The sequence below is a fragment of the Sinocyclocheilus rhinocerous genome, unplaced genomic scaffold, assembly GCF_001515625.1.
Source record: "Sinocyclocheilus rhinocerous isolate Xijiao unplaced genomic scaffold, SAMN03320098_v1.1 scaffold3136, whole genome shotgun sequence".
NCBI classification, from domain to species: domain Eukaryota; kingdom Metazoa; phylum Chordata; class Actinopteri; order Cypriniformes; family Cyprinidae; genus Sinocyclocheilus; species Sinocyclocheilus rhinocerous.
In genome coordinates, this window is record NW_015655418.1 from 320,832 (window position 1) to 388,684 (window position 67,853).

Consider the following 67,853-nt stretch of genomic DNA (forward strand, 5'->3'; position numbering starts at 1 on the left):
AGGCCTCACTTTTTGCAATGTGATCAGAATACAGTAAAAGTTATTTCCATAGTTAAATAAGGTAAAAAAGTATTGGAAATCTTTTGGATGTTTGAAGTGGTGCTAAAAAAACTCATTGTCTACTCCTTAGACATTTACATTTACAGAACATTTTGATGTGTATGTTCCCTTTTATTTATTACTTAATTTTTATGTAGTTTTAAAAAGGCCTTAAAAGTCTTAAATTTGCTTTCGAAAACCTGCAGAAACCCTGTAGCCTATAATGAATTGACAATAATCCTTATGAAGAAATTATATCAAATTTGAAAACAAATGACATATCACTATTTCATTGATTATTACATACCTGCCCCTTATTCCCAATATATATTCAGGCAGGCAGCCCCTATATTACATCATTGGCCTTAATGGAAATCATTTAGACACCCAGCTAAATCTGATCTGCACTATTAGCCTGAATGGCTGGCTCTTCCTTTTCATGTGAGTTAGCGTGAGTGCTGTAATGCTGCATGGGGAATGCTCAGGAAAGCATGTCTTAATTCCTCATTGACTCTTTGACCTTTTCCTCATCACTGATACTGTAGCAGACCTGGAGGAGGAGTAGAGTATCACAGCGCTGTGACAGGCTGACGTGAGCTCTGAGAAACACAAGCCCATGACGGGGTGTTCCTGTTTTTGGTCAGGCCCACAAGTGTGGTGCCAAGCCACAGGAGAAGACATTAGTCTGGGCGGGTGCTTATCACTTACACCTCACCTCGGTCAACGGTGTAGGATAACAGAGCAGCAAATTGGCTACTGTAAAGTAACGGAAAATTTAACGGTGCCATGTTAAGAGATCAGTGCCTTGTTTTAAAGACCGTGCAATCAAGACTCGTGTTTGTAATTGGAGGTCTAATTTACCCTCTCTTGAATATAAGGTACTAATCAACAAAGGATTAAGCACTTGTATTAACAAGTTCAATTACATGCAAATAAAGGAGACCAAGTTGAAATCTTTAAATACAAACACCATTTACATCTTGGGCAACTAATGAAAATGTGAAAGCTGGATTTGATTGTGATATGAGAGGGGGAAAATTCAGAGCTACATGGTGCGTAATCTATTATTTAGCAAGAAAAATCACATACATGTTTGGTTGACATGGAGATGTATGGGTTTGGCAGAAACAATAATTGTATGAATAACCCCTGCAGCTAATTCTGTGAAGGTTATCATTGAGCTCCCAGACCAACTGCAGGCTCCGGGTGCTCTATCAGCAGGGGGATGTCAGCTGCATTACAGTTTGTGTCATCTGTTACAGGTACGCCATGATCTTCATGTCAACAGAGGTGCTGAGACAAACAGGTTTGGAATTGAGCTTCTTTTGTCAGAAGTCATTAAATGATGGTGACAAACCAAGGTAAGCAATTATAGCTCACTGAATCACATTCACGAGGACATCTTCAAGAATGTCACAAATCTGCCAGTGTATTAATTGCATTCATGTCTCGTGATATTACAGTATTGGCTGCAGTACTAAATTCGTGTGGAAAGAGATTTTCTTTTATAGAATACGATCACTAAGAGTGTAATTTCATTTCTGATGAAACTATCATGTGACTGTCTTGTAGGTAAATCTATAAAATATATTTATAATTTATTTACTTACATTTTTGTCAGTTGCTTGGTTTGGAATGTTTGAACCCACAACTTCAGTTTCACAAAAAAAAAAAAAACATTGTCTTGTTGGATCCAGTCTACAATATATAGTAGAAGTTGGGAATGGTTATGTAACTTTTTTTTTCATCTGCAACTCAGTAGGCCTTTGTTTGCAACATTTATATCAAACTTCAAGAGTTTATCTGCCATAAATTAAAGTTTTGAAATCTTAAACTTATACCCAAACCATAATTAATGTCAAGTGCCAAAATGTTTTTGTCACAACCTGAGTTGTAACAGTGCCAGAAAACATGGACAGTTGAAATTTTTACATGTGAAGTCTTCCCTCTCCCCCACCCTATTCCATTTTAAGCATTCCATTTAAAAAAGTATTAAGAAAAAATATAATTTTAAAAGAACTGCACAACTATTTAACTGCACAAACTATAACGAATAAAAAATACATAAACATGGGCTAACAAAAACAAAAAAAAACATCGCAGCCAGTGTGCATGCAAAATGTACACTGCAAAGGCACAGAAGCGCTTTCGAAGTGGCATTAGGTGTCTTTACACAGACTGTTTAATGCTGCTCAGAGGTGATTTATAAATGCATTTACACAGCAATTGCAACTACTTTGATACAACGGGCTGAGGTGGGTCTGGTAAGGCAGAATTTAGTCTTTGAGCAGGCACAGAGCAGCCTTAACTCGGCTGTGTAAAGACAGCTTTAGTCACTTTCACACTTGTTTTCAATTTAAGTTTTTGTGAGATAATTTAAAGTAAATTGCCGGTAGTGTTAAAACCTCTCTGTTTGCTCAGCCATACTATTATTAGATATGTGTGTATGCTTTTTAAAAGAACTGCACAACTATTGAACTGCACAAACTATAACTAATAAAAAATACATAAACATGGGCTAACAAAAACAAAAAAAAAACATCGCAGCCAGTGTGCATGCAAAATGTACACTGCAAAGGCACAGAAGCGCTTTCGAAGTGGCATTAGGTGTCTTTACACAGACTGTTTAATGCTGCTCAGAGGTGATTTATAAATGCATTTACACAGCAATTGCAACTACTTTGATACAACGGGCTGAGGTGGGTCTGGTAAGGCAGAATTTAGTCTTTGAGCAGGCACAGAGCAGCCTTAACTTGGCTGTGTAAAGACAGCTTTAGTCACTTTCACACTTGTTTTCAATTTAAGTTTTTGTGAGATAATTTAAAGTAAATTGCCGGTAGTGTTAAAACCTCTCTGTTTGCTCAGCCATACTATTATTAGATATGTGTGTATGCTTGTTTTTAACATTTAGGGGATAGTTTTGAGTAATTGTTACATATTTAAACAACAGAATCTGATTCAGATGATGCCATTATGTCATTTTACGTGCATTAACCTGATCAAACTAGAAATTATACCTCAAAATTTTTATTTTTTTTTGTCATGTAAATCCTGTAGATCAGGAGCACGGTAGTCATGTATGATGGTGATTTCATCGCTGCACTTTCCAAGTGTTGTTGTTGTTACAACTGACCCCGTGCTACAACCATTCCTGGTCTTCCTTGCAATAGTAAGTATATTTTAATAGAGATTTCCCTTATTGCATCATGTTAGCATAGCATTATCAGACAGAAAAATGAAAATGGATTTAGTCCAATTGTTAAAGCCTTTGTGATTTCTGTGTATTATAATTGCTGACCTCACACCACTGAGGCTGGAATTACTTGATGTTTTTTTCACATGCTGAGAGTGGTTCTTATAGAGAGGGGAAAAGCCATTAAAAATCTATTAAAGCAGATCTTTTTACCCAGAGGGGAAAGCCTTCTCATTACTAAGCAGATTGGAAGGGATGACAAGTGGCGCTATATTTCTATTTTATTTTTCTTTCTCCATTTGTTTTTTTACTCTCTGCATTTTTTATTTTGAAAAGGCCAGCTGAAAGGCAGCATGCCCACTGTGCCAATCAGTATTTCTACAGCTACAGGCTGCAGGTGGTTCCAGTGGCTGTCATTCATGCGAGGCACTGGCCCTTGCAAGTCTGGATTCAGGCAAGCGATTTACGATTCACACAGAACAATTCCTCAAGGCCGTCTCTGAAGCGCTCTTTAGTTCGTGTTTAAATAAATGCAACATTAATTAATGCAGAAGTTCATTAAAAAAGTTGTTCATTTGGAGTGCACAGTGCAGATGATGTTATGAATGCGTGTTAATACGTGCTTTATGTTAATGGCTCATCATCTGACTGACACATCCCTGCAAATGTATCTCTAACGCGTTGTCTGAATTCATGTTTCTGTTTTGATATTTTCGAACATTTTGCTTAATGCATTGTTTTTGGTTCTCCTTCGAGCTGATTACAACTTCGCTTTTGCTTCTCCCTTGGAGCTTGGAAGATGCCTCGCTCATATTTACTGTTTACAGTGTTGACATTAAGAATAATAGATACTAATGGTGTCTCCATGAATTATTGTGAGAGTTAAATGAACTCTCTATTTTATTATATATTATGCAGTATTTAAAGTTTTGGGTCATTAAAAACCAGACGGCCCCATCCCCCCGCCCCAAGTTTGTCTTTTACCCCCTGCTAGTGTGCAGCGATGCCCTTGTTGCCACAGGCTACATTAGATCTGTTCTTCAGAAAAGCATTATTACAGTATTCTGAACTAATGCTTTGTTTTTGCTTCTGCATTCAGATTCTGTTGTAGATTTTATTGAAGGAGTTTACGCTAGTCTAAGGAACTTGAGGTGGTACGACTTGTTTAAAATAAGTATGACTGTTATAAAACTTGTGTCTGTGGTTTAATCCAGCTTCCACTTTCTTTTCTCAGTTTTTGATGTAGGTTAAACTCATTTAACCCTTGTGTTGTGCTGAAATTCCTTCACCTAATTTGGTGTTCCCTGTCAAAAAAGACCAGCCTTTTAAAATCTTGGGGTCAGTCTTTTTGTCAGCTTGTTTTCTTTTAATTGGAACAGGTTTTGGAACTGATTGGTCGTAGGGCTCATTGATTTGAGCTTATGTACTTCAGTTTTTGAGTGAAAATAAACATTATTTGGGGATAATTTTGGCACAGATCAGTGAAGTCTACAATCAAATACAAAGCCTTTGCTAACTGAAAGAAAGCAAAGTGATAAAAATATTGACTCAAATATTTGGTACTAATATAGCATAAAGAGAAATTTTTATGCAGTTTTTTGTAGGCTGCTCATTTTTGAACCAGAACACCACAAGTGTAACAAGGTGAGGAAAAAAAATCCCCCAAAATTAGCAAAACATTTTTGGGAAGATATTATACCCTGTGCAAGAAAAGTAATTAAGATTTGGTCCAACTAGCATTTTTGGAAAAAAATAAATCTTCTCCAGGCCAAAACGTCTGGAACACAACATGAGGGTCAACACTGATTCACCTCTTGAATGTGTATCGACAGTCTGTTCACACGTCTGCTGTTCCAAGGGCATGTTCTCTCCGTTTGGAGGTCAATGGAATCTACCAAAGGTCAAGACTGAGGTTGTGACTTTTATTCCTCTGAAGAAATGTGTATGTGTGTGAGTTTCTGTGTTTTATGCATCCACATGCATACATTCTTATAGTTATACTGCAGATATCGTGTCTAGCCATCACAGATCTTATAGTTGCATTCAATGAAACAGCCATCCACTTTAAATACACTTTTTCAAAGAGCAAGCAGCAAAGAGCAATCCTTTACAAAGGAAAAAAAACGTGTGGAGGAAAGAAAGTGAAATAAATCATTCCTGTTATCCACTTTGATACTCATTCTCTCTTTTTTTTCTCAAATGTGATGTTAGATCTCCAATCTTTCTGCAAATGAGCCCTGGCTCTCTGTAATGGCTTTCTGCTTCTCATGGGAAGTGCGAGTCGTACGCTCGACCCAAAAGCTGCTGATTGAAGAGGAAAATGTAATACAGGTGTAAAGCAGACTTGATGGGGGTCTTATGCAAGGGTTATGAATTTTAACCATTTTCATCTACACACTTGTATGTACATACATATCGAATTGGATATGAATGTGCTGGCTGGACTGTTTGCTGCTCCACAGAGACCAAAGGGTTTCTGCTGGGCTGTCGCTAATTCCAGATGAGAGGATTGCTATTATGCTAAATTAATAGGAATTAAGGAGGATTGAGTTGGTTAAGCAAGCACTTGATTAAGCTTTACACAGTCCAGCAGCTTTATGAATGAAGGCGATGCAGACTGTGACTATACAGGACAATAGAACTTGGGCAGAGACCTTAAGATGCTTACTTTTTTTTTTTTCATTTTATGCATTGTGCAATAATGTTTAGATTTTTATTCTTTAATTGATTTTATTCATTAAACTATTTATCCTGAAAAAATTAGTGTTACAGTTTTCAGTTAGGATGCAGATGCCCTTATGTTGCATGTTTTTTTTTTTTAATGTATAAAAATCAAACGTAGCATGTGCACCCACAGTTTCCAGGAATATGATGCCTCTGGTTTCACATTCCTCTAAAAAAAATTTGAAAGTTGCAACCACCCTGTAATTTTAAATCAATGGTGTGGCTCACTAGTGTCTGGGGACTTAAACCAGGTTAAAAGCTTGACCTGGAAAGCCAAGTGTGTGTCTATCATGGTCCCTCTTCATGGATAAAGTAATTGATGGGTGGAGTCTTGCGGCTGCTAATTTATTACCTATATGTAAATTTAATGATTTGATTGGAAGCATGCAGACCTGAACCCTCAGGCAACAAGGTTTATACAACAGCCCTGTTTAGTTATTGTCCAACAAAGGAGGAATTCACTTAACACAACCTGCAGAGATTTGTGGGTAATTGTTGCCATAATCGATAAGTCACCGGAGTGTAAAATAAAAAGTGCTGTTGTGTGAGGGAGGGGATCTGAAATGGGTTTGCAGGGTCTTTTTGGTGTGTTACAGCAGCTATAAATTGCATATGTTCATTTCATATCAACGCACTAGCCATGTGAAGCCTGCATTTTGAGTTGAAGCCTGATTTTGGCATGAGAATGTGTAGGAAGAAGAGTCTATGTATATGTTTGTGTGTGTGGGTGAGTGGGTGCAAACAGTGGGGCTGGGGCTGCTTGGATGAGCCTCATTGTTCCTGTGCGGCCTAGTGACGATGCTGGAGGGCAGATATGGATGAAACCTGAGCAGGGTGACAGTGATAAATAGCCCTTTTAATAACAGCTGCCCCACTTGGCCAGCCACTCACAGCTTGTGTCCTCTGTGTATTTATTTCTATGTTTATTTATGCATCTATAGCAAGACGGAAATCACAACCGTAGGGCTCCAATATGTCTTTTTTGGGGGGTTGGAGAGGAAGGGATCTGGTGATTTCACAGATTTGGATTTTTAGAGGGTGTTGTTTCTCAACCCAACCAAACCATTCATCTCTTCTCAGGTCTTCAGCGACTTTGTGTTTCTGCATCAAGGCCCTTTGCAGATCCATGTTCTCACATATATAGCATGAGTATTGCCTGTGCTCTTCCTTGTCTTTAGAATAGTGATGACCTTTAGAATAGTGATGTTTTCTTTTTCTATCTCTATTTATCTATCTATCTGTCTATCTGTCTGTCTGTCTATATATCATCTATCTGTGCTTTGGTCGGTCTGTCTCTCTGTCTGTCTATCTGTCTGTCCGTCTTTCTGTCATTTGTCTGTTTGTCTTTCTGTCATCTATCTGACTGTCTGTCTGTCTGTCTATGTATATGTTCATAGGTCTGTCTGTCTATCTATGTCCGTCCATCCTTCTTTCCATCTATCCGTCTATCTAGCTATCGATCGATCTGTCTGTCTGTCTGTCTGTCTGGCTGGCTGGCTGGCTGGCCATCCATCCATTGTTCTATCCATCACATACATTTCACAATATACCCCATTAGTGCTGTTCACTAAACTTTTCAGTCTTTTCCCTTAGAGCATGTGTGTGGCCTGAAGAAGTTCTCTGTTGTATTTAAAGACATGCTGCTTGCTTTTATGTTGATTTTAACCAAGCCATTAGACTGAGGGCAATTTCTTTTGTCTGCCGAAATATGACCTGGGGCTTGAATGACTGAATAGTTAAAGTCACAGCAGTATATCAGAGGTGTCAGAGTGGGTTCCTTCAGGGCACTGTCTCCCCTGCTCTCATTCAAACCAACTCTTCCACCTTAATTGGCTCAATTAGTTAAGTATCCATGTACATTATCATCTATGCATTTTTCATGATCCGTTTTAACACCATGGCAGCATAGAACAGGGCAACTTTCGGCTATGATTTAGCATTTGGTGAAATGTTAATGTCAGAGCTAGTAAGTGATTGGGATAATTAAGTAATTATAAGCAGATGTTGGAACAAATGCCAAAACAGGCTTTGCCCTGCAGAAACTTTTCTCTGCGCTGATTTTGACACCCCTGTTGTGTGGGGATATCCCAGAGGTACCTGTAAAATAGTTACAGTTTCACCCTTGTGATTATTCGGTTGGAGTCTTTGATATTGAACAAAAATTGTCTTTTATGTTATTGTGTGGAGAGGAAATGGGCTGTAAAGAGAGTGCGATCGGAATAGCAAATCACAGAACCTAATAGCCACGGCCAGCGAACCACAGTTCTGGCCTGGAGTTAAGGCAGAAACACATACAAACCTACACATATTTTTTCTTCACAAATTTTACTCTAGGTGGAATTCTGGTAAAACCAATGTGTACTAATTTAGTAGTATCACATCAAAATAAACAGATCAAGACTATTGGTGGTAAGTCAACAGTGTGCCGTGACTTCACATCAGGTGTATGGAGAGCCCTTGAATGCTTTTGACAGCTGTCATAATTGGAGTTTGGCTGGCAGGCATTGCAAAGTGTAGATCGATAAGCAGCAAATTTTCCATTAAAGAAAGATTACGTGAACATTGCTGTAAATAGCCAGGAGCGGCTCCATCACTGATAGACTTAAATTGGTCAACATTTTGAACGCTGGAGTGACACGTTATGTACCAGTGTTGGGGAGTAAGCAATAAAAGTAGCAATGAATTTCAGAGTAGTACATCGCTGTTTTTAATGTTGGAGCTGAACGAATAATCAAACACCCCTAAATGGTCCTTTTTCTCTTTCTGTGTAATGATGGATAATCTAATTCATTCTACTAATTCGGTTCATTTAGATGCTTCATGTAAATGAACTAATTAAAAAAATATTCAGTGTTTCAAGTCCATGTACTTATACTGTTTTCAACTTGGTTATGTTAACTGGGATTTTTTGTTGTGTTTTGCATAAATGTACCTGTTCAAGATTAATACTGTCATGCTAATTGAGAAAATGTGTCTCCTAAATGTTAAAATTTGGCTCTAAATTTTGAATTTTGTCATTGGATAGTTGAATAGGCTTATATATAAATCAGTTTGTCGATAGTCCTCTCTCATATGTAGCATTGGAAATTCTGGTTTGTTTAGACCAGTGGTTCTCAACCTTTTTTGACTCGAAGGTCCCCCATTGTCCAACAAAATATTCAAAAGCCCCCCATATTGGCTAAAAATTTTCTAGAAATTATGCTGTAATTATGACAATGTTGCATGTTTCCCAATTTTTTTATTAAAAGAATCTGGTAGTGATGATGTATTGAATTAAACGTTTTTGTTTTTTTTGTTTTTTGTGATCCTATAAGACTCAAGATTCAATAAAAATAATAGTTGTTGAGGGGGGAAAAGAAATATGATTTAAATCTTGATTTAAGTATGTGTGTTTGTGTGTGTTAAGTATTTCAAGTGAATCAAGTTTTAATTAATTTTTAATATAATTTATTGATGCCCCTTTGTGGAGAACCCCTGCTTTAGACTGTTCATGTAAATGAACTGCTGGAAAAATGATTCACTGATTTGAGTCCCTGTTCTACTATGTCTGTGATTCTGTTTTGCAAATTGGAATGTTTTGTTATAGTAAACATTTACCTGTTTAATGGAGGAAAATACATCTCTAATTTATAAAATCTGTCTCTAAATTGTAAATTTTATCCTGGTATAGTATGTATACAAAGCCCCTTAAACAACTCCAATGTAGTTAGCTTGATATTTGTAGCTTGTAGCACAGCTAACTACTTTTTTTTTTTTTTTTTTTTTAAACAGAAGCTTAGTTGTAGTTAAACTAAGTAGACCCGGACCCGTCTATTATTTTGATAGTTGGACCCGGGCCCGTGCAGAACCGAGAAATGTCAAAAATGTACTACCTGGAACCGACGCGGACCGACAATTATTTGAAAGATGGACCCGAACCCGGCCGGGAAGACACAGACCCGACTGGACCCGATCGGCACATATTCCACCGCAAATTGCTATTAACAAGTCGATAAACAAGTTGCGAAAATTAAACTTTTTGTCTTACCTAATGTAAGAAGCCTTCTCCCTTGTACCTGACTGTGATGCACACAATCCTCCTTGCCAAAAAAGTTCCATCCGTGTTATTCCTCTCTTGCCAATTGAAACGCGTAATCCACTCATTATTCCAGTTTCAAAAGTCCACTTGCTGTCACGGTGACGGATGACAAATGCGACTTTGCAGTTTTGCATTTTTTGTATCTCGAGTCAACTTGCATAATAATTTAGACTGTTTGCCCATTTGGATTATAATAACGATTGCTCGTCCAGTGCCATGGCTGCTGACGTTAGCTTTACTTATTTGATATCATCTCTGTGCTCTCTGAGCTTTTCTCATCCTAATTTTACAAGTTGAAAGTAATAAAACAACACACGCACAGCGCTGACTGACTCTGATAACGGCCGGGTGTTCTCCGAGTCCGATCGACTCGGGTATTACACACAATGTTAAACAGACCCGGGACCCGAAGTAATAGATTGGAACCCGACCCGGACCAGGCTGACCATTTAAAATATAGCCCCGAACCCGTTCTTTTGACTGAAGAAAGAAAGACATGTAAATCTTGTAGACATGGGGGTGAGTAAATTATCAGGACATTTTTATTCTGGAAGTTAACTAATCCTTTAATCTCGCTCCCGCTGAATTTCTGACCATTACCGCCCGCTCCCACACTCCTGCATGAACCCGCGATTTTTGTGTCCACTTTCACCAACAAACATTCTAATACTGTATACAATTTTCACGCATCATAATATGCGGGTATTGAAATCACTTTTGACTGAGCGCTCGCTGCTCACTTTTAGCCTACTTTCGATTTCACGATCGCGTAAAGAGAGCACATTTTACAAGATAAGATATTTGTCGGTGAGCTCAGGATCTGTGAGCAGCAAATCCTCCACCATAGTCTTGTCAGTTTGTCCTTACTCTCGACCCGTGATCAGAAAGTCTGAGTCCTGCCGCTCGTGTTGGACGCAAAATTGTCAAGTCTGCATTTTTCTATGTAGTTGGGCTACTTTTAAACTGTTGCCAAGGGTTCATTTTTCCCAGTGGGTTAAAGGTTTGAAATACTGCATAAATTACATTTCACTGAAATGCTTGTAACTGAAATGTGAAATATTTTGCATTCTATGATAAAACTGCTGTAGATTTTAAGTTTTGTGAAGGAGGGCCACTGGTAGGAAGCCTTAGAGCTGTGTTTATGATCAATGTGCATAACAGTGACTGTAAAATATTTTAGGCATGGAAATTACATCAGAGATTTGATAGTTGGGATAATGTCATGGCGCTACTTTGGGCTGTTTTTGACTGACCATTGGGCTAGTTTTGTCACGCAGACCTGGCAACCTTGGCTGTATGGTGCAGAGCAGACACTTTCAGTTTACGTCGGGGTCAAGTGATCTCTTCTTAGGGCAGTCTTGGCCTAATGGTTAGAGAGTCAGACTTGTAACCCGAAGGTTGCGGGTTGGACTCTCAGGTCTGGCAGGAATTGTCGGTGGGGGGAGTGAATAACCAGCGCTCTCTTCCACCCTCAATACCACGACTGAGGTGAGACCCTTGAGCAAGGCACCGAACCCCCAACTGCTTCCCGGGCGTCGCAGCATGGCTGCCCACTGCTCCGGGTGTGTGTTCATGATGTGTGTGTGTTCACTAATGTGTGTGTGCACTTGGATGGGTTAAATGCACAAATTCCGAGTATGGGTCACTTCACTTTCACTTTATAATTGTAGCATATGTTTTCCAACTGAACTAAATCATTTTTATTTCCATAAAAAAGCAAAACGACAGTGGGGGCAAGTAATGTAATCATGTACGAGCAAACACCGTGTAACATCAAATACCGCAGCAAGCCTTAATGTAACTTCCCCCACACATACCCCCGGCCCACCTGGAATATCCCTTAGCCCACCCATTATCTCATATCTGGAGCTGGACCTGCTCAACACTGCTAGATAGAGCAACACTGTCTCTTTCAGATCAATCCCTGCTCTATGTTTATGTATTAGATATGTATAGCTATGTAAAACTATGTATGTGTGTATCTAGACGTGTATTAATGTGCATTTATGTTTACTGTGAACCACCTAGGGATAACCATAATGAGACAGTGTAGATTCATCTGGCTAGCAGTCCGAAATGCCAGAGTGCTCATCATAAACACATCATTACACATAGATCTACAGGCCACCAAGGAGCACAAATCTACAGTTAATTGGCAGAGAACTGTGAGGGATGATTAAGAAATAAAGAACGCTGGGAGCCGGAAAAAAAAAGACAAGAAGCAAAAATCAACAGTGGCTGCAGGACAATCAATCAAATCTGTCAGCGCCTTTACCACACTGTAATTTATTGGAATTGTTCTTAGGAAATGGGTACACTCTGTAATGTGTAGCTAAAATCACTTTGTAACACCTAGCAGCAGTTGACATTGAAACCTATCTTGGGCTGTGTCCTTTGATCTGTGACTCTGCCCTTTGTTGTCATTGCCGGTTTTAAGCTTTTTTAAAATGAGTAGGTGAAATATCTTGACCGGTGGTAAAACGTTTTTGGGTAGCAGTCTCTCCCTAGCCAGTGGAAATTAAGCACAAATTAAGTATTAGCAAGAAGTGACAAGGTGTCATGTGATTGGCAGTTATGTTAGAGGTCAAATGCATTATTGTTTTAGGCAGGAAAATTCAGTATTGTGAAACGGGGGTCAAATGCAACATTAACAGCAGTTGATTATGCTTTTGTAATACATTTCTGAATGCATCAGTCATGTGTAAGCTGACAGTGCGCTCACTAGATGATTATCATGATGGTGTATTGCTTAAGCACAGGTCAGGTGTGTGTGTGTGTGTGAGAGAGAGAGAGTGCTGCTGCTGCAGTGTTTAAATACGAGTCAGACCCGTGTGGTGTGTAAAACGGCCCTCTCTCTGTGTCTCTCTCTCTTTCTCTCTCTCTCACACACACTCACACTCTCTCTCTCACACACTCACACTCTCTCTCTCTCACACTCACTCTCACACTCACACTCATACTCAAACACACACACACATACACACACACACACACACACAGGCTCTAGCAGACCTCTAAATCATGTTTCCTAATTCCCTGAGCCACATCTCAATCATTTTCCCTGCTAATTTGAGAGTCACCCTCATTTCTTTTTAAACGATTCATTTTCAGCACATTTGTACAGTAAATGGCCCCGATGTGTTCTACAATTTAGTCAATTACTGTTTCAGCCACTGGGGCTCCAGGGAGGCCGAGCACACATGGCCTGAAGGTACCATCTCAATAATTGTTTCAGGAAAGTTGGGAATGGATCGGTAACGCTGTGTTCTACTTATTGAAATGTCAGTTGGAGCCAGGACTTCACACTTACCATTCTCTATTTATACATTTCTATGTTCCATTAAAAATGTATAGATCTCTTTCCTCTTTATGTGTCTGACCTGAAGCAAGGAGAGTGCAACAGATGCTTGGCTTGTGTTGTTCACACTTGCTTTTCAGTTGGTGATTTAAACCTGCTTTTTTCATTCTGTACTCATATTGAAGGGAAAGGAATGTTCTTTTGTATGGTTAAGTGATCATAATTAACATTGTATGATGTTGTCTTTTTCTGTTTCTGTCGTTGGATTTGTCATCTGCAGGAATTGCTGTGTTGTGCTTCATTGGAAGTGAAGTGCTTCAGTGAAGTGTTCAAACAGTTCTAGACTCTTTGATGACTCTCACGAGGTAATTCTTAATTAATGAGGTTCAGTTTGTTCAGGTTTAGTTAAAGGGGTCCTACTATGCTTTTTCACTTTTTCAACTTTAGTTAGTCTGTAATGTTGCTGTTTGAGCATAAAAAAGATCTGCAAAGTTACAAAGCTCAAAGTTCAATTAAAAATGAGATATTTTATTTAACAGAAATCACTTTTCAAAAACTACAACGAACGACTCGTTTGGACTACAACGCGTGCTCGAATTGATTTGATTTTGACGCAATATTTACACTGAAGCTTGTAGTGGTAAGGGGTATGTCATTTTCCGACCAGGCAAGATGGTCCTCACTGCAGAACAGAAGATCCAGGGGGCGAGGTTGGATCCAGATCCAACTCCTCCCACCTTACATATACCTAAACCTACCCGTCTCCACCCCCTGATCCCTAAACCCACCCATCTCCACCCCTAAACCTACCATCTCCACCCCCTAGATGCGGATCCAACCCCGCCCCCTGGATCTTTGTTCTGCAGTGAGGGGCTACTGGACACACACTGGCCCAGCTAACCAATCACAGCACATTTCGTATTTCAGAAGGCGGGCCTTCATTTGATACAGGAACTATTCGAGCCGTTCATGCCAGACTGGGGAGAGAGGTGTTGTAATAATGTAAAATATGTGAAAAATAATGTGTTTTTTGAACAACCTAGTATGAGAGCCTGTTCTAGTACACCCCCAAAACAAAATCAAGACTTCGTAAAAGAGCATAATAGGACCCCTTTAATGCAACTGGTATCATTAACTATTAATGAACAGCAATCTTTCTCAGCATTTATTAATCTAGATTAAAGGAATAGGTCTCCCAAAAATGATAATATGCTAAATATTTACTCACCATCTGGCCATCCAAGATGTAGATCAGTTTGTTTCTTCATCGGAACAATTTTGGAGAAATTTGGCATTATGTCACTTGCTCACCAATGGATCCTCTGCAATGAATGGGTCCAAACAGCTGATAAAAACATCACAATAATCCACAAGTAAATCACACAACTCCAGTCCATCAATTAATGCCTTGAGAAGCGAAAAGCTGCGTGTTTGTAAAAAACAAATCCATCATTAAGGCATTTAACTGTAAACTGTCACATCTGACCAAAATACGAGTCCATAATTACACTTCCTCCAGTGGAAAAAGTTCATCCCCTGTTGTCCTCACACATCAAAATCCAATGACATATTTGTTTAGAGCTGTTTTAGACTGTTTTCGTATGTAAACAGTGCTTGATTTGTGCATATTTTATTTTAGCAAGAAGCAATGGTTTGAAGTTAAAATGTCTTAATGATTTTTTTTTTTATTTTTATTTTTTACAAATTGCATATAGCCTTTTGTTTTACAAGGTTATTGTGATGTTTTTATCAGTTGTTTGGACTCTTTTGTGTGTGTTTATGGCGGCATCCATTCACTTTAGAGGATCCATTGCATTACTAAATTTCTCCAAATCTGTTTCAACTCATCTGCATCTTGGATGGCCTGAGGATAAGTAAACTTTTAGCAAAAAAAAATGTTTGGGTCAACTATCCCTTTAATGTTAATTTATAAATAAGTTATTGTTCATTTATGTTTATAATAACATCATGTTAATTTATATAACTTAAAAATGATAAAATCCATATATATGAAGTAACATTAACCAAGATGAATAAATGCTGTAACAGTATTGTTCAATGTTTGATGCGTGTTACATGTTACCCATGTGTTTTAGGTTTAGAATAATTTTTAAATAACAATCCTTATAGATCCATTATGTTATTTCTGCTCCACTCTATTCCTATTTTGTATTTTCCATCAGTGCATAATTATGCATTCATAATATAACTCAGGAACTTTCACTCTCCCTACATGTAATTTTTCAAAGGGCCATAAAATTTGCAGAACTTCTCCTGAGGTCCTCTTTAATTACAAATTAATTAAAGCAGAATCAATTAAAAAATTAGATCCCCTTAAATGAGGTCTTAATGGGTGTTAATGAGGGGGAGAATGTGTAACTGGACCAAACAATGTGACCTGCAGACCCCAATTAACAAGTTAATTTTTTTCCATTTGTCTTCTGTTTGGATAAACGTCATTAAATTTAGATGTCATAATAGCAGCTCAGAGATCTACTTCCTCAGTGTTGCTTTGGAGGTCAACCTACTCTTGACTGTGAGATCTTATTGAAATTGATCAAGCTAGCCTGCAATAAGCATGTTCTGATCAGATCAGAATTTTGTTCCCATATATGTGCGAAGTGCAGAAGCCCCAATATCAAATTACCCTTTTGTTTACACCTTTTGCACTTTCAAGAGGTTGCCCTTAATCTAAAATGCAATGTCTTTTGTTCATTCTCTCTTAATGCTGGCCTATTAAACAAGCCTGTTTATTAGATGCTAAGGCTGGTGTGGCATTAAGCAGTCAGTCTATCAGTATGTATTAAGTTGTCACTATGAGGTGATGGAGGGGGGACGCAGTGAGCCTGAGCCGGTCCAGTCTGCTGAGATGGGCCCAGGCCTATTAACTCCTATTGACAGTGACACACATGTGGCCTCCTCAATGAGTGGTTCCATATTGATTTTTCTCTCTAGCGCTTTTCACTTCCCCTTTCATGCTGCTGAGAGGGAGATCTTTATCTTGACTGATTGGTGATGTGAATTGTCTCACACATACACACGAGCAGGGCCAGTGTAAAGGGGCAGGTTTGACCAAGAGTTTTTGCATATAGGTCTATTTATATATCATCACTGTTTTTATTAATACAGTAAGGCCGATTGACAGCATGTTTTCTATTTTATTATGTTGTTGTGGAACCCACGCATCAGATAAATTACATAAAACATCGTATAAGGCTCATCATTGTTCTCCCTATCCATAATATGTCCTGCCTCTGTTGCCAAAATGACTCTGATAGCAGATATCGACTTAATATCAGGCCAGGCCACTGTGAGAAAAAAAAAAAAGATTATCCTCTGGTAAAATTAGCTATCGATGGGACAGCAAATAGCTTCTACCTCACACCTTGAAGAGATTTATTGATATGTTATTTGATACATAGTTACTCAATATTACTCAAGTTACTCAATAAGTTACTTAGTATCTGACACACATAGGGGAGGGTTGGGCGCACGGTGGCATATTGTGTTTGTTATCGGCAGTCTGTGGTCATGTAATATGTCACACTCTCTTATTTTTCACTTAACTGTGTAGGAGAGATTTTCTTTGCATCTGACTTTGTTGTTCTGCCTGAGTATGTGGTCTGCATGAGCTAGATGAAATTGCTTTTTGGTATTTTCAACGCCATAAAGGCTTTGGTTCTGTCTAAAAGTTAATCGTAGCAAAAAGGCTTATAATTACATTATATTTCCTTCCTTCTCTTAGTGCCTGAGCAGTTTCTATACTGTGACCTTCATGCCAGCATCCAGAATCTGGAACAGATAAAGAATTGGCCATTTTTATTGTTGATTTCATAATGCTATATATTTTTTGAATATGCAATATAGTTACAGTCTTTCTATGATAGACCATCTATCTTTTATAGACCATATATCTCGTCATTGCATGCACAATGGTAAATGGCATGCATATACATAGTTACATGTGCTCGAAAAAAAAAAAAAACTTGAAAATTGCCGCAGCAATTTTTTTTTTTCATTTTTTTGACGGGAATCTTTATAGTTAATAATAATAATAGTTTTATTACCAGTTTTTAAGCAAGAAAAAAAGATCACTCAAACAATGTTATGTGCTTTGTTATTGTAAAACATTTGATTTAAATTAATTTTGATTTATTCATTTAATTTACACTTTTTTTATTGTATATTTCAATAATTTTATAATTATTCTATTTATGTCTGCATGCATTATACATATCTTTTCCAACGTTGCAACTTCTGAGAGCTGGATGTAGACTGAAAGTCAAATGCTTATCATATTCTCTTTATGATTTCAAAGCATGAGTGCATTTCTACTATTAATTTTGAGCTTGAGGGATGAGCACATTTCCTGACATGCACAGATTAGTTTGGTCAGATCATCCTTCTCTATTATAAAAATGCTACAGTGTCGCCACCCTAATAACTTTGTGTCATGTCTGGACCTGTCATCTGAATCTCGGCAATCTCAAGCGCTTTATTCCAATTAAAATTATTGATTACCATCCTTACCATGAACAATATCAGAGCAATCTTAAGACATGACAGACCGGTTGTCTATTAATGAAAAATTAACCTTGAGGGATTTCTGCAACCATAGCTCACTATTGCACTGTGGTCTTTTTATGACAGCATAATTGGAGATGAGCAGAAGCACCTGACTAGCCTGTGTTCAGGGAAAGTCAATACTGCAAGCCAAACAACTTCTCACTCAATTGAACTCTACAGAAAATCCATACAGCACAGCTCTATCCCTTTATGGCAGTGAGAAATAACCCTGTCTCATTTAAAGCTGCAGTGCTTTCCAAGCAGTGATTCATACTATTTTATTTTTTTGTTCCTGAAAACATACAATGTAATTTTATATGAAAATATTGGTACTAAAATGTGTTAAAGGAATACTCCAGGTTAAATATAAATTAATCTCACTGGACAGCATTTGTGGCATAATGGTGATTGCTACAAAAAATGGAAATAGGAAAATATTTATTGGGAAAAAAGGGCAATTTATTGAAGATTTAAAAGCAGGAATGTTCCTGTTAAACCTTGTCCGTTATTTGAGCTGTAAAGCGGTTCTCATCATTCTTTATGGTTGTTTAATTTTATGTGTTACTTTGTCGTGACAGCAAATTTCAAAATGGGATAGAAATTTACAGAGAAGTTCGTTTTTTGGTTTGTTTTTTACAATAAAATCACACACATTTATTGTTTACGTCTTTTGGCTGTAGTACTGAAAATTTTTATTTTGGCCTCACTGTAAGCCAGATTTTGAGATTAATATTTGTGGTATTATGCCACAGTTGCTGTCAATTGAGCTTAACTTGCATTGAACCTGGAATATTCTGAATATTCCTTCTATTATTATACAGTTTGTGTATAATCATTTTAAAGAGATAGTCCACCAAAAAATGAAAATTCAATCATGATTTACTCAACCTCCTGTTGTTTCAAAACTGTCTTTCTTGTTTCTATTGAACATGAACGAAGATATTTTGAAGACTGTTGGCAATCACACAGTTTCGGTTCCCATTGACTTCCACTGAATGGACAAAAAATACAACAGAAATCAATAGGACCCGAAAGTGTTTGATTGCCAACATCTTCATACCATGTTTCTTTTGTGTTCTGCAGAAGAAAGAAATGCATACAGGTATGGAACGACATGAGGGTGAGTAAACAATGACCAAACTGTAATTTTTTAGTGGACTACCCCTATAATATTAGTATATGTGTATAAGAACACGTATTAAAATACTATTTTAATATTATTATACATGTATAATTATTCTGTAAGATCATAACGGTTTCCTGTGCCTGTGCGTGAGTTTGTTTCTGTATTCATACATTCCTCCAGAGAGTGGTATACCTGAGTAAGTCAGACCTTGACATCGAGCCAGCTGTACTGTATTTTCTCTGACGCTGGCTGAACTCAACCCTGTTGCCATTTGACTGGGCTATAATTTGTTTTTGTACCCCAGTGCTTGTGCTCAACACTGCCTGTGATGTAAAACACAAAGCACTCTGAGGGCAGTGCTTGCATGCAGTTATTTGTATCAGAATAGGGCATCTGGGATATGGCCCTATATTGCCTTTTTGTAGTATAATTCAACCCACCGGTCTATGGGGCTTTAAACCTGCATTTTTCCTGGCCATGTCATTACAAGGCCATAACAAGCGTGCATTTTTTTTTCTTTTATTTTGACACAGTATTTGCGCACCACCTGCTCGAGACAAAGATATTTTGAAGCCTGACACTTCTGTTGTTGGTGATGTGGCTGTTTAATCACTTTCTTACTCTGTAATTAAAGCCCAAGAGAAGCTGTGAAAAGGTAAAAGGAAAGAAGCATTTAGACTTAGCCAACATTATGGCCTTGCTGTAATTGAAACTGCGGATGTTCCTCCGTGCTTATTGTCTTTGGACAATTTGCTCTGTAAAAGTACCTCATGCTGAATACTTTATACAAGCAAAGCCCACCCGTAGATTCAGGGCCGTGCTCTGACCTGAGCGTGGTGGCCGGTTTGATACCCGAAGCCAAATGGTATCATACCCTGATGGTGAGCTGATCTGCCTCTCTCTCTATTTCTCTGAGCCATTCAGAGTGCAGTAAAGGGTCTTTTAGAGTGGACCATGAATAGTGCATGGCCAAGCTTTCATTACAGGCCAGGCTAGATTGTAAATAAGATACAGGAAGACCAGGATAGTGGAGCGCAGTTGCAGGGGTCAGGCGAGCCTGGATAGGTAGGAGCTGTCAGTTAAATCTGCATTGCACACGTCCATTCATTCGCCAAGGTTACCAGGTAAACACAGCGGCATGGGGCATTTTCTTCGGATTTCATAAGAAGATGGCTCTATTCAACCAGGAAAGTGGGATGAAAAAAAATATTGTAAAAATTGCATCTGTGTCCTTTGACTCCTAGTTATTATACATTCCCTTGAATAACTCAGTCGATACAGAAAGTAAAGTGCTTTCACATTGCCATATGATGGTGGAAAAACTGTGAAAATCCACAAGAGTATACCAGCAATGGGAGTGCTAAAATAACCACGAAAGAGTGTCAGCAGGCCATCATGGAAACGCGGAAGTGCTTAACGGCGTAGTTGCTCAAAGGCTGGATTGGTTTGGCTCAGGAAAAACATCTTGTGCTGACAGAAGTCTAATTACCTTTGCGCTAGCATACATGGAATAGGGTAAACACTATAAAATGTCAGACAACATAAGGCTCCTTACGCTTCAAAATTAATATCTCTCTCCTCATTTAATTAAGAAATGAAAGTGTTGCGTAACATGTATCGATTGTGGCTCATAGGAAATGTAACCCATCAGTGCTAAAAGGCCCTTGACTAGAAGTTCAAAAGATAATGCAGTGAGTCCAGCGGAGGTGGAGGTAAACCTAACCTCACACTGACAGCTTTTATCACTGATAGTCTCCCTGCCATCTGCTCAGTAGATTAAGGTGAAAAGATCTGATGGGGGTCTCATGCATAACCACTTTAAAGTGATAGTTCATCCAAAAGTGAAACCTCTTTTATTGTTTACCCTCATTGTGTTTTAAACCTATAGGACTTTCTTTCATATGTGGTGAAATTTTGAAGAGTATCCTGCATTGTTTTCATACATTGAAAGTGAGTGGGGGAAAAAAAGGATCATAAGTATCAAGTTTTCTGTGTGACTTGAAGTCTTCTAAAGCCATATGAAAGTTTTGTGTGAGAAACAAACTGAAATTTAAGTTATCCTACATTACAGTCAAATTTGGACAGTTCTACTCATTTTTGATTATGTATTCCAAATGTTAGAATAGTAGTAAAGTGATCAAATCACAAAATATCACAAATGTTTGTGCATTAGGTAGTCACTAAAAATGTTCATTTGTGAATGAATCATAGGCGTAATTTGCGGGTGGGACGGGTGGGACATGTCCCCACCACTTTTTGCCAGGGTCGATATTGTCCCTACCACTTTTTGAAAGTAATTGAAAAATATATTGCGGAAGGTAGGCTATGTATTAAAGGGAAAACAAGATAAACAAATCATTCTTCATAATCTAATTAGGGTGATAAAAAAATTTTTTGAGTCCTTATGCATGCATAACTCCGTGCAGTGCAATAACAATGTGATTTGCAGCTGTCGCACTTTTCGTAATGTCATTAGGCTATAGCATTTTATTTTAAAAATGGAGAGCTTCCTTGTGCTAAGTATAGGCCTGCCCTCTACTAAAGATTTTTCTAGTCAACTAGTCGCACGTTATATTAAATTGATTAATATAATAATATATTAACCATGTGCTTGTTAAATGTTAAATGATCATCATGGATTCTGTAACTGTCTGTGTAGTGTTTCTCCCCTCTGTATGTCACTCTTTGTACTCTATCAGACATTTGATCCGAGAGTCTGAATGAGCCAGCATTAAAATTTAATCAACAACTCCTCTCTTTTAATCTGCGTGTAACCCAATGCACTCTGGGTTCTTGTAAGAGTACACTGAGTGAGGCCGTTGTGCTGATAAACTGATGGGCCCATGTTGCCCTCTGAATAGACCAGAGAGGCTTGCCCATAGACCCAAGCTGGCCCACCTAACACCCGACCAGTGCTTATCTGAACATCTCTGAACCGTGATGCTTACTTACTGCTGGAGCACCTTTATTTACTGCTTCTCACTCACATGTGTTCCCTTAAGCTGTGTCTGGCCACAATAATTCTGTGCAACATTATGTCATATATTACATTACCAGTCAAAAGTTTGGACACACCTACAATTTTGATGATTGTTTCCCCCCAAACATTAGAATAATAGTAAAGAGATCAAATCACAAAATAACACAAAAGTGTGTGCATTATGCAGTCGCCACAAATGTTAGTCAATTCTTGTTAATGTTAATCAATCTTACATGACCTATACAAAAAAAAATAATAATAATTCAAATCTAATCAAAAATTCAAGTCAAGTGTGTCCAAACCTTTAACACATATAATACTGGTATATATATATATATTGTATCCATTACCGGTAAAGGCAGACTAGAGTTAACTGTTAACAGCAATATATTCTTGGATGTATTGTATTAATTTAAGTACATTATTACAACCACAGACAAGTGCTGCAGTTGCACACATATGGTTATGCGGAAAGCATCAGCTGGACAGTATGAGAGCAGCTTATAGGAGCAGAGTCAGCTCTGTGGAGTTGCAGTGGCCGGTGATGGTCATCGTACCCCGGTGACTTGTGGTCCACTGGGGAAGAGAGATCCAGCAGAAGGTGGGTGATGAATGACTGTGTTCAGTGGGGGGATTGTAATTGTCCTTCTCTAATTGTTAGGTGAGCACAAAAGGCACATTTTGTAATTGAACTGTTTAACTGTTGGTATTGAGCTAAGAGAGAGCTATTTTGTCCCTAGAATGACCTCTGTACCTTACTGTGTTTCTCCCTCCCTCTGACTCGGTCTATTGTTTCTCCCGTTTTATTGCTGTTTGCGCTGTCCTGGTCCTGGCATAGTTCACATTTACCTTTTTCAGGCCAACCACTTAGTGCATACATAGAGTGAGCCGGGATCTCTTGTTGTATATTGCATGAAACTAAGTGTTGCAGTCTGATCTACATAAACATACATACAGTATCATATTAATGTAGTTAAATACTTTAAGATGCTTACATTTCAAAACCATAAAAATGTATACCAATAATGATTAGAGTCTTATACTGATTAATATATTTAATCTGTGCATCAATAAGGATTACTGTTCAAAAGTTTTGGGTAGGTCAGATGTTTTTGAAAGAAATCTGTTATGCTCACCATGGCTACATTTTTTTGATCAAAATACAGTAAAAACAGTGAATATTTTGAAATATTATTACAATTCAGTGTTTTCCCCAATTTTTTTTTTTAATGGACTCCTTTTTAATGGTTAAATTAAATTGTATTAATCAAAAAGCATGTCTAATTAATTAAAATCATGAAACTTAAATAATTTAACATCAATTTATTAAAAGTTTAACAAATATTACATGTTTAGGGCCCTATGAAATGTTTTATTTTTTCCAACCTTATGTTTTATTCACAAGCTACGCCCATGCATGTCGTCGTGTAAATAAGATAAAAAAAACATAAGGCTATTTAGTTTGCTTAATAAAAGAACAAGGTATAGACCTGTTATATCGGAAAGGTAACTTTAGGCCGCCCCCTTATTTTAATGGCAGGGGAAACACTGCAATTTAAAATAAATACAAAGTTCTGTCTTGAAACTCTAGATGGCACAGGCCAATAGGTTCTAATTGACTCTGATATAATCATAATTATTCACATGGTGCAGCCGATTGGTTTTTGTTGCATCAGCAGCCAATGAGCTTACTGTTCAGCGTTCAAATACTTGGCTAGTGTTTGCTGTAACAGTTGCAGCTCGCTTCAGAAACCTCCCACCTTCCCCAGCTCCACCTGTATTGTTCTGCTATAGGGTATTTCATGTATGTTTGTTATATGTGCAGCAGCAGTATTTCTTACATGCTCACAGCAGCATATCTATGTATGTATTGGCAGTAGCAAGTCTCACTTGCTCTGCAGCAGCAGCAGTGTAGCAGATCTAATCCGCTATGACCAAACACATTAACATTGCCATGTATATTACCATGCTAAACTTTCTGAGTTGTCATGACAGAACTGTTTTATTTTAAAAGGCTATTTTTACACATTTATTCAGAATTCTGTGAATAAAACAAAAACAGCAATTATTTGAAATAATTTTTTGTTTTACATTGTAAATGTCTTTACTGGCACTTCTGATTAATGTTATGCATCCTTACTGAGTAAAATTATTATTTATATAAGTCATACTGACCCCAAATATTTGAATGGCATATTTAATATATTTATTTGTTTAATGATGTTTTCAATTAGTTTGGCAGCAAACTAATTTCTGGATTTCTTGCAGTACCGCTGTGCACCTCTTGTTGAAGATCTCTGACATAAGCTTTGTTTCATTCATCTCTTTCATTTGCTGTGTCTCATAATGTTGGACCTCACCTGTTTAGTCTTATCTAAATAATTCAACTGCTTCAGACCTTTTACAAACCCCATCTCAGTTTGTGTGGGAGTCCAGGCAACTATATACAGTATACAGGGCATTTTCTGCTGTAGAGTGAATAGCAATGAGAGACTGTTTGTCATTGAGTTTAAGTTTAATAGCTCTGTCTGGAGATGTATTTCACAAGGTCAATCAGTAAACATTTTTCTATGTTATAGTTATTAAATAATATTTTTTGGCAAGGTATTGCCAACCCAAAAGACAGCTTTTGTATGTGTTTAACTTTTCTGTCTGCCTTTTTAAATCTATTTTCTTAGAAATTTGCCTTTAGTAAATAGAGTTTAGCGCAAGCATAAGGTCAGTTTAAATGTGAAACAGCTTCACAGATCCACAGGCATCCATCCATTCACACCTCTCGGCTTGAACATGTTTGTGTAAAGAGTTAGATGTACTGTTGGTCAGTTTGTGTGTGTTAAAAGCTACATTGGCAGATGCAGTCTGCTTTTAATGAGTGAGGAACCAGGGGAATGGCAGTAGTTAACATCGAGAAATGCTGGGATCAGTTAGTCCCCTGTGGCTCCTGACAGTGACTTAATAGTTGCACATTTTTGAGTGTAACCAAATTGCCTTTTTGCCTTACTAATGCATTGACTGCCTCTCCATCTATAAAGACTGCTTAAGACCCCTGACACCTCTGTCGTCTGTTCTTTTGCATAGAATATGATATCTGCATTAACTGAAGTGGAGTAAAACTAGTAATGGCTATTGGCACTCACAGCTGTAGTCACAATGTTAACTTTTATTATATTGAAATATCGTACTGTTGGAAATTATAAACTGGATAGTTCCATTCCTGGCATCTCATTGGTCTGATTGGTATTAGTAGTAGAAGTAGTATATACATTATTATGTATATAATATAATATTAAATTAATATTCAATTATTATTCAATTTATTATTCAATTAATAATATAAAAAATGTATATACATATACCTTTTATGAATAAGATATGTGCAATATTAAATATTGATTGATTGATTGATTTTTATCTATCGCCACAACAACACAGTATTAAGAATCAAGTGTATGTAAACTTTTGAACGGGGTAATTTTTATAAATTCAACTATAAATTCAACTATTATTTTCTCTTGTGGACTATATGTAAGCGTCTTTTATGTGAAATATCTTATTCAGGTCAGTACTAAATAACTAAATAATGATCCCTCTTATTTTGGTAAAATAATTAACATTGTGCAGATACTGCAAAGTGTATGTAAAATTTGGACCACAACTGTATTTATATATTAGTAACCATTTTATAAAACCTATTGTCAGTATTCATGATTGACAGGGTTGTAGGCCATAATTATACTCGTAATATAGGATCGCCACCTTAATGCTTAATTATAAGTGTATAATAATAATAATAATAATAGTGAGTGTTTGTTATAGGGTTAGGATTAGTAACAATGTTTAGTAGTAGTAGTACAGTTAATTAATAATAATATTAATATATATATATGAATATATACATTTCATTATTATAATATCTACTATATACATATAAATATTTATTATTAATTATAATAATAAGCATTTATTTATTTATTTAAGTATCCATTTTATAAAAACAATAATCAGTATTCACGGCTGAAGGGGTTGCAAAGTTTCATTTATTATTTACTAGGGTTAGGATTAGTAACGCCTTGTTTTTGCAGCATTACCGCGCATCTTCCCATTCTGGCTCACCGAGAGACCTTCCTCTCTATTCTGCCCTCTGTGGTCCCATAAGTCCTGCAGTCATTAAGACTCCACACTGCATCACCCTGCTTTCCCTCATGGCCGCCCACCCATTGTCTCTCAGCACAAAACTGCCCATGTTGTAATTACCATTAGCACAAACAGGAGAGCAGCTTCATTGATATGCTGTTGGTGGCTGGGCAAGTGGCGGGCTGGCACACAATAGCCTGGGCGTAGAGGGGGCTGTTTGCACCAGGGAGACAGGGCAGAGCTGCCTTCTTTCTGAATGCACGAGGGCTGCCCGAGCCACGCGTCATTCACTACACGCACCAACTTTAATTAATTTTCATCCGTTTCTCTCCTGTGTGTTCCAGTGCTGCTGACCCCCACATCTCAGTCTGAATGGAACCATCTACCCATCCACGGCTGTCATAAGAACTGGTTCTGGTTCTCTGTTTCAAGAAATCGGGCCCTTGAGAGTCCGTATTGTCTTTAGCGTGAGTGAATGTGTGTTTCTATGCAGGTACATGATAATCACTGCAGTTGAGATGACTTTTTGAAATAATGGTCTCAGTTTACACTTCAATATGGCAGCCGTGTTCAGCTGATTAAGACTATTGATTCTACATCTGTTCTGTACAGACTTCCTGTGGTGACGGCAAATGGTTCTGCATGCCTCCCTCTGCTGTTTATTGATAGTTTGGAACATAATCTTGATTTTATTGGTAATTGATAGAACCATTTGAGAACAATTCCACGCAGTTTGATTTTGCGGCCGCTCACTCCGCTGATTAAACTGCATTGCTTTTGGCCACATTTGCACTCGCTTTGATTCCTAGACATCTGTGGATAAGGCCGATCACCAGACTTATAAAATTGCCGTGGTCTCGAACTTTGCCCGACTCAGATTAAGCCTCAGGAAGAAGTGGATCCTCTTGGTGAGTAAGTCTTTTGTCCTTCAGACTTTGTAGGATGAAACAGTGCTTGAACTGTATGTTGTCTCTGAAGTGGTCCATTGCTCATGATAGCTTTAATATATCTAGTGCTCGACCAATGCTCATTGTAGTCACTGTGTTGAGTCGCACTGCAGGAGGCCATAAGGAGGTGATTAACTAATGGTGGTGGTGCTTTAAGAAGAGAAATCCGGTCGGGAGAGCAGAGGTCCCTTCAAAGCTGCTGGACGCCTATTAGGAGATTAAACCAGCTGCCCTTCTTCATGCCTCTGAGCCAGCCTGCCCAGCATCAGCTAGCCTGATAGAGAATGGTCAACGCCACATCATACCTCCCAGACCAGGAAACTGGTGTGCAACCTCACAAAATCATCAGAGGAATACACTACACAAATGTAAAAATCTGAAATTTAAAAATCTGACAATTTTATAACACGAGGTATCATACACTTTGCAATCACAACAAACTCATGCAGAAACAGACATAACAGAATCAGCTTAAAATTTCAAACATGTTTGATATCCTCGGAGTGAATGAAATCATAGTCTGAAGCAAAAAAAAAAAAAATCTGTGAGAGTACATGGCTATCATACATTATGCAACCCTAAAAATCTGTCAACTTAGACTGACCAAAATCTAGACCAAAAATGAATTTCAAACTCTTGCTTCCGGATAAAATATGAGTGCTCTATCTGTAATATTGCTTTCTCTAGTGAATAAGTTGTCTCCTCTGAATCAGGAGAGAAATATGCACAGATCAAGAAATGTTTACAAGTGAAACAGGCCAGAACAGTTCTAAACAAACGTTGATGGATTTTAATGTGAGAGGACAACAAGGGATTGACTCACTGGAGGAAGCATTATTATGGATTATGGATTGTTTTGGCTTGAAGCAACAGTTTAAAGTTAAAACGCCTTGATGGATTTGTTTCTTACAAACACGTAGCTTTTCACTTCACAAGACATCAGTTGATGGACTGAAGTGTATCAGTAGACAGTTGATGGTGTATTGCTTGTGGATTATTGTAATTATTGTTATTATTCTCATTCTGACGGCACCCATTCACTGCAGAGGATCCATTGGGCAAGCGCTGTAATGCTTCGTTTCTTCAAATCTGTTTTGATGAAGAAAAAACTCATCTACATCTTAGATGGCCTGAGGGTGAGTACATTTTCAGCAAATTATAATTTTTGGGTGAACTATTTCTTTAGTTCCTTCAAAGAGCAGAGAGCACCTTTAAGCAGAGAAATATAATCAGGATTAGGCCTTCTGTGTCTTTTAAACTGTAAATTTAGTTTTCTACCTTAGGAAAATCAGTGGCAAATCACACTGTTGCTACAGAATACCTCCCATCCTGAATGTATAAGTGATAGTTGTTGACTTGCCCACATTAACATCTTCTCCCCTGCGGCCCATTGCCTGTGGAAGAGTGAAAGCACTGTGCCCGCCTCAGGGAAAACAGATGAAGTGGCTGCACACTCTGTCACTCATAGTCACAGTGATGGCGTTGAGGCCTGTGCAACTGGCTATTCCCAGTTGCGGTGTGTCTGCATGCGCGTGCGTGTGTGTACGTGGCGCTCTGCCCCCGGCATGTCTCGTTTCAGAGTGTTGTCACTCCCTGCTTCCCAGCATCTATTAACACTGCCATTATCATGCTAATCTACATTGTATGATTACATAAAGTAATTTATGCACACTTTTATTGCAAGGCTACACACAGAGAAGCTTCTCTACTACAGAAACATGTAGTAAACTGCCTCTGTTGGCTGTCCACATCTTTTTATCACCCAGTTCACTCACCGCTCACAGTTTAATTGTGGATAGGGCTAACTTAAAAGTTAAAGTATATTATTTTGTTGTGCTTTTAATGCTTTTTATTGTGCTATGAAATCTAAGAGCCTGCTCTTGCATGCTATATGATTTATATATTATCGTATACCTACATCAGAGTTTTCAAAAACTTCAAAAATATGTTTATTATGTATTTATTTTATTTGAATGTATTTCATATATAAATGTAATTTATATTTATTTATTTTTAAATATATTAATGATTAATATTTCATTATTATTCATATGTATTTATTCATTAAAATAAATGTTTTTTCCCTAAATATTCATCTCTCCTATGTGCATTAAAACATTGCAATTCAAATACATTTTAATTAAATATGGAGTCGAAAAATGTACTCTGTTACCTTAAAGGCAGAGTGAGGGATTTCTGGTAGCCAATGTTTATATTTGAAATCACCAAAACAAACACGCCCCTACCCCAAAAGGGTCTTGCCCCTATTTTGATAGCTCCGCCCCACATATACGTACGCAACCCAGGCCACGATTAGTTCTGTGAAACAAAGCAAAACCAATGTTACACCGTGTCTACGGACGTGAGCGGCGCGGCGCAACAAATCCCGACAGAAAACTGCTGCCGGGTTCTATTTATGACGTGCTGACACAAATTTCAAATGGTTTTCAACGGTCGTTTGATCGCGTCCAGTGTAGGCAGACTTTAGCTGTTGTAGACACGGTGTTACTCACCTACTGAGAAGAAACATAGCAACCTCGGCGTCCGATCGCAGGCCTCCGCTCCTTGAGTTCTCTCCAGCGCTGGAAAGCTGATCCGATATTTACACGGGTCCTACTTCTTGCCTTATCGTTCCGCAGACGTTTTCCTCTTTTGTTTTTTATCCGCCATCTCTATCTTTCTGTCGCTGGCTCGGCTAATGTCCGTCCCATGCACTGAACGCGCTCTCCTCCACATCACGAGTAGACACGCCCCTTATTGCTGATTGGCTACAAGTTTGTTTTGCGATTCGGCCCGAATCAGTTTTAAAGCATTTTTGAAAAATCCCTCACTCTGCCTTTAAGGAAATATGTTTCAAGTAATGTAATTTAAATATTTATTTTGGCTGAAGTATTATTACAAATAAAAGTCAATCATTTAATTTTGGAAGCAACATGCATATTAAATGGGTCCCTCACAAGGGGATCATCATATTTAGGGGTTATTGGTATTAAAAAGTTTGAAAACACCTGCATTATACCTTACATTATAGCTGTTACTCAAGTTACTTGAGTTTGAACTTTATTATGTACTAAAAATGTAAACAACAAACAGAAGCATAACAAACTGTAGCCTGAGTGTAAGAAGCCACAGATTCTCTCTATTTCTCATTTAGTCACAGACACTGATCTAATTAGAAATGCAGAAGGCTGTTAAATTAAAATTGTATCACACTTATTAACATTTTAACTAGCAACCCCACCTTCCTCCAGTGCCAAACAAGGACACTCTCACCACCAACACGTGGCAGTCGTACCCCCGAGAGGAGAGGCCATTGTCAGTCGTACTTTAAGCAGATCATGCTTTACATTGTTTACACACTTTATGCAGGTCGCCCCACGCAAATGGCCTCCTCTATCTGGGAGCATAAAGTGCAGCTTTTTTCCCATTTCTTGGCTCTATGGAAACACTAGTTGTTAATGGAATCCTATTTGTGCTCTTATTGGATGGGCTAATGGTCTCCCTTTGAGGGGAACGCTCCAAATTAAATAGCACAGATTCACATCTGTCAGACAAAATGCTCTCTTTGCCTTTCCTCTTCTCCCTCATTTTTTACTTTATGTTTGAAAGTAGTTGTCATAGTATGATACAACTTCGAGAGCATTATGCTTATGCTATCTGCATATACCAATATTGTTTTGATGTTGCATATGATGTACAAATACGAAGATGTGTTTAGAAAGAGTGACACCTTTACATATGTTGTATGTACTAAAATGTAATTTATTTATTAATTCTGTAATGGCAAAGCTGAATTTTCAGCAGCTATTACCCCAGTCTTCAGTGTAACAAGATCCTTCAAAAATCATTCGGTAACACTTTATAATAACTTTCATTAATAAATCATTAACAAACTTATGTTATAAAATTTTTTCAAAAAGTTAGAAACGTGAGATAATGTGTTATCTCTGCATTATCTTGTTATATTGTTTTGATGAATGAACAAGTATTTTCTTTTAAAAAGTGATTTGTTTTCCCCTGTTTATTTATGATTCAAGGAATATCCTGTTTAATGATATACTGAAGAGTAGTATACTAATGTGAGTGTTGAGGCAATAAAAACTTTTTTTGACCATAAAGATACTAAATGATTAGTAATCGTTTATAAACATTTACAAATGATAAATAGTTTCAACTTTAGATTGGCTACTGCAAAAACATGAACAAATGATTAAGAAATGACTAGTAAAGATGTGTGAATGGTAAATTCAGGTCTTTCGGGACACTTTTTACCATTGAGATGACTGCTCATAAATGTATTAATGATTAGTAAACATTTATATACATTTGCAAATGATGAATAGTTTCCACTTTAGATAGGCTACTGCAAAAACATGAACAAATAATTAATAGATTATTTGTTAAGATGTGTAAATAGAGGTCTACACAACAAACAAAGACCAACCAATGAAGATCATATAAACTGAAAGTTTACTGATATTTGTAAGCATTTTAATTTACATTAAATAATTATATGTTAATTATTAGTTTAAGTTTATTAGTAAACATTAACAAGAACATTATCTAATTTTTCCAGCTATGTGAATATATATTAACTAATGATCTGTTAAGCATTATATAATGTTTGTTAATGATTTATAAATGAAAGTTTTTATAAAGTGTTACCATATTTTGTAACCTTGTAAATGTCTGAAATAATCAATGCAATGCATCTTTGCTGAATAAAAGTCTTAATTAATTTTCAATTAAAATTATTTGTGTTACTGAACTGAGATATAGCTCTTGTGTCATGTGTCTACATCCCCTAAAATGTTCGGTTTAACGCATGTGTTGATGGGAATATTTAACAGCCAAAGAACAGTAAAATTTTGTGGTTATAATTACATTAAGTTGCGATCTGTTCTAGGACTAGAACTACTAGACAGCAGTTGTTGACACTGGTATGCATGTTTGTGTGTGTGTGTTTGTGTGTGTCTTGGCATTTAACTGTCTGAGTGTGTGTGTGTGTGCCAGAGGCTGGGGTTTCGGGTAGGGTCCTTCGAAAGTGGGCGTGATAAAAATTTGTCCGCTGCTGAGAAAGGCCATGACTGAGGTCACAGCTAAACCCATGTGCCGCGGGCGCCTGGCCGGCCCATAATTCCCACACAGATGAACAGAGTGCTAACCTCTGTCCTGACGGAGCTAACTCGCCTGGATTTCGTTTCACCCACAGGACTGTCATTCTGATAACAATGGGGCAGAGTGAAGAGAGACACAGAGGGCTTTCCTCTCTCCCTCTCTCATCTTACGTCCTCCTTTACTCTTATCTCCATGGAGACCAAAGCCAAATGCCCTTGCTCAGCACCCAACGTCCTCCCTACTCTCCGCTTATTCTCTTGTGAATTGAATTAGGGGCTCAAAAGCAGCTGTTGATCACCGGTAGTCACCATTTTTTCAGAAACTCCAAGGTCTGTCAATTAGAGCTGTGGGCCTTGAGGTTGATTTGAAAGGGAGCCAAGACAATGTGATATCTTTTCAACTCTGATATACAAGCCTGATACACATTGTAGAGTTGGTAAACTTAATGTATTTATAACTTTTTACATGCGGCACACAAACTAATGCAAAGAATCATTTATTAGAACCAAAGTGCCGAAATGGGCCAATATGGCTGATGAGAAATGATGCGATGAAGAGGAAATATGCGCTTTTATGATTACTTTCAAACTCTACTCTGGAACCTTACCCATAAAGATAATAAATATGCAAATTAAACTGTACCATTCATTCCAGAAACATCCCATTTGAATTTTAACATGAAAAAGCATTGTAATGTGATAAGTAATCAGTCTGCAAAATGTGCTAAATGCAAGTTTGAATTCCCTGTGAGATAAATAAGCAGGCAAAATGTGAGTTTTATTGCCGCTTTTAATGACAGTTCTTATTGACTTGGACAAATGGATAATATACCTAGCAAATGCGCATTAATATTATTTTCCAATTGCTCCGGCATGTGGTTGGCAATTAGAGTTATTTTAGCAATGCAGGATGAATTCATTATCCACATCGACTGAAATAATTTTAAGTAAAAAATATACAACGTACACTTTGGCATGCACCCAAATATGCTAATTCCCATTTATGGTTTCATGTCAACTTCAAATTAAATTAGATTTTAATTGAAAATGAGAATTTTTGTGTGGGGCCTCTCTGGAAAAGAGTGGCATGGGAGCGGCGCTGTTTTTTTTTTTCAGCCTGAGAAGAACGTTGTTGTATGAGAGAGATCGGAAAAACAACATTTGCGTTCGGGTTGAGCCTATATATGTGTTTCTTCAACCCTGCAATTCTCCAACAACCTAAGGGCTAGTGAAAGTGCAGTGTGAAATTAACGTTCTTTTCCGTATTCCCCCTCCAAATCAAGGCGTGGGCTATTAACATTTGTGTATTTTCATTATGGAAATGGTGTTAACACATGCCCACAGATTGCCACTAGCGATGCAATAATTTCCTCCCTGTGATCATAATGTGTCCGAATGAGTCGTTTTGATTATGACATGCTAATTACATATTGCCTCTCATCTTTTCTCTGTTTCTTTCAGCTTTTCAAATGCACTCCATCCAGGGATCTTTAATAGTGAGCTTTTATGAGTTTGAAGGAAAGGGAAGAGAGAGAGGGAAAAAAATATATATCATCATGCCCCATGTTCCTGTTGGCAGTGTGAGACCCATGCTTCACTGGCTCCCTTTAAACTTCCCAAATTGCATTTCACAATGAAGAAATACCCAAGCCCTTAACTGCCTGTATTAGATTAGACACCATTAGACGTAATAGAACATTTCTACCCCTGTGATATTTTCATAAGAGTTTGATGCGTTTGATTAATCTGGGCACATTTTATTGCATTAATGATTTTTCCTCGCTGTTCCACTGTAAAGACATCATATGTAGGCTAATGCTGTTTTCTGCCCCCGCTCTCCCTCCTCTCTCTCTCTCTCTCTCTCTCTCTCTCTGTCTCTGTAGCCTGTTCAAGCCTGCGAGTTTATTGCAATGCATTGCTGATGAGGTGAGTCGCCGTCTTATGTGCTTTCACTCCTAAAGTCATTGGTAATGGAGTGGAAAGCTTATATTTTGTTTCCTAATGAAGCACGGTGGAGTTGCAGGCAGAGCGACTCCATCTCGCTCAGTAACACCAGACTCAACTGCCCCGAGCCATCCTGCTCTGAGCTTGAACCGGGCAGGCCAGGCAGAACTGCACAGCCGGCCTAAGGAGAAGGGGAGCTCGGGGGGCAGTGCACTGCATGTTACCAGAGGGTTATGACAAGTCACTTTCAGACAAGATAAAATGTGCAGACAAATGGGTAGACGCTTTCATTTGTGGCTTTTCAATGTAAATATTTAACAGCTGATTTTATGAATTGGTCATTTAAAGCAGTGGTGGTTCTCACCTGGTTTTGCTTTAGGACCCATAAGGGCCTTTCGCACCGCGGGAACCTTTTCATAGTACCAGAACCAAGAGTTTGCAAGTACTTAATGTAATCTGAGTCATATTCTTTTTTTTATATTGTGTATTTTGCTCATGTTTTGCAAGGATGTCATGCAACATGTACATATTGGCATTTGCAGGATTTGGTTAGCTGCTTCCACGTGCCAAAATACTGAGATAAAGGAACATGAATTTGTGCCAAAATACTTGACAATAAAATATATAGGAACACAAATTAGTGCCAAAATACTGTAAAGTTTGACAACCAAGAATACATGAATTTGTGCCAAAAAATACTGTAGAGTTTGACAACAAAAGATAAAGGAACATGAATTTGTGCCAAAATACTGCAGAGTTTGACAACAAAGGATAAAGGAACATAAATTTGTACCAAAATACTGTAGAGTTTGCTGACCAAAGATAATGGAACATTTTTTTACAATAAAATGGTAACGATACTTCATTATATAGTTAGTTGTGTTTTATTATTTGCATTTAGCATTGTTTTTTCATTGCTATCCCTGTAAGAACAGACCTGCGGCCCACTTTCTTGGGTTGCGACCCCCCGAGTTGAGAACCACTGGATTAAAGCATATTTTACAGAGCATCAGTCATCTCCCTAACAAATAATTATTGGTTACAAGCCAACTCAGCAACATTTCATGCAGTCCAACACTTACAGAAAAGACAGTCTGTGGCCTGCCCTGAGACGATAATATTTTTGCAATACACATAATTTTGCTAGGTGAGAGGAAAAAGACACAGCATTTGAACATTATTACTCTCATATGCCCTGGGTGTCTAAGAGAAGAGTTATTCTGAGCCCAGCTTTAAGAGCTAGGTCATTTTTAAAACACAATGTTTCTGACATTAACTAGGTCACCATTCACTCGCATTTCTCTCTCTCTCTCTCTCTCTCTCTCTCTCTCTGACTTTCTCCTAAACTAACTTCATGCCACAGCTGATAATTAAACACAATTATCCCAAATTTAATGGGATTTCGGCACCAGTGTTGTATTTAAAAGGTAATGAATAATATTTTAATTGCATACAGTAACTGTGTGAGCCAAGTGTGGTTTTCTGTCACCACGTGTAATTATTAAGTTAAATCCATCTCATCTCATGTCGCTCTTGCTGAACATGAAACATTTCTACATGGTGTTACTCTAAACTATTTGGATCTGTTGTTAGTTTCTGTGCATGCATGTGAGAGAGATAGGAAAACAAGCAAGAAAACTTTTGCGTGCATTTACAGTGGGGTCCGAAAGTCCATTAGACCACTAGTGAAAATACTTATATTTTGCCAATTTGTTATTATTAAATATATTGTATATTTTATAAATTGTGTATATATTTTTATATACCAGAAAATTACTCCTGAACTTCTTTTGGAACTGCACAAATTGAAAATTAATTATAATGAGCTTTCATCAGAACATGTAAAGAAAAGTTTGATGAGACTTAGACTTATTATGAAGTTGGGGAGAAAGCGGGTAAGTTACTAGCCAGGCGTATTAAGCAGTTACAAACTGAAAGAGCTATAAATTTCATTCAGATAAAGGAGGGTGAGGTAACATTTGATCAAACTGAGATAAATGAGGTCTTTAGGAACTACTATCAGGCTCTTTACAGCTCTGAATATTCGAAGAGTGCCGCAGACAGAGAGACAAAAATGTTTTCCTGGATGCTTTAGACGTTAAGTCCATGGATTTGAGTTTCATGGTATCCCTTGAAGATGTCTGAGGAGCTATCTGAGGCCATTATCAGTATGAAAGGAAGGAAGACCCCAGGGCCGGATCACATCACTGAAAAAAAAATGATTCATTAAATTTACTAAATTTTTTTTGTAAAAAATTTAAGTGGTTGCAATCAATTTATTTTAGCTACATTTAAATAAAGAAATTTTGCTGAAAGTTAGTCAACTAAATTTATTTATTTAAATGTAGCTAAAATAACCACTTACCTTTCAAAATTTAGTATAATTTTTTTTCAGTATACCAATAGAGTTATATAAAATTTTCCATCAAAAATTAATTCATCACTGGAAAATGGTGCTTTGCCTCCCTCTCTGAATACTGCGGTGATCACTCTGCTGTTAAAACCTGGCAAGCCACCAACTGATTGTGGTTCATATAGACAAATTTCTCTCCTGAATAATGACTTAAAGATTCTTTGCAAAGTGCTAGCAAAGAGTTTTTAAATACATTTGCCCAAGCTTGTTCATATGGATCCAAACGGCTTTGGGGGAGGCATGGTTTGCATAATATTCGTAGAGTACTTAATATATTACATGAGAAATCTAATTCTTGTGATAATGCACTTCTGTCATCAGATGCTGAAATAAGCGTTTGACAGGATTGAGTGGCCGTACTTGTTCAAAACTATGGAAAGTATGGGGTTTGGGGATACGTTTATGAAATGGGTACAGATCCTGTATGCTAACACTTCAGCTGAGATATTAACAAATGGAATAACATCTGCCCCTTTCAGACTCTACAGGAGAACGCGCCAGGGCTGCCCGCTCTCTCCCTTGCTTTTCACCCTAGCGACTGAACCACTGGCTATGGCAATTTGTCATTATACACATTTCAGGTATTACAATTGGCTCATCAGAACACCGTATTTCATTATACACAGATGATATAATTATATTCTCTTCCAATCTAAAACAGTCCATCCCAGCATTGCTAAATTTGATTGAAATTTTTGGAGAATTATTGGGGTTTAGAATTAATAATTCTAAATCGTGTTGCTGTTCCTCCATAAAGCAGAAAGGCTCCCCTCCCCCCACAGTTCAGTCACCCTTTACAATCTCACAAGAAGGTTTTACTTAACTTGGGATCAAAATTACACCAACTGTTCATGAAATTGAATCAGCTAATTCTAAGCCCCTATCAGATTATCTGAACAGATGGACAAAACTCCCTATTTCATTGTTTGGCCATGTTAATATATTAAAAAATGTCAATCTTATATTGTTATATCTCTTCCCCCTCCCTCCACATTTTTTTTCTTTTTTTTTTTTTGTCCTAATGAAAAAAACTTTTACAAACTTCATTTGGAACAACATGTGCCCTCGTCCCAGGCTCTCCTTGCTCTACTTGCATTATGATAGAGGGGAGTTAAACCTACCAAACCTAAAATGGTACTACTGGACAGCTCAAATTAGAACAGCAATGTTTTATTTTGAGAAAGATTTTCCTCCGATCTGGATATCTATAGAGGTTCTCTCTATTCCAATTCCTTTGAATTTATATTTGTATTCAGCAGATGCTAAAAGGTTAATGTACTAAAAATCTGTATACCATATAGCAGCTCTTGCTCATCTAGGTGAATTACCACAACTCTCGCCCTTTTCACCAGTCCTGATAGAGCCGATCCAGGTTTTAAAATCTGGTCAATTCAAGGTATTAGTAAGGTTTCTGATCTTTATAATGAGGGAAGATTTATGTCCTTTGAAGAAATTGGGATAAGGTTTGGAATTCCGCAAAAGCACTTTTTCAATATTTTCAATTATTAAAAAATATTTTTCATATATTTCAAATATTTTCATAATTGTAAATATTACTTTTTCATATTTGCAATTATGTAGCTTCATTCTATCAAGACAAGGCCAAAGTCTGGTTGAGCCTACTCTTTCTACTTTGGAAAATATCACACTTAACTGTTTGAAAGGTAGAGGTCAGATATCTGTGTTATATAAACGGTTTGTGGCCAAATCTAAAGAATCATTTAATGACTGACTTCAAGCATGGTGGTCTGACCTGCAGGCTGATATAACCGAGGAAGAGTGGCAAATAGCTTGCTTAAAAGCCCACACTCATACAATGAACACCCATTTGAGACTGCTTCAGTATAAATGATTGAGTAGACAATATTATCACTCCAGTTAAGTTACATCACTTCAACCAAAATATTCCTGAGATATGTTACAAATGTAAACAAGAGAAGGGAACTTTATTCCATTGTATTTGGGAATGCACTAAAGTTAATTGTTTATGGGTTAAAATATTGAATATTATAAATCATATCATTGGTAAAGTAATCCCTCTCGATCCCAGTTTGTGTATATTGCATGTTTGTCCTCTGAATTTTAAAATCACCAAACATGAAAGATTGTTGTTAATTCTCTGTTTGCTGGAAGCTAAATGTGTAATAGCATGTTCTTGGAAAAAAAAGAAGAAAGTCCTGGCATGTCTCAATGGATAAAGGGGATGACCTTATGCCTTGCCTTAGAAAAGATTACCTATGTTTTGAAAAACAAACTTCATGACTTCATGTATTTCGGTCCATCTGGAAAGTGTTCTATGACTTTTTTAGAGTCTAGATCAGTGTTTCTTAACCCTGGTCCTGGGCGCCCCTCAACACTGCACATTTTGTATGTCTCCCTTATCTGACACACCCATTTCAGGTCCTGGAGTTTCTTTTAATGAGCTAATGAGTTGAATCAGGTGTGTTTGATTAGTGAGACACACAAAATGTGCAGTGCTGGGGGGCGCCCAGGACCAGGGTTGAGAAACACTGGTCTAGATGGTGACTCCTTTGTGGAGTTGATGGGCATTGAGAGTATATAGACAAGTATGTTATTGCTGTATTTTGTGTGTGTGTGTGTGTGTGTGTGTGTGTATATATACATATATATATATTTGTTAAGGGTATGGAGTTATCTCTTTATTTTATTATTATTATTATTATTATTGTTATTATTATTACTTTTTTTATTTGTCCAGTAATAATGAAAATGTAACTGTTGTTTAAACCTGTGACATTTTTTGATAAATAAGTATTAAATAAATTGTTTGATAAATAATAAATTAAAAAATTTATTGTAAATATTTTTTAATGTAATTACATATTAAATATTATTTTAAAACAGATAAAATTATGCAAATATAAATATTTATCAGAATAATAATTTGAGTTTTAAATAGCTTAATTAGAAAATTAACACATTTCAGAATGTCAAATTTTGTCAAAACTGATGAAGATGTTCTTCAGCATGATTTGAGAATAACCCAAAGAGCATCTTGTGCTTCAGTGAAGGCAAATACATCTAATGTTCTGTACAAAGAGTCAAATGATCAATGTTGTTAATTTGCATATGTAATTAGTAGCCTATAAATAGCACAGAATTTAAATATCTCATTGTATGTCATAATGTCATTTTAAATGTTTCAAAATCCTACTAGGCTTAAAATCACAGATTTTTTATTGTGGTCTCAGACATTTGGACCCACTGCATGTGTGTGTTTGAGGTTCCACAACACACACACACACACACACACACACAACATAGAGAAGTTGTCCTTTGCTTTATAGAAGTGTGTAATTAATAATTAAGTAGCTGCAGTTGTAATGGGTTGACCTCTCTGACCTGTTCATTACTCAGACGGCAAAGGCATCATTCAGAATCAGTTGCTGCGCTGCCGCCCCCCTCTTTCCCCCTTGGCAAGAGAACACCTATTTCAGCATCTATATTCAGCTGACCAGCGGCCTAAAATGGGTCTGGACTGAATTAAAACTCTCAGTTCCACTGAGGACGAAAAGCCTCTAAATCCCACTGAACAGCTTCCTGTCATAATCCCGTTCAGCTTTTACTCTCTGGCATGAAGATGGGGATGAGAAAGACAAAAGAGCAAAATATAAGCCTGATAATGTGAGGCGAGTGTCACACAGAGCAGTTATACTCAAACTAAATGGTTTTTGTAGCTTGCTCAATTTACTTACAAAGGCACTGACGTAACCTTAAAATTCATAATTAATGATGTCCAATATGTTTGTAAAATATAATTATGAAAATGTTCGTTTGTTCTGAGATTTGCTAAATTACATTTAACAGTGTTATTAAATTATTAGTATTATTATAGGGTACCAACATATTGTGCATCCCTGATCCATTCATATCGGGGCTATATTAATTTTTTTTTTTGTTCACATTAACAGTGTTGCTGAAACTGGACAAGGAATTTGTATTTTCCAGCACGCTTTTTGCATGGGACTGGAAGGGGAAGTAAACATTTACATTATTTAATGTATTTTTTTAGCTAGATGAGAAAAGGTAGAACTTAGTGGTTTAATGTTTTGTTATGTTGGGATTCCGTTTGATTTATTGTGACAGAACTGTTTTGGGTTTGGTTTGTTTTTCAAACCTACACACACTGCAAAATATGTTCTTAGAGTTTTTTTGTTTTGTTTTTACTTTATTCCAGCGCAAATATCTAAACATTCTTAAATCAAGATACATTTGCTTGAGAAAGATTATTTTATCAAAATTAGATTTTTCCCACTTTGAATTATGTGTATTCTTACTGCATTGGCAGATTTTTTTTAAGCATAAACTCACTCAATTTTGATTCATTTTTCAGAAAACAAGACTTAATATCTTGCATCATTTTGCTTCTCAAGTAAATGCATCTTGACTTGATGTTTAGTTGTTTGTACTGGAAAACAAGATAAACATACAAGTAAGAAAATATTTTTTGCAGTACAGTATTTGAGTAGTTTACAGTCTAATGTAAATGTTAAGAAAACTGATATGTGATACAGCTGTCCACAACCAAATTAAATTCGGCCAAAAACTTTTTTTTTTTAATTGTAGGTCCATCTTCAATTATTCACTAATTCTTCTGTTTGCAATGACACAGAACAGACAAAAATAATCAGGCAACATTACAAGTATCTTGCATTTAACCGTCTTTACAGTAATTACCACTTAGCCTCTTTACTTTAAATCCAATTGAACCGTTGTAGTAATATGTATTTACTAGTCACATTCTGTGGGTGGGATAAGCTGTTATGTGTGTAGCATTTTGTAATGATGAGCATTAGTGTCCTCCAAAAGAGCTTTCATCCCTCTCTCTCTCTTTCTCTCTGCTACATGAAAGGCTGCTGCCATTATGAATACATGCATGTCTGCTGGCCAGATTGCCTGGCTCAGTAGATGGAGCTCACGCAAGGCTGCCTAGCCTGCGGTGCTGCAGTTAGGAGGGGATGCAGGACTCTGGATAATGATACATTGCTCATTTGAGCAGCCAGAGCTTTTCCACCCCCTCTCACCTAAAAAAAAAAAAAGGGGGGGGAAATGTTGTGAGTTAATTTAAATGGCCGAATGCATTATGGCAGGTTACTCGGGCTGAAGCAAAGCAGCCAAGAGGTGTTTCTGTGAGCTTCTATTAGATTGCACTTATTGCCCCTGTGTTTCGCTTGTGTTGTTGTGATTGTTGCTATGTTCACAGCATCTCCTGGACTGTTTTGGTATGTGACATGAATGAGATTGATGTCACGGCTGAGTTCTCACCGTGTTCGCTGCAACAGAGTTGAACAGCTCTCTCTGACCGTGATTGTAATTCGCTTTGAATTGGAAGATCTGGTGTTGTTCAGACTTGGCGACCTCAGATCAGATCTTTCTTTTAATTACTAAGCATCATGTTCATGTCAGCCTGAGCGCATTGCCTCACAGAGATGTTTTCAGCTATCATTCATATGTTGATGAAAATATCTTTCATTCTGAGGTCATATTACAGAAACATCCTTGATCCAGAAACTTATCTGTTTGGTAACCATGGTGATTTCGGTTAGAACTTGTCAGATCTTAAAAGCAATAGTTCACTCAAAAGTGAATACTCTATTATTTACTCAGCATCATGTCATTCCAAACCTGTATTAGTTCCTTTATTTCTGCAGAATGCAAACATTTTTTGAAGAACATTGGGGTCCAAACAACATTGGACCCAATAAACCTTAATCAGGTTAGACACCATATTGATTTTACAATGGCACACACTGAATTGTCACAACTCACCACTTTTAAAACTCTTTTATGAGTTTTTTTTTTCCAGAAAGATGTTTTGCCAGCTGAACAATCGGTATGTTGTACAATCCACTGAATGCACTATACTTCTATGTCTCACAGACTTGTTTTCATTCCTGTCAAAAATTAAATATGGCGCTACCATGACTAAGGTCTGTTGACTTTCTTTCATTCTTTTTTTTTTCTTCTTTTTTTAAATACATTTCCTTTTTTTGTTACACATAAAATAAAAAAGTCACGCAACCAGATTTGGAACATATGACGGTGATTAAATGATTTTCAATTTTAATTATAATTTAATATTTAATAATAAATAATAAATTAATACTTTAAGACTTTATATTGGTCCGTATTACAGAAACATCTGGCACTTATGTTTTGGAGTTATATAGTATAAATGCAATAGTTAATCCGGCTCAGGCTTTGTTTGGAATGGTTCTCCTTGTTGGACAGAATGAAATTAAAATATCATCATATTGTGTCTAAAATTTAAGTTACTTGATATTAAGTTGTCATTTGTTTTGTTGGATACAAGCAAATATCACACTTGAGCATTAGCACTAAGCTCTGAGCTAAGGGGATCGTTTCACACACATCCCCAGCTGTCAATCATTCTTCAATCACAAACAGGCTGATGTTCACTACAGTAGCACACTTACTTGTGTAATGCTGCTTAATTATTGAGGAGATACCTCTTAAACACAGAATATTCTTGATGGAGTGTGTCTGGCTGTTCTCTGTTCTCTACAGTAGCACACTTTATGTCCATTGTCTGCAAGTAACAAAGGGGATTCAGGTGCTGGGAAAAAAAAAAAAAATTATGTAGACTGTGATTATAACCCAGAAGGGACATAATGGTTTCTGACCAACTCTAAGCTCTTAATCAAGGGATAATCTAAATAATATCACTATTCCTTCCTGTTACCCACCTGTTAAGAGATGAATATTGCTCTAGTCTAGTGAATGTAGAAAGAGAAGATAATTGAGACTGAATGTATGTTTTAGAAACATTGGTGGATTGATATGGATTGATGCAAATATCACAATGTAATAATCAGATATGTGTGTTTATTTATTTTTGACTAGTGCTCAGACATCAAGGGAATGTGAGACACCAGAGAAGGTCATTGTGTGTGTGTGTGTGTGTGTGTGTGTGTGTGTGTGTGTGATGTGTGTACAGGTTTATATATCCTGGTGGGGACTTAAACCTGAATACACACAGACTCATGGGGACTCGTGTCACGGTGGGGACCTAAATTGTGGTCCCCACGGGTACAAAATCTTATAAATCATACAGAATGAAGTTTTTTGAAAATCTAAAAATGCAGAAAGTTTCCTGTGAGGGGTAGGTTTAGGGGTAGGGTTGGTGTAGGGCAATAGAATATACAGTCTGTACAGTAGAAAAACCATTACGCCTATGCAGGGCCGCATTAAGACCTCACTTGTGTGTGTGTGTGTGTGTGTGTGTGTGTAACAGCTGCTTTTTGTAGACTGCTGGCCTTATTTACACAAACTAGTTGCCTTAAGCATGACAGTGGCCTGGTCATTAAGAGGACCAATACCCATCTCTCTATAGCTATTTATAGTGTAGCCCTCACATGCATAATTAATCAAATGCTAACAGGCTATACCCTAAAATCCCATCCTCTCTCCTCTTCCTCATATCATATAATCCTTTTATCAGGCCACTGATACAAAGATTAAAAATACATACATAATACAGTAAGTGTACTGATGTACTGATTACACCAAATACTGGCTATGCAGATATGGAATACTGTTATTTTGAAAAATTACAAAAAAAAATCACTATTTTTTGTCCATACAATGAAAGTCAATGTCAAAGTCAGTCATACAGGTTTGGAACAACATGAGGACAAGTAAATGATGGCGAAATTTAATTTTTTGTGAATTGTCCCTTTAATACAGGTTAGAAAACTTTGACTTTGTCACTGAAATTTGCACACTTTCTCACATTTCCAACCTCTTAGAGATGTCAAGCAGATGGTCACACCTAGATCGCTCAAGCTGTTTGCACTTGGTGAGAGTACCGATTTCCGCACACTGGACAATGGTCCCATAAAAAGCCCCAAAGTTATAAACACCTTCAATCTCACCTCTTTCAGCAAAGAACCTTTCTAATAGCAGAAGTTAATTCACTGCTACTCCTACAGGGAAAGATGAGGTGGAGGATGAAGATGAGATCAGGGCTTTTGGTGAAGATAGCCGATGGCGTCACCCCACACAGTTGCTCCTTTCTGCATACATATAACCCCTCTAGAGCCTTTCCATCTGTATGGAAATGTAGCCTCCACAGCTGGAATCCAGCAAAGCACTGTCCTTTTACTAATAGTTATTATCTCTGTGGACTACCCCTCTGACAGACCTCGCAAAAAACAAGCAAGTCGCATCTTTATGTTAATGCCCTGCTATAGTATACCAACGCCTCGGGCGGTGCACGGGCCCAGGCGCCGGATTTCATTACTATAATTCCCATAATCGTTGGCTGAGGCTCGTTCTGTGATTGGCACTATTGGCCAACACGCTGAAGTGATGGAACTGCCTTTTTGAGGTGATGCTCTTTTTCAGATTTAATATGCATTTTCTGTGGCCTACAAAAATCGGTCGAAATGAGTTTAAGCGGTACTTTCTTACCTCTTTAACTTTGAAACAAATCAAAACGTTTTCTACACTCTTAAAAATAATTGGTTATCTATGGTTCCGTGAAGAATCTTTAACATCCATGGAAACTTTCCACTGCACAAAAGCTTCTTTATAGTGGAAAGGGGTTCTTCTTCACACTAAGAAAAACAAATTGTTCTTTCAATAACCGTTTACTGAAAGGTTCTTTGAGGAATCCAAAATGGTTCTTCTTGCATTGCCCTCAAACCACTTTTTGAAACCTCTGTTTTTAAGAGTGTAGCTGTTGTAAAATGCTTCTTTTAAGTATAAAAGAGCTTTGTCAGTCAATCTGGACTCTATATGTTAGTGTGTGGTGAGAGTGTGCTGTGCGCGTGTTTGTGATTGAAGAATGATTGACAGCTGTGGTTGTGTTTGAAAGGGTCCTCTTTCCTCAAGATGCCCTCACTGTCACACTGCCTTTTAGCACCTTTGTTCCCATCTTCTCTCCTGAGAGCAGGTCTCCGCAGTGACAGATGAGGCTCCGTTTGTGACAAAAGGGTTCTTGTGCTCTTGGCTGTTGTGAACAGACTCAGACACGCATACACACGTCGCAGATAACCTCTATACTGCCTTCTGCTTTTATGCGCAGTATAAATTCAAAAATCAATTCAAATTTAGAGAGATAAATGCATGCTACAAACGCATTTTACAACATGATATAAGTCTGTTTCAAAGAAACAGACCTCCCAGAGTAAGATAAAGTGATGGGCTTTATAGAGAACAGCAGATGTAAGACAAAGTGTTATGATTTTCAGTAGGCAGTGCCGGGTAGATTACTTACAAAATGTAGTCCGTTACGAATTACATGATGAAAATTGTAGTTAGTAATGTAATCTATTAGATAACACATTTTATGTAATGTATTCTGACTACTTTTTTTAAGATTACTTTTAACCTAACTAATATAATTAATATAATTGTATATATTACATTTTCTATTGATTTTGTTTTTCTTCATGAACTCTAGTTTGGTTAATAAAATTATATACAATTTTTATCAATTATAAAGATTTGTGAGTTGGTGAAAAGCTAGTAATTAATATATCATAATGTAAAATTAAAAAATAAATAATTTTAAAATAAACCATCAAAATAAAAATAAAAATATAAGAATATAAAAAAGGAAGTGTTTTGAGGAATATAAAAATATTATAAAAAAATTAATATTTTATTTGTTTACCTGCATTCCATTAACCGGTATCAGAGAATTAATACCTTATTAATAATTTACTGTGTTTGTGTGACTAATATGTAATCATTTATTCAATAATATTTTAAAATGTAAAATAATCTAACTACAAGTACTTAATATTTAGAATCTGATTCTAGTTACTGATTCAGTTACTACCCAGCACTGGCAGCAGGTGTATGTGTAGATATGTTTATGAAATGTTGAGGCTGACGGCCAAAGCGCAAGGAATGTTTTTAAAGAGGAGGATGAGCATCAGGCTAGGAGTGGAGTGATGTCCTGTTTACACATTAGCAGGTTGAAGGAACCCCTGCTTTTACTCTCAGTTCTCTCTCACCAACTCACTCCAGAGATGTCCCTAACATCCCTGTCTGCTGCTGTTTCTTTCAAGCGTGACACTCATACACACATACACACACATGGCTGAAGCTCCTTTGCTCTCCTGTTTGACCTTGACAGACTATATGTCTTTTGAAGGGCTGGTGTAAATCTACACTTAGAAAAGCTACTGTGCAACTCCACAGCACAATTAGTTAAAAAGAGACATTATTCCCAAAATAATAGAGCCAGTGCTGTGGAACTGAAATTGGCCGTGGCCGGCAGTCTGGGAGCTCTGAGCTGCGTTTTACTTTCATGGGAATAAAACTATTAGTATGTAAATCTGTAAAGTCCCCATTATTATACTGACCCTTTTAGCTACCACTCTCATTCTGCCAATCTACTCTCTCCTATTTCCCCACTTAGCACCGCTTGTGCCTTTCATCAAGTGCATGTCTTATCATAAATCGTACAGCCCCGTTATGCATTATGCAAAACAAATAAACAGCTGCATATCTATTCTTCCTGTTGGTAATGTATGAGTACGGAGAGTCTTATGAAAATCTACGTGCCTCTCTATTTCAGACACACACAATCACACACAAACACTTTTCTCTGCCATGCACAGACATACTGCATCTCCCAACACCATCTAATGAGGTGATGGCACTTGTTATAATTGCTTTAGACTGCTTTTAATTTTCAAGCTTATTAATCATATGTAGAGTTATTTAAAAATGCATAAATTAATCTTGGATTAAAAAGCCGATCAAAGCCTCAAAACAATTAAAGAGTAAGGTGAGATTTCCCTAGGGCTGGCAGTTTTATTTTAATGGAGTGTTCAGGTGATTATCACAGTTTGATGTGCAGGCTGTGATTAATGTAGGAACACTTAAATGAGTTTTTCTTTCCTTCAGTCTTGTAAAGGTAAGCATGATCTACATAATGACCCTTCTGATTCATCTCTTAATAACGTTCTCTTTTTCTTGCTGTCATTGTGTAATAACAGAGAGGCTGACTTTTTTGCAGCTTCTTTTAAAACGGTTTATAATGTTCATTCTGTTTTCTGTCCAAAAAGCTTTTGATCATCTCTTATGTGGGTTAGTTCACCCAAAAATGAAAATTAGCCCATAAATTACTCACCCTCAAGTCATCCTAGGTGTATATGACTTTCTTCTTTCAGACGAATCTGAGTTATATTAAAAATTGTCTTTGATCTTTCAAGCTGTTTAATGCCACTCAGTGGGTGTTGCATGCATCAGTCCAAAAGCACTTAATTAAAATGCGCCCATCCATAAAAAAAAAAGTGTCTCGTGGAAAATAATGTGTTTTTTGAACCTTAAACCGCATAAACACATTTCATTACACCAAATACACAAAATAATGTTCTTTTTAGCAACATCATATGACCCCTTTAATATAACTCCGACTGGATTCGTCTGAAAGAAGAAAGTCATATAGGATGACTTGAGGGTGAGTAATTTATGGGCTAATTTTCATTTTTGGGTGAACTAACCCTTTAAAATTAGTCTGATTTAATGTTCATAAACAAACCATAATGTGACTGTGATTTGCCTTGTTATAGGAATGACTGCACTTCATTTGCTTTTGTGTATTTCTGTTTTGATAATGTCAAGGATTAACCAAACCAATTGGTAAACCAAATAAATAATATTAAAGGTGCTATATGTAAGTTTTTGACTCTACTAAAGCATAAAAATACCATAATATGTTTGCAGGTACTTAAGAAACATGCTAAGTTAACATATTTGTTTATCTGAAAAACAATGCTACAGTCAGTTATTCTCCTTTGAAAATGTGCGTTCTGGGCTGGAATGTGGGTCTTTGTTTTGGTTTGTGAAACTCGCCCACTGCCAGTTTACCCAATTGTATTTCGGGACCCCGGGTTGCCAGTTGGCGGATTCATCGTCAAGTGCGCTCGTTCCTGTTGGTGTCGTCAATCTGGCAACCTGCGTGTGCGTCAAGTCTGAGGAGGAGGGGCCGGGTGAAAAAAACCCTCTCCAATATTTTGAATTTGGACTGCAATACCTAGTTTAACCACTCGGTGTCAATCCTACATACAGCACCTTTAACCTAGGGTTTTTTGTTTCATTTAGTCTCTGCCATTTAAAATCTTCTAGTGGAGTCTAAGCACAGTGACCCTGTGTCAAGGGAACCAAGAGTGACAAGTTCGTTTTAAAAGCCTTGTTTGTTTTGTACCTAATTTTCTGAGTTGACAAGTAAAATTACCGTAGCTGCCACTCACAATGGGCAGCCTCACTACCTCATCACGTGACCCTACCTTGAGCACTTATATCAATAATACAGGAGCATGGGTGTCAAGAAAATGGTTTATGCCATCTCTCAAAACTGATCTTCCTCAGTTTCTCACCCTGCTTTATCAGCAGCACAATGCAGTCCATTGTATATTTCGCACAATGCAGTCAAAATTCCACTATAGTTTTCTTTTACTTCTATGTACATTGTGAGAATTATTCAGTGACATTAAGGCTTATGAGACACAGGGCAACTTTTTGAGCAATGTTGCCGGGCAACTTTGGGCAATGTTGCTGACAATGGGCAACCAGGTGAGACACAGGGCCCACGACTGATCTAAAGTATCCAGATTTGTTACCTATCCTCAATGGGAAAGTGCCCAAGCAACATTGCTCAAAAAAAGTTGCCCAGCAAAATTGCTCAAAAAGTTGCCCCGTGTATCATAAGCCTAAGGGGTCAACCTTTCAAATAAATTATTTTAGCTTTTTTTGGTGCAATAATCATCATGCTCAAATTAAACAAATTTTCATTATTATTTTGATATACCGTATTTGTGCATATATATTTTAGTCGGGTAAATTTGTGATGTTTGTCCAAGTAATGACAGCAGCCTGCTTATGTTTTGTCGATAGGCTAGCCTTCACACAATTAGCGATTAGCGTTTGTTGTTATGGTAACCAAACGCAAAGACGAATTCTGGGGCCCGTTCGTACGTCGCTTATTACATCCGAGATGAAATGTCACATCCAAGATGACATCATCGCGCTAATCAGGATCTGGCTAATTCGGTTCTTCAAACACACCTGTTGTTGATGATTAGTATGGCTGGATTGAGTTATCTGAGATAATTGCGAGTTCATGGGTTGGTTTATGTATCGATACTCGAAACCACGATCAGCAATGCAGCGATTGGCTGGCGGCAAGACAGCAACGTAATGACATAATTTCATTAAAAAAGACACCTGGAGAAAAACTTGACAAATTTCTGGACTTTTATAAGGAAAACAAAACTACATACATGTTATAATAGATAAATGAAATGTGCACTGTTTTTATTTGACTTTAATTTTTTTTCATGATTCCCAATTATTTATATTCACGATTTCTAATATTTGTACAGGCTTTACATTTTTATTTCAAGGTAGTAATTAGAAATTCATTTAATTTTATATTTGAACAGATTTGTTACGTGACAGCATTAATTAAAGTTTCTTAAGGGTCAAGATCATGTTATCTGCATCTCCTGCGCTCCATCAAGCCACTCCCATAATAGCTGTCACCACTCAAATTAATGCACGACTCTACATTATCTGTATAGCGTGTGTAAGACTCGAATACAATTATGAAGTAATAATTTTATGACGAATAAATCTTTCAGTGAGTAAAACTGGCTGTGTCTATATTAAATTATTGTCCCTGGATTAGTAGGGTACTCTTGTAATAAAGTAGCGGCGGTAGAGGACAGATTTTAAGTATCAATTCTGCTTAAAAAGATGCAATCTAATCCTGTTTACATGAAATAAGCCTGCTCCCGAGCAGGTTTAAGTTTACGGACCTGTTGCTATGACAGCAACTCCGGGATGAGCTTCGAAGAACCAAGTGATCCAAGATCATGCCAAATCGTCAACAATCAAATCCAGCTAACTCAGTTAGCGATGTACGAAAAACGGGCCCCTGTTCGGGAAGCGCACATTTAGCACACTCTGGCAAACTTTTAATAGGCCTATAATTTTGGCTTACTGAAATGTTGCCGAAACATATAAACTTAAAACATCCAACTTCTCAATTATCATAAATAATTAACCCGGTGATTCGCTGACTGCTTCGCCATTCAAAAGCACACAGCCTTTTCATTCGCTCATGTGTAGTGCAGCTGTTGCGCCTTTTCTCGTTTGTATTGTGTGCTGTGCTGTACAGCCTTCACTTTTCAGTCCACCTGGGTTGACACAGCGTGCCAGCCCTCATACACAACTAGCCTATTACCGGGACGCCTTTATCAATGTCCAGTAATTAAATTGTCACCGTTTAATTTTCTAGCCACACCGATCCTTTTGGAGCAATCCGCTGTTAATAAAGGATCTAATCGAAATGCTATTTCGAAGTGAAACAAAAAAGGCGTTGAAACGCGGCCCAAGTGTGGCGAGCGGGGATCGATAAAGGAGAAGAGGATTGATTTGTCCCTAAAATTAAATTTATTGGGGTCATGGTTTTATGCTGATACCTTGTAGAAATAGCGTTTACTATCAAGCTCCATTCTGAGGCGAATTTGGAAGACGTTATTTAATGTTCATATTTATAGGTTTTGAAGAAAACCTATTTAACCTTTTAAAGAAAGTTACATTTTGCCTGTTCTTTCTTCAAAGACCATTAAACTTGACGAGCTGTCAGGAATGAATAGGGGTCGCTGGAACCTCCCTGACGCTTTACAACACAACACGGTTTCTACAGGCTTATAGTTCTAATCTGTCGATATATGCCAGCACGTGCAGTCCAATAGTAATTAAGCTTGAAATATGCGTTTGGTCAGTCTTGTTACTTTTTTCAACAGGCCTAGGCTACTCCTTTTGAAAAGAAAAATCATAGGCTACATTTGAAATGATTAATTTCTTAAAACACAATTAGTGCATATTTAGCCTAAAGGTAATTTCAAACAAATTCTTATAACTTAATGAATTCATTCGTAATTGATCATCTTTATGCCTAACGTCTTGCAGAAATGTCCGTCGCCATTAGTATTAAGTTCAGGCGAGCTATTGCAGTAGGCAGTATTTATATGTTCATGATGAGATCACCAAAGCAACGCAATGAGTTTTTTTTTTTAAAGAATTGTATTTAATCGGTGTGTTTTGATTTCAGTTAAAAAATAAATAAATATATAAACTGGAGTCAAAAATAACAATAAATAAATAGGCTAAATAAATCAATTAAAAAAATAAACAGTAGCTAGCCTATATTTATTCAAACACTAAACTGAATATGTGAGAACGTTTATAAATAGGCCTAGGCTACTTTTTTTAGTCATTTAGATTGAAATGTTTTAACAGGAACTCAAATTTGCGTGTTTAATGCTTCATTTTAATATATAGGCATATACATCACGAAAAGGGATGCATGTATGTATGTCTCTGTCTGTACTGTTGTAACTGACTGCAGCTTTTATATAGAAATGTTGAAGAGAAAAACTAATCTCCCGTTCATTAACCGATTAAAATCCGGTTGATTACATTTAATAAACTAAGAACTTTTCAGTTATTTCCATTTGAAATAGCTAATAATAATAATAATAATAATAAGTTTAACAGCCAATGTATACTGTCATATTGTTAAGTGTTCTTTGTTCTAGAATGGGGTCTCTAATTTCGATCAACAAAAGGGCTAAATTAAATATCGTGTGAGGTGTCGGATTCCCGTAGCCTACCTGAATCTAACCATGATGGGTAAAAAAAAAAAAAAAGGATAACAATATGGTATTCAGCTCGGTCCCTGAATAATTTAAAAGAAGTGAATAATTACAGTCCAAAATGGTAATTATTGTTGGCGAGAAAGAAAGTCTCTTGCCTGTGAAAGTCAATAGCACTGGGCTGGGTCGCATTACTCCAAACTCCCTCCCAGGTCCCCCCTCCGCTATCAATATTGCAGAAAGCGCTCGTTTTCACATCACAAGCATTCTGGAGACTATCATGAACAGTTAAACATAGCGAAGATAAAAGCAAGAAAATGTCGATAGAGTTCACTCTACACTTTAATCATGGAATAAATTCTGGGATCACTTCAAAAACATTTATAGGATATGAATGAATGAATGAATGGATGAATGAATGAATGATGCATTTATATAGCGCTTTATTGTGTATTGTTGTACACCCAAAGCGCTTTACAATCACGTGGGGGGGTCTCTCCTCAACCAACACCGAATTCAATTTTGTAGCCATAATATATGGGTTTATTAGGCTATTTTATTGTAATCCTTTTTTTATTATTAATATTATTATTAATTATTGTTCCTACATCCCATATTCCATTTAAGATAGAATCCACTTGATTTTGCGTTGTATATTAAATAGCCTATTTAATGCAGACACGGCTTTTAAGCTGAATTTAAAGCGTAACGTTGTAAATTACGCTTAGTCTTCATAAGAATAATTGCTCCTAAAAGTTAAACTAACCCGTGGGAACTAAAACATATGCGGGCAGCAGCACACCCCTAACCCACACCGATCCAAATAGCCCCCGGAGACAATCTTTGCTTAGCCTATAAATCCCCCGGCACCATGCAGTTTCAATAACACTAGTTTATTTTTAAACAGATACTGAATATAGATGAAAAGGCTCGAGGCCATTCACTTTTTCCGTTTTTACTTATGCACTCTTTTAATTTATGCAGTTTCTTATGATTTCCATAAAATGTTCCCTTTCAAAACAAAATAAATAAGTTGTGCACAAAATAAATAATCTGTTTTAGTTAGAACTTTTCTTTTCTTTGGTACGTGCATGATGTCTGAGTGAATTTATATCGTTTATTAATTTAGGTTTTGACAGTGGTCCAGTCAGACATTGACATTCGTGCACGAGCTCGTAGTAGTGTGACGGTGGTCATTGACTGGTTTGTAAATATACTTAACATCATAATCGGTTCCCTAAACGACTTGGCCTAGATCATTTCTTCCTTTCGTTTTGTAAACATTAGGTTTGGTCCAAGAGACTTAATCAGATGACTCCTCCTTTCTCCTCCTTTTTTATTTTGCATCATTTTCTTTCAATTTTTTTATTTTTATTTTTAAGTTTTTGCTATTTGTATCTATTAGGTTTTGGTGCGATCTAAAAAGCCTGCAACAAAACATATTCACCGTTATGCTAGAGAAAACATTTTAATGTATTAAAAACATACAATAACACATACCCGTTTTCCTCAGAACGCACCAGCCTAATTCCCATGCACGATCAAACTCGCAAAGTGGTATTTCACATTAAACAAATCTTTTCGTATAGCCTACTACATTTAGTTTAGGCTACTACTACTAGGTTGGCAAATCTAAAGTCTTCCTAAATGCCACGAACGCCCCCGCACACACTGGCAGACAAGCAATCACTTTCATGTGTTAAAAGATCAGGTGGTGAACTTTAAACGTCTCCAGGCCTCGATGACAGCACTGACTGTCGTCCCCATTGGTCCCGAAGGCAAATAGTTAATGTAAATATGCTGGCGCTAAGTGGGAGTGCCTCGCCATTAGTTTAGCTGTCACTTGAGCGCTGTCGAATGTCTTCAGTGGTTGTGTCGTTGAGGTCCGCACTAGCATGTGGTCACCCTCCGCGCGCACCTCAACACTAGTCGCTGGAGAGCCGAGTATGATGCAAGTCCACGCGTTCTAATAGGCCTAAGAGAAAAACCGCTAAATAAGCGCTCGTGGACATTTTGTATCAGATCGGCGGGATTCCAAGGCGTCTGATTACCAGAACGCTCTAATAGAGGACAGATAGAGCGCATTTATCCAAAGGACTCGAAGGTTTCCAATACGCGTTTTCCTCCACAGATAAAAGGCACTTCGCATTCTTCTGAAAAAGGTGAGATTTGTTTATGTTTGCAGTGTAAATTCTTGTTTCTTTAACTGTTCAGAGGCAAACAATAATCGCGAGGAGCTGCGATAATAACCAAACACCGTTTGAATCTTTATCCACAATTTGTCATATGTAGCCTACAATCTATTTAAATGGGCTATAAATATCTATTTAAATATATAGCCTCTTTACAATGCCTATAGATAGCCTAAATAAAAATCAATTGTACTTGACGCGCATTTTAAGTTTTATTTAAATTGAAAATAGAAAAATAAGTTGTAATCTTAATTATACTTCATTTGGTTTATCAACAGACCAAAGATGTAAAGCTCATCTTTTGTAATTACAATTAAATAGGCTTAAAGCTTCTTACACCTTTGTTAAGCTCTTCGGCAAGGCTCAAGGAATCATTTCCTTCCTCTTTTTCCTTTATAATCCATGGTGTTGACACAACATTTGTTTGCTTTTTCTAAACTGTCTTTTGTTCAACACAAAGAGTAAAGTTGTATTGTAAACAAACTGTAAACAAATTAAAATGGACTAAGTAGAATTTCGTAGAAGTTAATACCACAAAGACGACCATCTCGGTATATTTATCTTTAGACAGAATTTTTTTTTTTTTTTTTTTTTAATAGATTAATGTAACCATGGTGTAAGGTTCTTTTTCTGCTTCTTCTTCTCATTGTTATTATTATTATTACTACTACTATACATTTTATCTTTTTATAAATCTGTGAAATAAGACATTAATACGTCGGGGTTTTTTTTTTTTTTTTTTTTTCAGTTTGTAAATCAGTCCTTAAAAATATTCCTTGTATCCATCTTCGCAGATTTCCAGGAATGGAATCTATCCCAAATCAGCTGCCGGCTGGAAGAGACCCCAGCTGTTCGCCGAACTCTAAACAAGACTTGCAGTCTTACTCTGGCCCAACACTCAAGCCGAACCAAGTCAGCAAAACCTCTTTATACGGAATACCGATCGTTTCACTAGTCATAGACGGTCAAGAGAGACTTTGCCTAGCTCAAATATCCAACACTCTCCTGAAGAGCTACAGCTATAACGAAATCCACAACCGGCGCGTGGCCCTGGGCATCACTTGTGTGCAGTGCACTCCGGTCCAGCTGGAGATTCTCAGGCGCGCGGGGGCTATGCCTATTTCCTCGAGACGCTGCGGGATGATTACAAAGCGAGAGGCCGAGAGGCTCTGCAAGTCGTTCCTGGGTGCCCAGAACCCGCCGAAATTACCAGAAAATTTCGCCTTTGACGCATCGCACGAATGCGCGTGGGGCAGCCGGGGCAGTTTCATCCCAGCCAGATACAACAGCTCGAGAGCGAAGTGCATTAAGTGTTCGTTCTGCAACATGTACTTCTCCCCAAACAAGTTCATCTTTCACTCTCATCGCACGCCGGAGTCCAAATACACGCAGCCCGACGCAGCAAACTTCAATTCATGGAGAAGACACTTAAAACTGACTGATAAAAACTCACCGGACGATGTGGCCCATGCCTGGGAAGACGTCAAAGCCATGTTTAACGGTGGCAACCGCAAGAGGACGCTGCCAGTCGGTGGGTCTAATAGTTCGTCCTCGCTTAGTACGCAAGCACCGAGAGGTCAGACCCAGGGGGAACCGTCTGAGATGCCCCACAAAACTCTCCGATGTGAGGATGACAGGGGGAACGTGACGATGCCGAGCAGCATACGCAGTTACCCCGTTATTCCGGTGCCCAGTAAGAGTTTTGGGATGTTACAGAAAATTCCACCACCGCTCTTTCCACATCCATACGGTTTCCCGGCGTTTGGTTTGTGTCAAAAGAAGGATGACGGTGTGGTGATGGGAGAGCCAAACAAAACAAACCTGTCAGGTGTTTTCTGGCCGAGCGCTAAAGACAGTGCCTATCCCTCCTTTCCTATGTTTTGGCCTACAACAGGCACCTTGGCCATGCCAACATACCACCATGCCCAACCTAAACCTCCATCTGACGTGTTGTGCACCAGACATGGTGAGCTAGACGTGTCAGAGCAAAGTGACCGAAGCACGAGCACCCCTAAAGACAGCCTACTTGATAATGAACGCTGTTCCAGCACTCAGTCTACCCGAAACGAGGAGGATAAATCTGGGGATGAGAGCAGGTCGATAGAAGGAATGCCAGCCACCCCAAGAAAAATAAGCTACATATCTGCATTCAGGCCGGTTGTTAAAGATGTTGAGAGCATCGCAAAACTATACGGAAACAGGGGTCCCTATTCTGGTCCTCGATCTGGCTATATGTCACCAGATTTCTTGAGTGAAAGCTCTAGTTATAGATCGGTGTCTCCGGACGTGGACAGCGTGGACGATCCGGATGTGGATGTTGAGTCACATAAAGTGCACGAGGACGAGGAGTGTTTGCAGCCGTCTGTGGATGACCGGCGGAGTCCTCACGGTTTGACCGTAGCGCAGAGTGATGGGGTTAAAGGTCAAGACCAAGATAATAGCCAAATGCACACCCTGAGTGACCTACACACGACGAATTCAAGTGAAACGCGGTCGTCTGATTTGGAGAGCCACGGCAATAAACACACGACGCGCTTTGAAGTGAGTAACTAACAGGACCATGAGTGATTTTATATAAGATTCTTTTCTCATTTTAAAAAGCAGGGTTAGGTAGCCTACTAAACGGCTTGCTTTTCATGAAATTTTTCACAATTATATTTATTATTCCTTATAATTTGAAATTATAAATATCTATATAAAGTTGCCCGTTATAGTAAAAAACGGCAATAAATGTAATGTTTTTCTTTTTCTTCCCTTCAACTATAAGTAAATCCTTTCGATTTATTTTTAATTTTATAAAGTGCGTTTTTATTTTAATCTAATTTATATAAGTCGGCTAATTATTGTTAATGTTTTAAAATGAGTAAGTAAGGTGAATGCATCCAGATTGTGGAGATCATTGTCGCGCTGCTTTTAAAACTTAGCCTACTGATTAATTCAGGAAATTTGTTATGAGTGGCTCGTCATAATCTTAGTTCTTTTAAAAATGTAATCAGATCAAAATAGCGGACGTTCCACTCGTATTCTACTAATCGCATTCTAATAGAAAATGCAAAATGGTATAACTGCGAATAATTGTCTTCTCAATTTTACAGGTCTATGCGCGTGAAAGGGACGAGCATGTGCATCAGATGAGCACATCTAATTTTGGTTCAACGACCACTTACCAACGCGAATCGAGTGGTAGGCCTATTTTCAATCATGTGGATTTTTCTTTCATCATTTTTTAAAAAACAAAGTCATTATTATCATACCGCATTTGTAACATAAATATAGTAAAAGACGTGCATGAAGAAGAACCTTCGTCTACGGTGGAAGAGACTGAACCCAAAAATCATCAGGATCAAACCAACATCAACGAGGAGCGCCTAAAGGAACCAAATGATGGTGCGTACGGTTAACTGGCCCTCCTAATATTCTGCACTAGTCTGTTGATTTTCTTCATACTGTATTTGTTGTGTGTGCAGATGAGGAATCAGTGCGCGAGGACACTGGCAGCAGGGTCTCCTTAATTGAGAAAAACATAGAGAACATGGCCAAAGGTAATCAAACAAAACAATATATGCTACATTTAGAAGAGCTGAAAAGAAAACGTTGCAATTTATTTAGAAATTATGGTTTCCGTGGGGGTTTCAGCAATAGCATAACATTTTTGTTTATTTTGGTTATAAAACCATTGATCATTTTGTCATTCAGAGTCATTTTTAAAAATTTGCATGAGCTGCTTCTTTTATTTATTTAACAGCGGAACTGCAGAAACAACTTGTGGAACAAGTTGAGCTTAGAAAAAAGTTGGAGCGTGAATTCCAGAATCTAAAAGGTAGGTTGGTATATGTTAAAATTCTTTCTAATATATTCTTTATGCTTTCCTAAATGTTTACAAAAATATCAGATCATTAATTCATAATAATTTATTATAATAATTGTGACCAACTTACCTACTTACAATAGCTTGAATTTAAGTCATCCTAAATTTAAATATTTTGATATTTTTATTTATAAGTACTGAAACTTGCCGAGAAAATAAAAATGACTGTTTGAATATAATTAGCTTTTATAAATATGGATACAAATGCGTGACAAATTGCCTCTGCCTGTAAAATGCTGCTTAATAGTTGGTTATTTCAAATTAAATAATAATAGCTAAAAACTCACAGTTCAAAATTATATTGTCATGTGTAAACAAGAGGGAGTCTGGCAAGACATGCAACAAAGAATCCAACAATCAACAAAGCTGAAAATAGATTAAGATAAGTTTTGCATAACATGGGCACATGAACCGCATAAAAAGTCTGCCAACATTCATCACAGTGAAAAGATTGTGTGGTCATTTGGTTAAATGTTACGCTCTCCACACTGTGGATAGATAGTTGGACGTTTTTTCATCTTTTTTTTTTTACTGAGAATGAATGGTACAGAAAATAATGAAATACTCCAACAGAAACAAAATACTGAAGCTCATGATAAAGTTTAGCATGACAATGATTTAAACAGGGGCAAATTAATATTGGAGATGCTGATGAAAACTGATTCTTAGAACGACAACATTCAAATGTCTTGATTCTACACAATTTTAAAACGTATTGTGAACCGTATATTTCTGTTAAGTTTTGAAGTATATTCTAACATAATGTCATATATAAATCATTTTAAGTTTCAGTGTTTTAAACTTAAAAGCAGAGTTAATAAATCAGTCAAAATAATTAATTAGGGTCTGAAAATTTTTCCAAAGCACTATATATATTTTTATTTTCTATATAGTAATAAACATAAATGTGCCTTGATATTTAATTTACTTCACATTTTCTTCTTAGACGGTTTTCAAGACCAAATGAAAAGGGAGCTCTCATACAGAGAGGAAATGGTGCAGCAACTCCAGATTGTTCGAGGTATGCGTTCAACTTCACACGACAGGTTTTGGCTATATTTAATAAAAAAACAATACACTAAACTATCTATCAGAACTGATGACATGCTTTTAGGACCTTTTGTGGACCTTTCTGGAGTTCAAACGAGTTTGTTCAGTCCTTACACATTTTTTATAAGCTACTAAGCATCAGGTTTATGCAGTTTCATTGCTGCAATAATGGACTTGCATAGACGGGGATCTGATGGTATTTACACGTACACTTGGATGCCAGAAAATCCCATGCACAAAACTGAACCAGTTTAGATGAGGGGAAAAAAATTTGTCTTCCAGACCTGAGATATCCTTTGTCTCTCCTGCGCAGACACTTTGTGCAGCGAGTTGGACCATGAGAGAGAGACACGTTATACTATTCAGCAGAAGTTAAAAGGTAAATGATTCTAGCAAAGGCAAGCAAATATTAGCATTCAAGATAACTAAAGGACTTGGAAAAAAGCTCTTGGAAGTATCCCAGGAAGGCACATTGTGACAGTATTCAGAAGTGTGACCTTGAATATTTTTGATAATCCAGGCCAGCTGTTAATTTGTAGACAGTTTATATATTTTAGAACCATTTGAGCCACACTGCAGTATATTATAGCAGTTATTGTCCTAGAACACATTTTTTCTCACACTCTGTTTCTCTCTGTACCCCAACACATATATAATCATATGCTGCTTTTGTTTTAAATTATTCATTCACTTTTTTCCCAGAAGCTCACGACGCACTACACCATTTCTCGTGTAAGATGCTGACTCCACGTCACTGTGCTGGGACCTGCACCTTCAAACCTCCTCTTCTACCGCCTTGATGGACACCTATTGAAGACATAAGTGTTCATTAGAAATACTGCTGTGTCAAATAAAACGTTACTTTTTTCCTCTGCAAAACAGTGTCAACCTTTAGACCTGGAATAAGCAAGTATGTACTGTAGTATTTTAGCTCTTACACTGTAATGAAGTCATTTTCATTTGCAAAAGAGTGTTTTCAGACTCACTGTATGTACTGTATAATTTATATAAAGTTCTAGAAAATTGCATTATAAAAAAAATTGACGTCCCACTTAAAAATATTATCATCAGCTGTAGAAATCACTGGTATTAAGTGGCTATGTGCAATGAATATTTGTTATGTATCCTGTGATACCTTTTTTGTTAGTGATAGTTTGTTAAATTAGCTGCAACAATAATTCATGTTTTTGTATATTTTATTTATTCCATGTCCATGTTGGTTGTTTATTCTCATCTGCATATTTGTATATTTTTGATGTAAAGCACTTTAAATTGGCAGCCCTAACTACTGAAATGTGGATAAAATGATCTTGTTTGAGAGTCTGTCTTCATTTTAATCAATTTCCATAACAATGAACTACATTTGCATCTGTATAAGTCCCAAAGAACAACATGACATTGATATCAAAATCTTAGTTTGAATATTCCTGCACATATTTCCATGAAAATGACTGTATCATGATGACAGTTTTGATCAGTGCAGAAATCCAAGCATTTGTTAAAATTATGAATTGCTGTTTTGTACATACTGTAGTGTAGCATATACATATTGACTGAGTGAATTTATGATCTTCTCCCCTTTGTTAGACATTCCTTTTTGGTTTATTGAGCTGAATATATTTACTAACAATTATAATTATATAATCAAAAGTTGTATGCAATAATTTTTTTTCCCATTTATTCATGTCTTTTGTTGAGTTTATATTTACCGTCTGAAAGATGATTGCGATACTTATTCATACCCTTATGCTGTACTTCATTTATTGATTTTTATATACTGTAAATAATTAAGTATTTTTTGTAAAGAAGAAATAGTTTTTAGTCATCATAATTTTGTTTTTTGTTTAATGCACATATAAGCAGCATGAGACTGGTGTCCCTACATCTAAAGGCCAACTATGGGTCATGAAGGCCAATGGCGCATCACAAGTATCCACTAACACTAATTCTTAGCATTTGTAACTGATTTTACAACTCAGTTACATTAGTTTCTATCTCCATGTATTGTTTCAGCTGGTTCACGACAACAACCTTGAAGATGAGAAGGTATTGTTTGGCTCTTTCCTCTTAGCCCATCAGCTTCCACAGAACATGTATTCATGGACAACATCACAAATAATGAGACCCCACTTGTCAACTCATGAAACGCTGGGTAAAAATAAATGTTCTGTCTTCATAATTACTGCTATTATGTAGTCAGCTGTATAGGTTTCTAGAACTTTGCTATTTTAGAATCTTAATAGGCAGCTTAAATTGATTTTAGCAATTATGCCTAAATTGGCAATTTGTATGGCTGACTTCTGCTTGTAGAATTGGTTAGGGTTAGGAAGACTCTAACTACTGTCTATTGGACAAGCTGTTTTCCCCCAAAATAAACATATTACTATCTTCATTGGTTTATCAGTTAAATTTTTTGCAATTATCCAGCACAGATAAGCAGAATAATTATGTGCAGAATAATCATCATAATGGCTTTGTTCTGACACAATGAAAAACCAAAACTATTTGATGATAATACAAATTATAAAAAGAAACTGCGTAAAAATAATAAATCCTTATGCCCTCATGAGTTTGTCTGCGCTTTACTACAGGAAAAAGGAAAGGCGGCGCTAAGGCACGGAGTTACAATAAAAGGTGTGAGCCTGCCATCTAGTGGACACAAATCATGTTAGTAATACCAGACTCGAAATAGGATTCAAAATAATTTTGTTGGTGTCGTCACGCTCAGAAAAAAAATCCGAAATATTTTCAAACAAGTCTTGCTGTATAAAACTAAAAAACAAATTCGCTTGGTTCTTTAACTTGTCTGCTTAAAATCGATCTTACAGAGTGTTTGATTCACCTCACACACACATGAAGTAACGTTAGAAATGTGTTATTTTTACTGATGGGATAAAAAGTAAATAGCAAATAGCCAAACAGCAGAAATGTTACAAACTAGATGTTTACGATTCGATAAGAAGTAAGTTATCAACTCGCATATCAGCATTTTATTTTTATTTATCAAAATCAGACGAAAGATGTAAAGGATTTTAGCATTGTTTAATGTCAATGCTTTTGGTTTTGACTTTGAAAGATGAACCATCGTTGCAACAAAGTGCACGTGATTACAAAATTAGAACATGGCATAATCTCCTAACTGTTTTTTAATTCATGTTCTATGAAACGAACTGTTCGAAAGAACCGATTTGTGGAAATGACTCGGACTTCCCATAACTGATCAGATGACAAAACCGAATGCAAATTGCATGTGATTATCTGGAAAGAAAGAAAGTACCGTTACCTTTTTTTGTTTAATCAATACAGCAACACATTTCTGAATTTTATAACATGATTAATCTAACAAGCGAGAGCGTTTCGTTACATGAGATCTTGTCGCTGATGAATGATGCCATGTTTTCCATTCAAGCAATGTGAAATCGCGTAATCCGCGCGCTATTTTTTTAACTAGAGAGGGATTCCTGAACGTTTGAACAAGCTCACGTCTTGGTCACGTGCCGAGCCTCCGATCACGCTTGCGCCAGAGAAACAAGATGGCGGAGAGTGCGGAATTGAAGGTAAAGTGTAACCCGCAATTTACTTTCAATACAGCCTTTATACAAGACCTGTTCGGCAATGTTTTCCGTCCGACTTGTTTCTGCGAGTTACTTTTGAAAGAAGCGACGTTCCGTATTTGATTTAAAGGCGCTTTATGAGCAGTTTTGAACCCGGTTAAAGGAACACTGTTATTGTTGTGATGGATCCAGCTAGCTGCCAGCTAACCCGCACAGCTGTCTGCCTGCTCGTGTGAAATTAGCCCTCTTCCATCTGAATTAAGATATTAATACTGTTAATTGTTCTTTTAACGTTTAAATTAAGTGATTAAATAGTCCATGGATCGTCAGAGGAGTCAGTCGTAAGTGTGAAGCTGCATGTGGGTGGTGCGTAGGCTGCCAACAGCCTGGAGATTCGGTACTTTGACAGACTTCTCTTAACCTGATGCATTTATAAAAGCAGACAACTACTCAGTCCCATTAACTAGATTTATGACAACCAAGACTGAATTTTGGGCTTCACAGACACGTTTGAACCTTTGAGTCGAGTGTGTGACATCCAAAAATGCTGTCTTTGTGTTTACACAGCACCAGATTTTGAGACGCAGCCATCGACCACGGCCTGTTTCTTTTAGTTTCAGTGTGATTTAGTAGGACGTTCGTTTAAAGTTGGTGTATGTTTAGCTGGTGATGCTGTGAGATCCGTTGTCCTGCATTTAGACAATATGTGAAGACATTTTAATGTGTCTTCTGTCATTGTTGTTTATCTTGATGTGATTGTTTGAGAGTCACACCAATGTTGTAGTGTTTTATTCATGATTTGGATTGCTAGTGATATTAAAATTCATTTGGTCAGCTGTTTGTTGTTGTACTACACTGTTCGTTCTTGTGGAGAGGAACATCTAGACCTCTAAACTGGCTCTGATTCTGTACTGTCAAAAGAGTTAGGGATCAGACCATTTAGCTACAGTCTTTTCCAAATAGGGCTGCAACAAACGATTATTTTGATAGTCGACAATCCTTGATTATTTCACCAATTAATCAGTAGGCTTTGTTCTATTATTCTGCTTTTACAATTAGTTAAAATACCGAATACACATATTCTAACTAATAACAAGGTAAAAAACTAGGTAATTACTTCAGCTTTGAAGTGAATGTCAAATGTCAAACAATTATATTACTATTGTACAATTGCAATTATTTTTTACAATACAAATAAATATATTTGGCACACAAAATGAGATGACAGAGACTTTCTCATTCACCTTTTAATTAACTGTATGCTGAAGTAATTGACTGACTGAATGATGCATCATTCTGCCTAACATCTCCTTTTGAAAGTCATATATGGTACAATATAAAGTGCCAAGACATTTTATATTTTCAATAAATTATTTTATTCACAACATTAGCTCTCATAAAACACATTATAGTGTTATAGTAATCAATACAGTCCTAAGCTAGATCAAGCTTTAATATTTGCAAACCAAACTATCACTTTAATGTAATTGTTTTATTTATTTTAGGCATGGGCCGATTACCGGTTTCAAGGTATACCGCGATTTGCAGTGTTGAGAGTAACACGACCCTCCTCCTGTTGGTGCGAGCGAGTGGTCAGTCGCGTGTGTGTAGGATGGCCAAACTTAAGGAGCTGCCCCTGGAACTTACACGATCGGCAACCGGCCGTTTTTTTGTCTTATTGCAACTCTTCTTTGTTCTGGACTTGCACAAACTGCGTTGCAATGCAGTCATTTTCCAAAATGTCATTTATGTTAAAATATGAAGTCTGTAAATGCCCGTTAACACAGGCCAGAGACGCTTGATGACGAGATGAGCATAAAAATCGCATTCGATTTTTTGCACAGCCCTATTCTGAGGGGAACTGACTGTCTTCAGAAAAGTTTAAGTGGTATTTTCTTTTCATCTCGTCTCTGTATAGTTCATATTAAAGCAGTGTTTCTATTCTCATTCAGAGCTTCTGCTGTTTGCATCATTCAGGCATGTAGTATAATTTCACAAAGCTAGTCGGAACATTCTGTTTTTGCTTCAAATTGGGTTATTATTAAATCAAATTATGTATATGAAATTATATAACTAAATAATATGAAATGATATAAATTGTATATGAATTATATAACTAAAATGGAATAACTGTAATTACAGATTTAGGTTAAATAATGATGTCAGTTTTTATTTTTCTTCTTTTTAGGAAACAAATCAAAGAAAAAATTAAACAAATTCTACTGTTCCGTTATTTGTTTATTTATTTTTGCATTCACTAATAAAAAGATTATATCATTTACTAGCTCTACACTGGGCAGCTGCTTTATAGCAGAAAATCAAGTTGTAGGCTAATTCTAACTGAACTTTTTTCTTTTGCGCACAAAAAGTATTCTCGTAGCTTCGTAATATTACGGTTGAACCCCTGATGTCACATGGATTATTTAACCGTTCTCCTTGCTACGTTTCTGGACGTTGATCGTGGTAGTACCCTTGCTGTCTATGGGAGGGTCAGAGAGCTGTCAGATTCCATCAAAAATAGCTTAATTTGTGTTCCGAAGATGAACGAAGGTCTTACGGGTTTGAAACGACATGAGGGTGAGTAATTAATGACAGAATTTTTGGTTGAACTATCCCTTTAAATCAATCTATTGTATAAAGCGCTATATAAATAAACGTGACGTGACTGTTATAGCCTGACCAATATATCATTTAGCTGATATTATCGGCCAATATGAGCCTGCCGCCGATATGACATTTTTTTTTACAGAACATATAATGCAGATTAAATGCTTCTGAATGGTGTAATTTCTTAGTTTGTCCAGCAGAGCGCGCTCCATTGTTTGCTACTGGCGACCCAGGTCAGTGTAGTGTAGAGATGCGCGGATGAGCTCAAACTTCACCCGAGTCCGCTGCTTCAAATTATCCGCCGGCCACCCACCTGCACCTATATTTGATCGTCACATTACAATGATTCTAATTCTTAGTTTTGCATGATGATATGATGAATGGATGGCTCATTTTTAACAGCAGATTCAGTGACGTTAGAGACTAGAGCTGATCTGCGCATCACGGCACGCGTCTGCGGCGCATTAAAGCCTGTGTTGTATCGGCATCGGCCCCCAAAAAACCCATATCGGTCGGGCTCTAGTACAGTTTCATTGTATTGCCTAAGCAAACACATTTGAGTTATCATTGCAAAAAAATTATTTATGTATATATATTCTGTTTATGTAGGCTATATACTGTATTCTATATACAGTACCAGTCAAAAGTTTGGACACACGAATGGGAAGTGTGTCCAAACTTTTGACTGTACTGTACTATAATATAGCCGACACATAAAGAATATCGGCCGATATATCAGTATCTGTCTTTTTTTACTCCATAATATCGGTATCGGCCCCCAAAAAACCCATATCGGTCGGGCTCTAGTGACTGTAGTGCCGATTGCAGAGCTGGTGCAAACTTATCCATATCGCTATGATCAGACGCTTAACTTAACTGCTGTTTTCTCACCGCTGTCATTTTTTTTTTGTTTTTTCGTTATTGAGAGGAAAGCGCGCAGCACATATTTAATTTTTCATTTAAACTCTGCTTTCAGCAGCGTCAGGTTTGGCTGTGTAGTCTTTCCCCTTGTCCAAATACCCGCACTTGTGGTCTTTGCACTTGACCACTTGACTACTTTATGACGTATTTCCTGTATTTGGTCCAAGTGTTCAAGTGAGCATGAAGACCACAAGTGTGTGTAGAACTTTTCATTACCTGATGGGACACACTTTTAGTCTTGTAAAAATGCAAGTGTTAACAGAGCTTTATTTTTATTTTCAATACTTTGGATTTTAATATCAACTTCTAAATGTCTGTTCAGTAGTCCCTATAACAGATGACACAATTTAATTTTGTGGTGCTTCTAATTAAGTGATAAAAAGCAGTTATAAATGTTGTACAAATTAATTATCACGACTACTCATTTGCACCAATAAAAATCTTTGTTTTATTACCAAATTATATGTAATATCTAACTATTATTAATATTTGACATTAGGGTTGGGTATCGTTTGAATTTGATCAATTCCGATTCCAATTCCGATTCTGCTTATCGATTCCGATTCTTTTCGATTCCCAGTTTCGATTCCAATGTGATTAAATAATGATATCAAACATTTATCCTGTGTCTCTTTTTTGCAAACCGTTTATTAGAGCTGAATACCATGAACAAAATCAACAGGCTACATAAAAACTGGACTCTTTAAGAGCTGTTTGTGTGCAAAATAGAACTGCATGATAATGGATAAATTGAGTTTTTTTTCTTTTTCTTTTTTTTTCCCCCCCAGTGGAAGTTGTGGTTCTCTCATGATTGCCCCTTTTCGACCCGTATTGGCGTAACAATGTAATCGATAAATCTTCATTTGAAGTGTCAAATTACTTTCAAAAGGTGATTTACTCTATTTTAATCGCTACCGTACACATCAGAGTTTATATCTGAACTATAATTTTTATCCCAGTACTTCTGTGATTTGAATGTTTGGTCTAGGGATGCATCGATCCGATACTCAGGATCGGTATCGGCTCCGATACTGGCATTTTCTGCCGGATCGGGTGTTGGTCAGGGTGGATCCAAATCCGATATTGTGCTTGTACTATTCTGTGTTATTGTTAAAGGGGTCATAGGATGCCCATTTTCCACAAGTTGATATGATTCTTTAGGGTCTTAATGAAAAGTCTGTAACATAGTTTGGTTAAAATTTCTCAATGGTAGTGTAAAAAACTATTTTTTTATTACCCTGTCAAAAACGGCTCTTTTCAGAGCACGCAGTTTTGTAGCATTTTCCTTTAAATGTTAATGAGCTCTGCTGACCACGCCCCTCTCTTCCGAGCTGCTCTCAGAGAGACTTTACTTTAGCTGTATTCATCGTGAAACTTGCTAATTAGCACATTATTAGGAAAGGCGATTTGCAAAGATTCATTAAAAAAACCTTACAC

At 37.2% G+C, this 67,853-nt stretch overlaps 1 protein-coding gene across 2 annotated transcripts; it reads left to right on the plus strand.

Annotated features, from left to right (window-relative positions):
- The first annotated feature begins 54,233 nt into the window (after positions 1 to 54,233).
- Positions 54,234 to 60,197, plus strand: LOC107718315 (SKI family transcriptional corepressor 1 homolog-B). 2 transcript variants are annotated; one of them, XM_016525343.1, is made up of 8 exons: positions 54,234 to 54,386; positions 55,211 to 56,957; positions 57,512 to 57,599; positions 57,693 to 57,803; positions 57,884 to 57,958; positions 58,162 to 58,236; positions 59,231 to 59,305; positions 60,037 to 60,197. In XM_016525343.1, exons 2-8 carry the CDS (start codon positions 55,221 to 55,223, stop codon positions 60,132 to 60,134), a joined length of 2,259 nt encoding a protein of 752 aa, XP_016380829.1. In that variant the 5' UTR covers positions 54,234 to 54,386; positions 55,211 to 55,220; the 3' UTR covers positions 60,135 to 60,197. The 2 variants fall into 2 exon arrangements, with proteins under 2 accessions (XP_016380829.1, XP_016380830.1); XM_016525344.1 differs by having other exon boundaries at positions 60,040 to 60,197.
- The last annotated feature ends 7,656 nt before the right edge of the window (positions 60,198 to 67,853 follow it).

What these genes read in the sequence shown, in the direction of transcription:
- LOC107718315 (XM_016525343.1), top strand. Translation starts at nt 55,221, where the DNA reads ATGGAATCTATCCCAAATCAGCTGCCGGCTGGAAGAGACCCCAGCTGT. An exon ending in TTACCAACGCGAATCGAGTG is followed by an intron (nt 57,600 to 57,692) that starts GTAGGCCTATTT and finishes ACATAAATATAG; the next exon opens with TAAAAGACGTGCATGAAGAA. An exon ending in CATAGAGAACATGGCCAAAG is followed by an intron (nt 57,959 to 58,161) that starts GTAATCAAACAA and finishes TTTATTTAACAG; the next exon opens with CGGAACTGCAGAAACAACTT.